This window comes from Spermophilus citellus (genome assembly GCF_964194105.1).
Source record: "Spermophilus citellus genome assembly, chromosome: 16".
NCBI classification, from domain to species: domain Eukaryota; kingdom Metazoa; phylum Chordata; class Mammalia; order Rodentia; family Sciuridae; genus Spermophilus; species Spermophilus citellus.
In genome coordinates, this window is record NC_138196.1 from 82,121,788 (window position 1) to 82,193,422 (window position 71,635).

At 46.7% G+C, this 71,635-nt stretch overlaps 4 protein-coding genes across 4 annotated transcripts; 3 read left to right on the forward strand and 1 right to left on the reverse strand.

Annotated features, from left to right (window-relative positions):
* Positions 1 to 4,296: 4,296 nt before the first annotated feature.
* LOC308635339 (beta-defensin 35-like) lies at positions 4,297 to 18,244 on the reverse strand (the record flags this gene model as incomplete). Its single annotated transcript, XM_081269680.1, has 2 exons — positions 4,297 to 4,460; positions 18,211 to 18,244. The coding sequence occupies 2 exons, from the start codon at positions 18,242 to 18,244 to the stop codon at positions 4,297 to 4,299; spliced, it is 198 nt and encodes a 65-aa protein (XP_081125806.1).
* Positions 18,245 to 18,558: 314 nt separating this feature from the next.
* LOC308635340 (beta-defensin 106A-like) lies at positions 18,559 to 21,649 on the forward strand (the record flags this gene model as incomplete). Its single annotated transcript, XM_081269681.1, has 2 exons — positions 18,559 to 18,607; positions 21,495 to 21,649. 2 exons carry the CDS (start codon positions 18,559 to 18,561, stop codon positions 21,647 to 21,649), a joined length of 204 nt encoding a protein of 67 aa, XP_081125807.1.
* Positions 21,650 to 29,555: 7,906 nt separating this feature from the next.
* LOC308635341 (beta-defensin 104A-like) lies at positions 29,556 to 30,884 on the forward strand (the record flags this gene model as incomplete). Its single annotated transcript, XM_081269682.1, has 2 exons — positions 29,556 to 29,562; positions 30,697 to 30,884. The coding sequence occupies 2 exons, from the start codon at positions 29,556 to 29,558 to the stop codon at positions 30,882 to 30,884; spliced, it is 195 nt and encodes a 64-aa protein (XP_081125808.1).
* An 18,711-nt stretch (positions 30,885 to 49,595) lies between these two features.
* On the forward strand, positions 49,596 to 53,137 carry LOC308635342 (sperm-associated antigen 11A-like; the record flags this gene model as incomplete). Its single annotated transcript, XM_081269683.1, has 3 exons — positions 49,596 to 49,650; positions 51,331 to 51,521; positions 53,114 to 53,137. The coding sequence occupies 3 exons, from the start codon at positions 49,596 to 49,598 to the stop codon at positions 53,135 to 53,137; spliced, it is 270 nt and encodes an 89-aa protein (XP_081125809.1).
* Between the last annotated feature and the right edge of the window lie 18,498 nt (positions 53,138 to 71,635).

Below are 71,635 nucleotides of genomic sequence, written 5' to 3' on the forward strand. Positions count from 1 at the left end.
ACAACTTCTAATTTCCTGTCCACATAATCCCCAAACAATCACAAAAATATGATTGGTGCACCAAGGTGGGTTTGCTGAGAAGGCATCTTTGATGACACACGCTTGGTGGGTAAAGATGGCCACTGTGAAAGACATGCATGATAGGTTGGGTTACGTGTCCCTGAAGGTACATGTGATACAAGCTTGGCACACCAAGGGGCAAACCTGGGAGGCAGTGCAATGCCCTTATGTCTTTGGGGTAATGCCTTTGAAGGGGACATAGGCCCCAGTCCCTTCCCCTTTTCCTCAATTTTGCTTCCTGACCAGGAGGTGAGTGGTTTTGCTCCACTCCGAGCTTACCCTACTATTACTGCTAATTCACCAATTTCACCCTTTGCTTCTCTCAGGTTTCCCTTCAAGTATTTTGTAGCTTGGTATTAGGTGCATATGCATTTATAATTGCTCTATCATCTTGATTATCTATTGACTCACTTATCATTATACATGCACTCTTTGTCTCTAAGAGCATTTTATCTTAAATGTGCCTTTGCTTACTATTAGTGTGGCCCTGTAGCTCTCTTTTGCTTATACTATATATGACACAGACTTTTTGATTCTTTTAACTTTAAGCTCTTTGGTTTTTTAATCCAAAGTGTTTTGTTATTTTTTGTAGACAATTTACAGTTGAATGTTACTTAAAGTTCATTTTGCCAATCTCTAATTGAGTAATTAATCCATTTTCATTTATAAAGTGGCATTTATGTCTGCCACTTTACAATTTATTCTTTAAAGGTGATCAGGTTATCTCCCCATTTTTTTGTTTCTGTTTTGTTTTAAGTAGATATGCAACTTGCTACTCTAATTCCTTTATCATTGTTTGGTATATATTTTAGTTTTGTATAAATTTTTGCCTTGGTGATTATAATTGATATCATAATCTATAGATACTTAGATTATATTAATACCAATTCAATTTTAATTGTATTTAATTGTATTCTAACTCCATTTATTGGTGCTGTAAGAGGAAATTGAAGAGTTCTGAGATATGAGATTTCCTTGCTGATCTTGAGGGGCAAAGCTGCCATTTTTGGAAAGAACCCTAGCAGGTGATTCTACAAAGCCTCTATTTGCTAGAGTTGGTCAGATGGCTCTTGCCTGTGTGAGTTAGGAACAGACCACTTGCCCTTGGTGCGATCACACCCCTAGTCAACACTTGGTAACACTTTGGTTTTAGTCTTGTAAAATCATGAGCATAGAAACAAGTGCAAAGTGTAGATTCTGACCTACAAAAGTGTGAGATAATATGTGCTGTTTCAAACTGTTTTGTTTATGATGTTTCATTTAACAGCAAAATGACTACAGTAGTATTTTAAGTGGACATATTTTGGACAAATTTACATGTCATTTCAAGGCTCCTGTGCAGCCCCCAGCATTGTGTGATTTCTTAAGTGGTTAGTGCGCTTGCTTGACCTTTTATGAGTTTCCCTCAAGTCTTCTCTCCCCAGAGCTATATCCTAAGACCTCTCTCTGCTGGTTCTTTTGCCACAACAGGCCACATTCTGGCTCTTCTCTGGCTGGGATTGTTTCAGACCAGTGACTTGAATGGGGTTCACTTGGCCACAGGGATCATACAGCTTGCTGTGCTGCCCAGATCCTAACTGCAGCCACACCTTCCTCCCCTCAGGCCACTCCAGCCAGGGCTTTCTGCCTGCAGATGTTTGCATGTGGGAGCCCGTCGTGAGCTCCACAGGGTTCTATGTTAGGCTCTCCCAGGCGTCTTCCGTGTGAGATGCTGACCTCAGCCTCCTCCTCAAGAGGCACAGCCCAGGTGCGTCTCAGCTGGGCCAGGGGGGATTAACGACATTTACTTTTTATTCTGTATCATTTGAAACTTGCACCAAAACTGATCAACCTTGCTCTGAAGACATTGTCATTCCACTTCAGGTGAGGGGATTTTGAAGTAGAACCCAGACACAAGAAGGAATAATGTGTCAATCATGTAATAAGGTCATGAGTGTGATTTTAAATATCAATAGGGTCAAAGTCATGCTCACTAGGAGAGTGGTGGAGACTGTGGAGGGTGCAAGTGCTTCAGGCAAAAGCAGATGCACTGGGATCTTTTCTCCCTGGCCATCTCCTGCTGACCCATCCACCCCCGAGAAGACTTTCCCTATCAAAGACTCCTGAGGTCCCAGAGTCCCAACAAAGCAACAAAGCTGATCTGAGCAAACAACCGCCTTCCTCTTGGCACCAAAACAAGCTGAATTTTCAAGTAGCAACTAACGAATGTGAGCAAGACTGTTCTCTGGGAAGAACTGGGTGCCCAGGGAAGGAGGGAGCAGCCTAGGAAAGGGCTAAGAGGAGCTTCATGCTAAAGAAGGATGGAGTCAGAGAGAGAGAGGGAAGGCTGTAGGCCTCCCAGCTCCAGCTGTGCACAGGATAACGGGAAAGTAATGTCAGGAGACAGCCACCAGCCCCCACTCTTTCTGTATTGAAAAGAAAAGCTTCAGAAAGGTGGCAGGCTATTTTCAATTTTCTTTGTTTGTTTGTTTGTTTTAAATCAAGCAAAGCAGTATTTGGAATGAATAGGAAGTACCCCTGTCTCATGGTGCTCTGTAAGCCACTGGCTGTCCCTCCTGTGGAGACCCGAGGGGGGGCCCAAACAGGGGGTATAGGGATGGCTCATAGAGCATTGTGAGCCTGGTGGCTCCCGAGCTGCAGAGTCTTCAGGCAATTCCACCTGCCCCTTCCTGCAGGTGACTCCTGTGCAGATGGCTCAGGACAGCTGCACTTCGGATGTGTTCTAAAGACCAGTTCCTCCAAGTAAGAGACCTGACTGTGAACTGGTGACACCCAGGCGTGAGAGGAGTCCCCCCTCAGTGAGTTCCACAGAAGGGACGCGCACAGCTGAAGACGAGGCCTGGACAGGTGAGCGTGCAGAGGCAACCCAGGGACAGCCACGACTGGAGTCCCCACTGCCTGTGGCTGGAGGAACCGGGAGGAGACAGGAGCCCAGGAACAAGTCCTGGCTGGGGGGTGGGGGGCAGAAGCAGTTTCCCTGGGAGATGGAGGAGCCCGAGGGCAAGAGAGAGTGGGGGAAATGTGTCCTGAGTTCTGCCTCTCCCCACTGATGCCCACGTCCACTGAAACCCCAGAGCTGGAGGCCTGGAGAGGGCAGTTCACAGAAGACAGAGCCCAAGCCACAGAGCAAAGTCCGGATGACAAGGAAGGACCTGAGCAGAAAAAGACAAAAGGTCGAAAAACACTCCAGGAAACTGGTTCAGACTCGCATGTTAAAACTGAGCAATCTCTCGAGTGCCATGGCTGATAATTGTGACCTTTATTTAGTGAAGTGATGAATTGTATCACACAGCCTTTACACAGTCACACATTTCCTTACATGCTGTGCTGAATGTTTCAAATCAATCTCTGACCACTTTCTTTCAAAGGTAAGAACGAAAAAACAAAATTTGTGCCACTGGCATTAACTGAATAGATGGGAGTTGTTATAAAAATACACTTTAATACTAGAATCAATGAAGACCACATATTATAAGACCAAAAAATGCACTGGATAAAAGTAACTTATTTTATTATGTAGACTCATTACTCACTCACAGGTGTGCATCTACTTCCATTTACCTATTAATTCTATGGAACCTAGACCATGTAGCTGGACATGCAGGACTTGACTGTTGTGCCCACATCATTTATTGACTCCCTGCTGTATCTCTGAGTGAATGACAACTCCCTTGGGTATCAATTTCTTTAAATACAAATTAGCATAATAAAAAAATACCCTTCAATATAATCTTGACTCCAGAGAGAAAGTACAGAAAAATAATTCATGAATTCTAGGCACTCCTCAGATACATACAAGTGCCTGGTTCAGTGAGTAGCTATTCCTTATTCATTCATGTCTTGATTTTTCTCTGGGGTGGCGGATTAAATGCAGGGCCACCCAATCACTGAGCCACATCCCCTGCCCTAATTTGTATTTTATTTAGAGAGGGTTCTCACTGAGTTGCTTAGTGCTTTGCCATTGCTGAGGGTAGCTTTGGATGCGTGATCCTCCTGCCTCAGCCTCCTGTGCTGCTGGGATTACAGGCGTGCACCATTATGCCTGGCTCATGTCTAGATTTTTTTTATAAAATATCTTCTGAAAACTAAACGTAGACAAGGAAACCAAAACAAGGAGAGAAAGAAACGAGCATGATCTTGAAACACTCACAATATGACTTGACTAGGCCTCATAGTTCTCTTGACCTTCCTTGAACATCCATCCTGTTCTGTTTCCAAGGCCCAGAGCCTGGTCTGCTATCTCAGGATCTTGGGTCGGCAACAGAAAAAGTTCAATCTGCAGTTTCCATAAATCTTCTCACCCTCCAGGCACATCTTCCTGCATTTGCCACGACCAAGCCTGCAGGTCTCACAAACGGCAAACTCACCTGTGCCAAGAAATAGTGGCTGAGAAGGCTTTTCTGATCATCTGTGGGACAGGGAACAGGTCAAAGCCACCAAAAGGAGAGAGGGTTCAGATGTGTGGTCATAAGGTGTATCTCCAAGACCTCGCCCAGATTCTTCAAAGAGCTCATGTTCTCTGTAGTTTGGAGTGGGGAGGATTATAAGGAAGAGGAACCATGATCCCTCCTGTCCAAATATTTCCAGTCTTGTTCTCATCAAAAGGAAGCAGTAGGCAAAGTGTTAGAGACCTTGAAAACACCCACCTGAAACACTGAGAGTTTGCTAGGTGTAAATGGAGGGGGTATCCTGTGGTTGGGAAGGGTCTTTGAAAACAGAATGTAGAGTTTCAGGTTGGATTCTTGTTGGGGCTTCATAAAAGCAGAGCATCCTCAATAAGTGGCTCATCTGTCCTATAGGCATTCTAGAAACACCTGCCTGCAGTTTTTATTTGTTTAGTGGTTAAATGAAATGAGTGATGTGAGGATGTTGGGTGGTGGTATGCCTGCCTCTGGGCTTGAGATTAAATGACACAATCCTTGTCACAACAGAGTGCCTGGTACATGGACAGCCAGCACTCAGTTGGCATCACCCTCAACACCTCTCACTCTGAAATGCCGTCCAAACTCTTCTCACAGTTTCCCAGGAATACTCTTCAATTCTGCTCACAATGTGCTGTCCTCCTGTGTAAGACAACGATCCAGGGAGAGGTCTGGGCTCCTCATTTTGAATGCTGTACTGAGTGAGGGTCAGCTTTCACTGACCAGTCCTCTCTATCTCTTCCATCCTCCATTCACCAGAAACATGTGTTTGTGACAGTCCTTGTTAGATCTGGACTGTAAGAGACGAGCAGCTTGATCTCAGGCACTGCTAATTGGCTGGTGTGGGATTGAGCCCATGCTCCACGAGCATATGGGAAAAGTCCCTGGGTCCGAATCCTCATGGCCAAAGTAACACAGTCCAGAAACAGAGATATGGTTATGTGAAATGGAAAAATCCAAATGTGGTGCTGGGAACAAGAGGAAGAAATGATAGAATTGGAGGACTGGAATTCTGGCCCTTGTCTTCCACTCCTACATGGCTTCCTTGGTTTGTCAAGGCAGAGAGAGCTCCAGAGCCAGAGTTCCCAAGAGAAAAGGAAAAACTATACTCAAAGGATTTCACCTACCTCCAGGAAGTGACTTGTAATAATCAAGACCCGCTCGGCACCCTAAATTTAAAACAAAATACATATTAGAAACAAATATCAACACAGGAAGTAACATCACATAAAACCAGGTTCCCACCCTGGAGGCTGCACATCAGTGTCTACAGGTGACAAAGATGCAATCTGCATTTTGTTTCTTAGGACAAGGATTCCTGTAGCCAGTCAGACCAAGTTACAAAAACAAAAACCAAATTGGCGCCAGGTGCACCTGGCTCTTAGATGATTTTAGGGTGGGACATAGAAGAATAATCAAGCTTTATGATCTGCCTCATCAAAATTCTATCCATTTTAATTTACCTGATGGAAACTGAGCCAAAACAAAGAACAAAGCAATGACAAAATAAAACATCTTCCTGCATGGAGCCATCTTTGAAGGGAGACTCCTCAGAACAGAGGTTCAAGGTTTCCTGGAGAGGACAAAAGGCTCATTTATATTTTATGTAATGGGGTGTGCCCTGGGTCAATGAAGTGAATCAACAAAGAAAGCACAATTGTATGCTCCATTTGCCAGGATCAAGGCTGGACAGCATAGATAAAAACGCTGGCACCCATCAGCCTTCCACTGGGGGAGTCTGAAGGTCAGACCAGTGTCGTGGAGTGGACACCTGGCTAGGAATTGGAGCGCCAGGGTCTGTCCCGTTCCACTGCTATCACTTTCATATTTATCTCCGCACCTTTGCCTAACTATTTTTAGACACTTTTTTTAAAGTGCATTAATTCATAGTGAATCTTCCCTGACCTATAAAGGGCACATGTGATGATATTTTTATGTCTGCTTCTGTGGCTTGCAGCAATTCATCTTCGGGAGCTGGGCTGGCACTTGTGTGCGTAGAAGATAAAGGGTTGAGCCAAAGGACTTCACCATTTAGATGTTTTTAATAACCTGGAGCAGTCCCAACTTCATGGGCATATGACCAAGTCACATAGTCCCCTGCCCACCCACTAGGACTTAATGCTCTGAAGCTGCTGTGTTGAAATTTATACAAATTTGTCTTTAAATGTCTGATGGGACAGTGCCATTGGACTTTACACGCTCTCTTTGAAGAGAGATCTACAGGATAGGGGTTCAAGATTTCCTGGAGAGGACAAAAGGCTCATTTCTATTTTAACGTAATGGGGAGAGCCCCTGGTCAATGTAGAGAATCAACAAAGAACCTCTGCAAGGGTCTGCGATGGCCTCTGGTATTCCTGTGTCCAAGAAAGCAAATAGCAAATAAATGATATTATGTCATATTGTAAGACCTGCGGAAAAAGTAAAAAGCTTTATATTTTGGTAGTTTAAAAAATTATATTAGCATATGTCAATTGTGTAAAATAATGAGTTTTGTTGTGACATTTCCATATGGACATACAATATACTTTGACCAATATATCCACCCTCTCTTACCCTCCCCTGGCACCTCCCCTGGGTTTCCACTTCCCTAATAGCCCCTTCTTTTATATTGTCTTTATTTTATTTTTTTAGATTCCCCCATGAGAGAAAACATGCAATCTTTCTGAGTCTGGCTTATTATATTTAACATGATAATATCAAGTTCCATCCATTTCTCAAAAATGATATGATTTCATTCTTCTTTTGGCTAAATAATAATTCATTGTTTGTATCTCCTTTTCAATAACCATTTTGGTAGATTTAAGATAATATTTTTCTGCATTTTTTGAACAAGTGATCTTGCATTTTAATTTTTTAATAAGCCACATACATTCAAGCTGCTCTTAAATTGGAGTAAACGTCCAGTTTTAGGAAAATAACATGGTGATTGACCCCTGTTGCAATGGGGCAAAATTGTGATGTATGCAGTCGAGGGGAGGAGTAAAGAACGTCCATGTGCTTCTGCCCCTTTCAATGCTTTATTCATTCAAATTACTCAATACAGTTTCACTCTATAGGTTCTTAATCAAGAAAATGACAATTCCTAATGCTAGGCACTGCAATAGACATAATCAATTCACAGCAAACAACTCTAGATTAATCAATTCACAGCAAACAATTATAGATTAATTCTGAGCACTGCAAAACACACTTAATCATGATGAGCTAATGACTTACATTCTCTCTGCATGCTAAGTTCAAAGATCTTAAGTCTTAGGCTTTGAGTCCAGCAGATGCACACTCATTCAGACCACACCACGGTGATCAGGTCTGGAAACAAGGCAGGCTTTTCCTGGCAGTGGAGTGAATGACTGGTTGAGAACAGTGTCGTAGGGAGAAGTTGTGGCTCTCACCAAGGTCCAGTCGAGGCCGGTAGAGTTTGAGAGCAGTGAGGATCACTCAGAGGCTCAGGAAATGATGACAAGTGATGGGATGTCAGATCCTCATCAGGCTCTCCAGCTCGAGTGCACCCTTGTTTTGGCTGGCTGAATCCCTGTTCATCAGCTCTATTATTTATACTAAATTTTGGGGGGTTTTGACCCTCCTTTCAATCCTTATCAGCTACCACCAGAGTGACATCATTTACTCTGGGGTCAGAAACATCTGGTCTGGTGGTCTCCACCCTGTTCTTCTCGCCTTTCCCTCTCATCAGGTGAGGACAGCCTGCCACGGGCTTCACTCTGTTTATCAGGGTGAGGGAAAGTAACTTGTTTGAGGCCTTACTGGAGGGCTCTGTGGGTGTGCCTGGTGAGACTGCAGGTTTTAGACTGGAGTTTTTAAAATGGAGTGAGGCCATCCTCACAACCCTCTTAGTGTTGCCTGAATGAAAGACTTGTCCTCACACTGGGAATGGCAGGGCGTCTTTGCTACTTCAGTGGGTCCAACGTGTGCCCTGTCTACTGGTCCCTGTAGCTTACAGCTTCCTGGCCCCAAACTCAAATTTTTGTCATCTCCAATTAGTTTAAATATAGCTCAAATGGGCATATAATCATCCCTTTAGAGCTTGCCTGCTTTACATACCCCCAAAACTGCATCCAATACATGATAACCACACATTAGACAAACCCTGCAGCTACAAGACCCCAACCCACTCCTGCCCTTCAAAGACTCCCTGCTTTGCTGTTGAGTAGAAACATCTAGACACATAAGCCCCTTGGATTCCCCTTTCCCTGGGGTATGGCCTTACCCTCTTCCCCTTGGTGGTAATGACCTCACATCACTGTCTCCAGATAGTCTCCTGGGAGGGACACCCCTCTCATGAAACCTTGGTCAACCACTGCTCAACAAAGCAGGCTCTGTCACTCTTGGTGAATTAGACGCATTCTATTAGAAACAAAAACAAGTTATGAGACAAAGTCTACAAACAAGATAGTATATAATTGAAAGTGGCTGAAAGTTTGTCTTTTCTTTATAAAGAAATCAAAAGGAAACAGAAGCAAGGTACAGAGACAGAATGGCCCCTTGTCCAAGCTGCCAGCTTATTTGTATCAACATGTTACATTAGGTCACTGGCATCAGTAGTGCATTATTGTTCATTGTGACATTAGGCAGGTTACAGAGTTAGCAACATTATGCAGCTTATTCCTCAGTTATATACTGTATGTGCAATGTGCGATATTAGGAGCCTGTGTAGCTCTCAAGAAAGCCCATTGTTTAAAGTGACTGTTATGGGGACAGGCTCAGGTGCAGTGGAGCTGGTGAAACATAGTGGTTGTCTGACAAGAGAGTTTCTTCATTTCCAGGAACTGAGAGCCTGAGATTAAGGTCAAGGCTGATAAGACTCTAGCACAAAGCCTCCTCATGCAGGGCATTGCACAGCAGCTAGGCATCCCGTGCCTTTCCACAGAAGCTTTCCTAGCAGCTAGATATCCTGTATTTTGCACAGAAGCTTTCCCAGCCGCCAAGCATGCCACAGCCATGAAGTCATCCGAGACCAGAATCCCAAACACAGAACCCTTACATTTCTCCTGGATTTAAGTTTTTTAAGTGAGGTTCGGAAAGAGATGGGGAAGATGTGCACTTGTTAATATGTCATCCCCAGCTAAATCATTCATAGAGTACAATCCATGCACACAAAAGATAGCAAACCCCCATAGCAAAGAATAACTGGAAATACTGCATATTGGGTTCTTTAAATGAAATTTTATTTTTTTGGATTTACTGAAAAATTACAGAGAGTACAGAGTTTCCATATACCCTTCCCCAAACTATTCTTATTGCTCACATTTTTTTTTTGTTGTTGTTGTTTTTTTTATTTTGTTTTGTTTTGTTTTGGTTTGGTTTTGGTCCTGGCAATTATCACTGAGCCACATTCCCAGCCCTTTTTATTAACTTTTTTTAAGTTGCTTAGGCCATCACTAAGTTGTTGAGGCTGGCCTTGAACTTGCAATCTTCTTACCTCAGCCTCCTTAAGCTAGCGCTAGCATCTTATAGAACCAGTGTTCTGCTGTGAAAACCAAGAAATGAAAACTGGTACATGACTACTAACTAAAATAGCAAATTTAAGTTTATCTGCTGTATTGAAGTGATTAAACTGGGATTTGGGGTTTAGACTTTGGCAGAAGGGATCCAAAGGGCTGATGTGTCCTTTTACCATCAGTGATTGCAGGGTGTACCTGCAGTATATGATTCAACACTATTAGTGCTGACCTCAATCTTCTGGCTATGGTGCTATCTACACAGATTCTGTACAGTGTAAATAATCACTGTAGAATGATTATATTTTTCTTTCCATATTTAATCATGTATTGATATAATATGATATAAACAAACTGATGATCTCACACAGATTGGGTATGAAAACTATACTTTCATCAACACAGCACTCATTTGTTGCTTTCCAGAGTTTAGTATTTTAACAAATGCTTCCGAGGTATCCCAGCTTGTAGTAGCAGCGATAATAGGGTAAGAAGAAGCAGGATCACTTATCATCCTGATTTCATGTTCTCTTAAAAAATAGATTTTATGTTCTCACACTCTCTCTCACAAAGGAGAAGAATTAGAGTGCATGATTCAGGCCTTTCTCTGCATAACTTATAACTCATTTAATCCAAATTAAGGAAAGTAATTAATGGAATTCATGGGATCCTGTAAGGTTGAGAGCCACAGCTGGTCGGGATGACGCATGGCATTTTTGCCAGAAGTAGTGGTTGAGAAGTGATGCCAGCGAGTTCTCACGGAGTTCCCATTGAGTTCCAGTTGAGCTCTCGCGGGGACTCCCGGAGAGTTCCCATTGGTTGGGGAAGTGCAGGAGGAGGGATATTTCTGGTTGCTGGTTCCTGGACGAGCCGCGTGGCATTCGAGAGAATTCCCGGGGAGCGTGTGTGGAGTGTGCTGGTGGAGTTCAGAAATAAAGTTTGTTCCTGCTTCAGTGGCTCGTGATTTATGCCCAGCCAGACTGCAGCATTTGGTGGCCTGCGTGGGGAACACCTGAAGCTCAGCGGTAAGTGAAATTGAGGAAAAGCACTCCAAATGTTAAAGTGCCGCAGTCTGGCTGGGAGGGCGAGAGAATGGGTGACCATTTCAAAAAACAATGTGTTCTTGTTTGGATTTGTTTTGTTTTTGTTTCAAGCTGCCTACCCCTAGAACTTTCTCAGGAAAACTGGGAAAAATGGTTGGCTCAAGGTTTGAAGTTGTTTGCCCCTGAGGAAGAGATAGAAATAGACCACAAATGCACATGTTGAGAAAATAGGAAAATTGATACAACGATTTTTTGTTCCATTTTTGTTTCATTCTGTTTCGGTTTTGTTTTGTGTTATCTTGTTGGGTTGTGTTATCTTTATAGTAGATTAGAAATTAGTAAAAAACAAACTGAAAAAGTGTTAAGTAAATTGTTAGAGATCCAGACTATGGTAGAAAACATGTTAGATCAAGCAAAAGAGAAGGTCGCTCGAGCTGGTCAGACAGAGGAAGAAAATTTAAAGGAAAAGGGGCTATTAGGGAAAAGGCTACAACAGGAGGCTGCTACGAACACCGTTCTATCACCAGAGGGTGTAATTCAACCAACAGCCCCACCTATGGAGACAGCTGAGTGGCCCTCAACCCCCATAGTTGATAGATGGGATCCTGAGACAGGACCTCAAAGATTAGCATGCCCTGTACTTGAGCAGGCAGGAGGGCAGCGAATTCACCATGCTTTAGATTTCAAAACAGTGAAGCAGTTAAAGGAGGCTGTAACAACCTATGCATCCTCAAGCACCCTTCACTGTAAGCATGGTTGAATCCATTACCAACTTGGACATGAAGCCAGCAGATTGGGCTAGCATGTGTAAATCTGTGCTAAATGGAGGACAATATTTGTTATGGAAGGTTGCCAATGAGGAATTTTGCGTGGAGACGGCTAGGCGAAATGCAAAAGAAATCTAGATATGTTGTTAGGAAAAGGACCTTGTGAGGGTCGACGACAACAAAGTGAATATCATCCTGCTATATATGCACAAATTGCTGCAGATGCAGTTAGGGCATGGAAGACTTTACAAGAACATGGAGATTTACAAGGTCAATTATCTAAGGTAATACAGGGAGCTAATGAATATTACGCTGAATTTGTAGATAGGCTTATTCAAACAGCTACCAGAGTTTTGGGGGATACAGAGCAAGCAATGCCATTAATTAAACAACTGGCTTATGACCAAGCAAATCATTGGTGCAGAGAGGTCATTAGACCATGGAAATATGGAGATTTAAACACATATATTAAATTGTGTAGAGATATTAATGAACAAGGGCAAGTCTTGGCAGCTGCAGTACCACAGGCTTTAGATGCCAGGCCAAAAACATGCTACAATTGTGAACAAACAGGACATTTTAAAAGGAATTGCCCCATAGAAGGAGGGTTTAACAAAACTAGGTATCAAAGGAGTAGAATACCAGGTATTTGCCCACAATGCCATAGAGGGAGACATTGGGCTAATGAATGCCGTTCTCAAACCACCATAGAGGTTACTCCATTATCAAAAAATGGACAAGGACCAGGTGTTTACCCACTATATTGTGGAGAAAGGCATCAGGCTCCATTGCCAAAAAATGGACAAGGGTCCCAGTGCTCCAGGGCCCACAACCACAAATATACGGGGCACTGGAGGAACCCAGAAACACCATGGAGGAACCCAGCAACACCATCAGGGTAGTGCCCAGGGCACATTATCCATCAGATCTCTCATCAGACGAGCCAGAGGGAGCGCAGGGTTGGACATCTGCGCCTCCGCCAGAGCAGTACTAACTCCAGAGATGGGAGTTTAAATCATTCCCACAGGAGTAAAAGGACCTCTTCCCCAAGGAACAGTAGGCTTATTGTTAGGACACAGTTCTTCTACTCTAAAAGGACTTATGATAAGTCCTGGGGTAATTGATCCTGATTATGAAGGTGAAATAAAAATTATAGCTAGTTCTCCAAAGGGTATATCAGTAATTTCACCAGGAGATAGAATAGCACAGTTATTAATAATACCCAGCCTACATGATAAATTTTCCAGTAGTAGTATAGAAAGAGGTTCCAGGGAATTAGGCTCCACAGGTATAGATTGGGCTATGCTGTCTTTAAATTTAGATTCTCGCCCCATGCTAAAACTAAATATTCAAGGACATGAATTTAATGGGCTACTTGATACAGGTGCAGACCTTAGCATCATATCTCGTCAAGAATGGCCAAAACATTGGCCATTACAACAAGCCACTCAAACGCTTCGAGGCCTAGGAGTGGCAACTAATCCCCATAGAACTACAATGGTATTAGATTGGAAGGATCCTGAAGGATGTGAAGGAACTATACAGCCATATGTATTGGATCATCTTCCTATAAATTTATGGGGACGAGATGTCCTAGATCAATTAGGTTTGACGTTAACAAATAACATCAATTCTAATGCGCCCACTACTAGGGCTAGACAAGGTTTTAGGAAAGAAAAAAGATTAGGAGAACAAGAACAAGGTATAGCAGCACCAATTCAAATAGATCAAGGAATAAATAGACATGGATTGGGTTCTCAGAAGGGGTCACTGAGGCAATAAAAATTACTTGGAAATCAGAAAGACCAGTATGATTTCCTCAGTGGCCCCTGACTAAAGAAAAGATACAAGCAGCCCATGACCTGGTCAAACAACAATTAGCGGAGGGACATATACAATCATCCGTATCTCCCTATAATACTCCCATTTTTGTCATTAAAAAGAAATCTGGTAAATGGGGATTATTGCAAGATTTAAGAGCCATTAATAATGAGATGGTTATTATGGGACCTGTTCAATCAGGGATTCCTCAATTGTCTGCTTTTCCAAAAACCTGGTACGTTTTAGCTATAGATATTAAAGATTGGTTTTGTTTTTTTTCAATTCCAATTCATCCTGAGGATAGTCCACGTTTTGCATTTACTATCCCTGCACTGAATTATGAAGGTCCTGATCAGAGATATGAATGGAAAGTACTCCCTCAAGGGATGCCTAACAGCCCAACTATGTGTCAAATTTATGTTAACAAAGCAATCCAGCCACTTAGAAATCAAAATCCTGAACTACAAATATTTCACTATATGGATGATGTATTGTTAGCACACAAAGATTAAAAACACATTGCTAGAATGTTATGCCACACTTACAAATTTATTAAAAAATTATAATCTAGAGATAGCAATAGATAAAGTACAATTAAGTTTTCCAATTAATTATTTAGGAGTTCTATTATCCTCAACCATGGTCCATCCACCAAAAATTCAAATACGAGTAGATCAACTCAAATCACTTAACGACTTTCAAAGGTTATTAGGAGATATAAATTGGATAAGGCCTTATCTAGACATACCAACAGGAGAGTTGGGACCTTTATTTGATATCCTAAAAGGTCCATCAGATCCAAATTCACCCCGCATGTTAATGCCTGAAGCAAGAAAGGCATTAAAAATTATTGAAACATATATGGAAAATATGCATTTGGATAGAATTGATATAAGTTTGCATTTATTATTTATTATAATACTAACAAAAAATATTCCTACAGGAGTATTTTAGCAAGAAGGTCCATTATTGTGGTTACAGTTATCTTATTCTCCTAACACTATTCTTACTAGATATCCTGAGGCTGTAGGACAATTAATACTCAAAGGAATAAAAGCAGCAAAGGGAGTGTTTGGAATTCTCCCAATAAAATTATTACTCCATATACTATGGATCAAATTGATGAGTTAGCTAATGAGTTAAATACTTGGGCAATAATCATGTGTAAATCTAATGTTTCATTTGATAACCACTTACCATCTAATCCTTTATTGTCTTTTTGGTCTTCGCATGCTGTAATTTTTTCAAAAATGACAAGAAAAACACCTATCATGAATGCTCCAAATGTATTCACTGATGGGTCAAATAATGGTACAGCAGCAGTAGTTACACCTGATCAAACTTTTACATTTTTAGTACCCAAACAATCAGCTCAAAAGGTAGAGCTTAATGCAATATTACAAGCTTTTGTGATGTTTAAAGATTCTGTATTTAATTTATTTTCCGATAGTCAGTATATAGTTAATGCTATAGTATCCCTTGAAGATGCTGGTAGGATTTCCCCTTCCTCTACTGTTTTCTCTTTGTTTTCCACTATACAAAGTCTAATCTGGGACAGAAAAGATCCATTCTTTATAGGACATATCAGAGCACATACAGGATTGCCTGGAGCCCTTAATTTGGGCAACGATTTAGCAGATAAAACTACACATGACATACATATTTTCTCTACACTAGAAGAAGCTACAAATTTTCATAAAAGGTTCCATGTCAGTGCTAATACTTTACAAAAGCATTTTTAAAAAACTAAGGAACAAGCCAGACAAATAATAAAACAATGTCAAAATTGTGTGACCTTTTTACCACAAGTTAATCTTGGAGTCAATCCTAGAGGACTGATACCTAACCATATTTGGCAGATGGATGTCACACACTTGCCAGAATTTGGAAAATTAAAATATTTGCATGTTATAGTTGATACTTCTTCCAGATTTTTGATGGGCTCCCTTCATGCCAGAGAAAAAACTAAAGATATTATAGCTCATTGCTTACAAAATTTTGCCACTGTGGGCATTCCAAAGCAGTTAAAAACAGATAATGCCCCTGATTATACTTCTACCTCTTTTAAACAATTTTGCTCATCATTTGGCATTACTCACATAACAGGAATCCCATAAAATCCACAGGGACAAGGCATAGTTGAAAGAGCTCATCAAACTATTAAAATGTACTTATTAAAGCAAAAAGAGGGAATTGGAAAGGGGTATATATCCCCCAAAGATAAACTTAAAATAACCCTTTTTACTCTAAACTTTTTAAATTTGGATTCATCAGGGATTAGTGCTGTGGAAAGGCATATGTGTCCAAAAAATGTACATAAGCCTCAGGTACTTTGGAAGGATATTCTAACAGGACAATGGAAAGGTCCTGACCCAGTGATTGTCTGGAGTAGGGGTTCTGTTTGTGTGTTTCCACAGGGAGAACAGCAGCTGATTTGGATTCCAGAGAGACTAACCAAAGCGATTTCTACAGACCAAAAAGAAGATGATTTGATTCAAATCCATAACAGTTGATATCCAGAGCTCCAGCTTGGCTATTCTTACATCTGCAACAGTGGTTCTCCCACACCTGGAGGCTAATGAATAATGAACACCATTAAAGTCTATTTCAAATGTAAAAAACCTTGGGGCTTGCTTGTGGGAATACCTTCAGACCCATATGCAAGTTACAAAAAAAAAAAAAAAAAAAAAGGATGGGATATCCAAAAAAGAGTCAAACCCAGGTGGTAACCAGGATGCTTTTTTCAATATCTATTTTATTATTGCCTTTTCCCACATCATAAAGTTCTATATTATTATTTTTGAGCTCATACATACCTAGATTAATGTTTTTCTGATCAGTTTTATTTTTTCGCTGTGGAGTTTTTAAACATTGCAATGGAGATTTCACCTGTGTAAAGCTACAAGGCCTTTGCTATTGTCTTATGTGTTGTATGTTATGTATGCACACTTGTGTTTTGGGTTGTATGTCTGTGTGTGCCTATGTCCATATATCATATATGAGGACCACTCATGAAAAAATGGATCTGAATTTTTTTTTATTCACGTGATTTTAATGGTTTAATTTAAATTGGGTAAACAGCTGTTGAGGATTGTTTTAATATGTGAACAAATAAGGAGGTTAACAGATCTGTTTGTTTAATTTCGCCTTTCCTTTTCATTATATTTAATAATTCTGTTCAGGATAATGTAAATTGTTCAGAAAATTGTTTTCTTAGTACCTGTTGGAATGTTACGTAATTTTTTTTTAGCATCATTGACAGAATTCCTATCTTCATCCCAGTGCCGGTGAAGACAAAGATAAAACCAAACTACAGCTTCTTCGATAGTTATCACAACAAACTGTATAAACTGATGCATCAATGAATAATAACTCAACAAGTAATGCTCAATCAAGGAGTAGATTTACTTTGGGAAGAAATGGACATATTGATGGATTCCTCTGCTTTGAACTGCTTGCAGAACTTACCTGGACTATCTATCACTTGTATGCATTGTGAAATATCTGTTGGTGCAGCGAATTGTGGTAGTGTTGGCATATTTTTGCTGATGGTGTCACCAGTGATACAATTTTTCCAAAGGAGCCGTGAATTGGCTTGGTGTCATGGCATTTCTGTATCCTCCTCCCTTCTGCTAGTGATGGTCTAAAATTTGGGGGCCAACAGAGGTGAGGCAAAGAACCTCACCCCCCCACTGGCACCAAGACCAAATTTGGGGGCCAAAAGAGGTGAGGCAAAGAACCTCACCCCCCCACACTGGTGCAAAGGCCTATCCACAAGTATGGCTGTATGCTGGACCAGTAGTCAGTGACGGGTATGATCCAATTGCTGTGGTACCAACCTAAGATTGGAGACTGACGCCTAGAGGTCAGCTCATCCAATGACGGGTAAGGACCAGGTGTAGTATTGGACAGCCTAACAGGCACGGTCCCTAAGCCACATGCTTGGTGTTTAATTAAACAGAAGGGGGGAGATGTTGAGGGCCACAGCCGAGTAGGGATGACGCATGGCATTTTTGCCAGAAGCAGTGGTTGAGAGGTGATGCCAGCGAGTTCTCACAGAGTTCCCATTGAGTTCCAGGTGAGTTCTCACGGGGATTCCTAGAGAGTTCCCATTGGTTGGGGAAGTGCCGGAGGAGGGATATTTCCAGTTTCTGGTTCCTGGACGAGCCGCGTGGTGTTCGAGAGAATTCCTGAGGAGCGTGTGTGGAGTGCGCTCATGGAGTTCAGAAATAAAGTTTGTTCCTGCTTCGGTGGCTCGTGATTTGTGCCCAGCCAGACTGCGGCAATTCAACATTTGGAGTGCTTTTCTTCATTGGAGATGATCTCACTGGTAAAGGCATCGTTTTTGCTTAATATTACTAAGGATATTTAGATTTCCATGAATATTTGGACAATTAAAATACTACACACACACACACACAAAAAAAAAAAATCTTAGTCACATACCCAATAGTCTCAAAGTTGTCTGGGATGCATATAACATGGAAAATGGGAAGCACTCAGCAAGATCTACATTCGTCAACAGTAATGAAGAATGTGCTTAGATAAGGCTCTTTGCCCAGTGCACAGAAACTGAGTCTGGACTTTACCAAGCACCAGCTCTTAGCTGAAGCCCCACAGCACCCGTTTCCCGACCCCATACCTGCATGTGAAACCATCAGGAGCACAGTCGGCATGGGAGCTGAATGTCCAGCCACAGAGCTATTGTGTTTCTGCCTCATGTATCTACACCTGGTCATCCACGTGTGCCTGCTCTGTTCTCCCCTCACCTCCATTTTCCCTCTTGGGAACTTCCCCGGGTTGGAGAAATGATGAGCTGCAGACTGACACCCACTGGTCTGTGTACTGCACCTGGCAGAGCACAGAGACGCCTGCTTCTGACAAGCCTCACTGATCAAGATGCCATTCGCTCTGGAGAAATGGATAAATGGGGGTGTTTGCTGCCCTTTTCTCGTGAACATCGTGCTGATCTCTCAACCCTCTCCTAGCCATGAAGACTGGCCTCTTTCTATTTGCTGCTCTCTTCTTTCTGGCTCCAGGTAAATGAGCATCTTTGGAGGGAATGTGAGCAGAGGAGGTGGATCTGACAGAGGGTCTCTGTGTGACCACCCAGGATGATCACCGCTCAAATGAAAGGGCCCCTGTGGACTGGTGGCCCTGGGTGGCAACACTTGCTGCAGAAGGCAATGCCTCCTTCTATAATTGCACCCTCTATAAGTCCTTTGCATTTTCCATTATTGTCCATGAAGTGTTGTCACAGGTTGGAATAAATTAAGGGAAGTCAGGAAAGATGCCTTTGGTTCACAATTCCATGCTAAAAAATCACAAAAATGGCTAAAAAAGATTTTAATACTCTGGCCTTTTAAAATCTGGTTAGGTTATAAAATAAAATAGGAAAGAGAGAGAGCTAGAGAGAGGGATAAATGGAAGAGGATAGGATTAGAAGCATGTATTCACGTTCCGATGTCATGGCATTAGGACAAACTGCAGGGTGTAGGTTGCTGTCAGTCAACCTACATTAGCAAACTACAAGCTGGACACCATGGTGAATGCTTCAATGACAAAACGTACGCAGTTCTCCAAAGCCAGTGACTTTAAGAAAAGTGCGACCCCACCTCTTACTCAATGGAATTCAGAGCTTTTTGGGGGGGTCTGTTTTACATATATTTTATAGACATAAATATGAACAAGGCAAAAATCATACGTGTGTGCGGGAGGGAGCCAGGGTTGGAGCCTGGCTCTGTTTTGCTTCCATGAAAGATAGTTGTGATTTCCTCCCACACCAGGGCTCACTGCTGTGTTCTCCTGCTTCTGTGCAGCTGCAGTGGCTCCAGCTGTATCTCCCCAAAATCAGGGCACAAGGCTCAACTTGTACCATGTAGAGCTTGTACCAGGGAGCTGTGTATCTTTATATCTTTGGCTTCTGGCACAAATATCAGGTAGAGCTTGTACCAGGGAGCTATATATCTTTATATCTTTGGCTTCTGGCACAAATTCAGAAGTCACAGTGAGTTGAATTTGTGCCAGAAGCCAAAGATATATCCCCCATGTGCTCTGCTCAGAATTTTCATGCCAACTATTCCTGTGCCCTCTGGTTTGTATTGCAACAAACCTGTGCAAGTAGATTCTGTGTCAGGATATGGGGATCTGGGCCTGCAGGGGACTCGCTTCACTGGATTTAATGCACACAGTGGAGACAGATCAGAGGTATCCTTTTCAGGTCACACAGACTTATTCCGTGACTAGTCAACACAATGCAAGGTTGCATAAAATAAAATTACCTAATGTATCTAAATTAAAGCAACTTTTAATGCACTTTATGTGTGCACTCACACACAGGTGCACTAAGTCCCACATGGCTATTTGTGATGGTCCATTAGAAGCCCTGTGGGCACAGATGCTCTCTCCCTCTGGAGGCTCCCGGGCCATTACTATGAACAGGATTCAACAGGAGGACTCTTTCAAAACAAAGTCCTCTACGTTTAGCCTGAGATGACGTTGCAGTATGAGAAGAGAATAGAATATATATGCCACTGTGGTGTCATCCAGAGTTCTCTGGGCTTTGAAACGGGGTGGGGGGTATTTCTATTTGAGCAGATGTGCTGATGCTAGATAATGGTTGGTGCATAAGATAGCACTCATCCAACTAGATTTAAGCTTATCCTAATGTGAATTAGACACTTTAATATGTTGACATTAAATGTAATCTGCCTACATCTGACACTAACATTGCAAAGATCTCTATTAGTCAACTCTAAAATGTTAACCCAGATAAGATGAACTGTCTGTCCTTGAAGCAAGATGCTCTTACTGCTGCTATAAGTACTAAGGTAAGAACTGGAATCTATGCAAAATAACAGAGAACGATTTAAAGAGCTGGGCACAGTGGTGCATGCCATAATCTCAGTGGCTCAGGAAGCTAAGGCAGAAGGATCACAAGTTCAAAACCAGCCTCAGCAACTTAGTAAGGTCCTGAGCAACTCAGAGAAATCTTGTCCCTACATACAAATATAAAAAGGGGGATGTGGCTCAATGTTAAACACCCCTCTGTTGGGTCCCCATACTAGAGAGAGAGAGAGAGAGAGAGAGAGAGAGAGAGACTTAAGGAAACAGTACCAACACATTCCCTCTTCCTTCCCTAAAGTGCCTGCTTTCCATGGTTGACATGTGGAGGAGAAATCAGATTATGTCTTTGTTTGTTTGTTTTTTTTTTTTGCTTGTTTGTTTGTTTTTGTACCAGGGATTGAACTCAAAGGCACTTAACCACAGAGCCACATCCCCAACCCTATTTTGTATTTTATGTAGAGACAGGGTTTCACTGAGTTGCTCAGAGCCCTGGTAAGTTGCTGAGGCTGGCTCTGAACTCATGATCCTCCGGCCTCAGCCTCCTGAGCAGCTGGGATTCCAGGCATGCACCACTGTGCCTGGCCCAGATGGAGTCTTTCTAAGCAGCCACGTTACTCTATCTACCACAGTCAGCTTTAGGGGTTTTCTTTTGCTGTTTCTTTTCTTTCTTTCTATCCTTTTCTGCTCTAGTCTCGAGCCCTTTCTTCAACCTCAGGTCTTGCCACACTTTCACCAGGTAACAATCTTAGAGTGTATGAAGGAAACTCCTGACTCCAGAGAAGTTTATAGGAACAAGTTGCTCATTACTCTAATAGATTTGGAAAAAAGAATGTTGGCATCTGTTTCTTGAAGACGCCACATAGCCTAATGCAAATTCTCCAAGACAAATGGATTCTTTCTGGTCATTCATCCCATGCAATAAAAAGACAGAAATAACATACAGAAAATAGGACCCCTGCCACCTCATCTCCTGGCAGGGTAAGGTGTTCTGACAATGGTGTAGAACTCTTGGCTGATGTCTGTGACTACCTGGTCACAGCTGAAAGAGAACTGACCCATGTGGCTCTTTCCCTTGTGTAGCCAAGAATGAGTTTTTTGATGAGAAATGCTACCGGCTTAAAGGGAAATGCATGCGTCATTGTCAGAAAAATGAAGAGCTTGTGGCTCTGTGCCAGAAGTCCCTGAAATGCTGTCTGACGCTCCAACCCTGTGGGAAGATTAGACTGGATGACTGAATCTGGAGACCTGGGCCTCTCGGAGGAGCATGGACGGCCCGGCTGCTGCTTTCACTCTTCACCAAAAATAAATGATTGCTTTGATCAGCTTGTTAAGTGCTTCATTTGGAAGGGAAACCATGCCTAGCTGACCCTGCTGGTCTCTCCCTCCTGGCTTATTTTCATGAAATTCTGTGGTAAGGCCCACAAAGCCATCCAATATCAATCTTACAGGCTGACCAAAAGAGACCAGCAACACCCTCTGGCTTTCTTCCAGGCAGAGGACTTCATCCAGCATTAACTGAGGAAACAAAGAGGGAGAGAGAAAGAGGAAGGAGGAAGGGAAGGAAAGAGGAAAGAAATGGATAAGTAGAGAAACGAACATGCTGCTGGATGAATTAGCTATTATTTATATTATTGATAACATTCACTATGATTTATCAGAGACTGTGGTAAATAGGTATTTATCGAGGACTTTCATGGGTCACCACCTGCTAAATTAAAAACATTCCATGAGGATTGCCTGCTACCTATAACTCTGACACTGGTTTATCAGATGGTTAGAGGATTAGAAACATCCCTGTGATTCTCAGGAGCCCCCGTGACCTGGATCCTTTTCACAAACTCACTATCTACCATTTTTCTGGAACTAGCTGGCAAATGACCTTCTGAGTCTCAGCCTAAATGTCACTGCTCTTGTCTGAATGAGTGCCTCCAAAATTCATTTTGAAATCCAATCCCCACCCTGATGGTGTTCAGAGGTGATTCCGTCTTCCAGACTCTGCCCTGAGGAGTGGGATTCATTCCCTTGTAACAGAGATGGAGAGGACACCTTTTCCCTCTCTCACGTGAAAACAGCTTGCCATGCAAGGATTCATCTCAGAGCAGGGACCAGGTCCCCACCAGATACCCAGTATGCTCATGCTTTGATCTTAGACCTCCTGCCCCCAAACCTGTGAGCAATAAATGCTTATTACCTGTAAATTAACCGACTGTATTTTGTTACAGCAGCATGAGCAGACTGACCATTATATGGTTTAAGTGACGATTTCCCATCATGTTCCTTACACTTAAAAACCAGCTTTAGATTCCTGTGGGTCCTAAATCTTATTTTACTTCTTCTCAATTCCCAAGGGCAATGCGCTTAATCATGTTGGAATCATTGACACTGTTATGAGAAGAATTTTTTATTTGCACTTTGTTTTGAGATAGCTGTAAATTTATATAAAGTTTTAAATAAAAATACCACAGATATCTTTTATTCAATTTATCCTAATCATAGTGTTTTAGTCAGCCTTTTTTGCTGCTGTGACAAAAAGACCCCACCAGAACAATGGTAGAGGAGGAAATGTTTATTTAAAGGTCGATGGTTTTAGACATCTCAATCCATTGGTGGCTGCCTCCATTCCTTGGGGCTCAAGGTGAGGCTCAACATCATGACAGAAGAGTGTGGCAGGGGAAAGCAGCTCACATGAGGATCAGGAAGCAGACGAGCGCTCTCTTCTTGGCAGACACAGAGATACACCCCAAAGCCACACCCCCAATGCCCACCAACTAAACAGCATGTGGAGGTGCTCAAACAAACAGAGGATGATGGGAGGTGCCAAACACCACAAGAACCAGCAGAAAAGCTCCCAGTGGCCATGGCTGGGTTAACCCAGTCCAACAAGTCAATGAGACAACAGGGAATCCTAACCAAAATCAAACTTCCATTCTGATAAAATAGATAGATAGGTAGTAGATAGATAGATAGATAGTAGGTAGATAGATAGATAGATAGATAGATAGATAGATAGATAGATAGATAAAGTAAATAAATAAGCCACTTAGGGAGAAAAGACAACTTTGCCATGCAGAAGAGCTCCAAATAACTCATGAGTATACGCTGGCCTCCAGAAGGTGGCGCTGCTCACCACTCCTTACTGAGGGCTGGCTGTGACCTTTCCCCATAGGAAGGGGAAAGAGTGACTGTGGTGGGGGACACTGGCACACACTCCAACTGGCAACGGAGGACAGCAACAGCCGTGGAGCCTTGTGGACAGCACTTTTGATAAACGACAGGAATGGCACCTCCCCTCTGCGGGCTTTCTCCCCAAACAGAATCCCAGTTAACCAGGAGAGAGTGTCAGAGTGGAGGCCAGGAGCGCCCTGCTGCTCCCTCCCAGGTGGCTCAGGTTCAAGGCTGCTTCCTTTGCTTTACTGCCATGCTCACTCCTGAGAGACATACCAGGAAAACTCAAAGCACTGTGAAAAGTTAAAGATGACACAAATACATGGAAGCACACAGCCACGTTTACAGACAGGAAGATCGGGTGTGAAAAAATGTCAATACGACCCTGTCCAAACTTCTCAAAATCAAACTCCAAACTACAGTTGTTTTGACCTCGAACTAACTTTAGGATTTTCTACATAGGTCCCTGGACTACTTTGAAGAATTTGTTTCATCTTTTTATCAAAAAAAAAAAAAAAATAGCCTGGTGCAGTCGCAATCCCAGAGACTCCAGAGGCTGAGGCAGGAGGATTGCAAGTTCAAAGCCAGCCTCAGCAACTGAGCAAGGCCCTAAGCAATTTACCAAGACCCTGCCTCAAAATAAAAAATGAACAGGGGCTAAGGATGTGTCTCGGTGGTTGAGCACTTATGGATTCAATCCTTGGTACTGAGAAAGACAGTGAGAGAGAGACTAGACAGACAGAGAAAGAAAGAGAGATTAAACTAATTATACTTACCTGATGGGTCAAACTGTATGGGAAACAGTGAAGAAGAGATGATGTGGCCTCTGGGCTATATTTTCATGGATACATATTACTAACAGGTGTTCTGGAGACTGCATGGAATGTCTAGAAATCTGATACGTCTGCTTTTGATATTACTAGTCATATTTATCATCCTCAATGTTTTAAAGCACAAAACAACCACATTTCCTTGTCAACTTCATTATAATTAACTGTGATCTGTTATTTAGTCTTGGCCATTTTAAGACTTTTTCATCCACAAAAGTTGTTTTACTCTGATGCTTTCTTGAAAGATTTCTCAAAGTCTTGCCTTGAAGGAAATTTGTGGAAAAGTACAAGTTTCTGATAACTTGTACTGAATCTTGATGATTTGAGATTCAGATCATAAGTCTCTAGGGGCTTTCCACTGAAATGATCTCAAAAGGCTATTGTTCCACTTTTACCATCAAATATTTCCTTTGCTTTATTACCACATTCACCCTGTAAAGGGTTTCCCCTGTGCCCCTTGGTGCAGCCCAGAAACATTTGTGGTCCATGAATTGCTGTCTGTGTGAATAAAATTTAAAATTTTAAGGACCTAAGTTGATAGTCTGGCATTCCATTTACTCCAGTTCTTGACTTCTTTTTTTTTTTTTTTTTTGAGAGAGAGTGAGAGAGTGTGAGAGAGAGAGAGAGAGAGAGAGAGAGAGAGAGAGAGAGAGAGAATTTTAGATCTGGTCTTTTTTTTTTTGAGAGAGAGAGAGTGAGCAGTTCTTGACTTCTTTCATTAAAGTTTTGATTTTTCTGCATATAGCTCCTGGACATCTTTTGCAGAGTTATCCCTAAGAATTCAATGATGTTTACTGTTGTGATACTGTGTATTTTATATCAATTTTTCTCAAAGTATATAGAAAACTATATTTTTTTAAAAAAATGATTTTTTAATTGTAGCTGGACACAATACCTCTATTTTATTTTATGTTTTTTAATGTGGTGCCAAGGATAGAAGCCAGTACCTCACGCATGCTAGGTAAGCGCTCTACCACTGAGCCATAACCCCAGCCCCAGGAAACTATCTTTTTAATTTTAACCTTGTATCTTAAATTTTGTTATACATGATTATTATTTCCAGGGTTTTTGTTTGTTTGCTATTGTTGATTCTTGGGCATTTTTTACATAGATCATCATGACATAAATGAACAGAGACACTTTCATTTCTTCCAAGTGTGTGTGCCTTTGATTTCCTTTTCGTGTTTTGCTGCACTCACTGTAACTTCCAGTTGAGGATTGATACCTAGATGGTGCTGAGCGATATTGATGTATTAGGGGGAGTGAAATTTTAAAACTGTTCTCCCAACCCCTCTATAAAATGGTAGTAGATAAAGAACATCCTTCTGATATCCAATAAGCATTAAACCAGAAAGTTCTGTCACCCCAGGCACTGTGCCAACAGGTGCACATGCAGAAAGGAATCTCCACCCCCCTGCACGGCCACACCACTGGCCCCATAGCCCCTGACTCCAGGCTGTTGGTGAAGCTTTTTGGTGCTTCCAGAGGTCTCCTGTGGGACAGGGCCTGACAGTCCCCACCTGCTGCACACTTCAACATGAGAATCACTGTCACTCAGGGTTGCTTCCAGGGGGACAAGCAGAACTGGGCGTAGGCTGGGCACGTCTGCAGATGAGGGACTGTCTATGCTCTGGGTCCCCGTGGGCCGTGCTTGTGCCCACAGCCTGGGGCTCTTTTCTGCCAGCCCCAACCCTCCCACCAGTGGCACCTTGCACCGTGGCCTGAGGCTGCCCTGCCCAGTCTGGCTCCTTCCCTTTCTCTTTCACCAGCCTTTCCCCAAAGGGGTTTTCCTGTGTTGCTCGTGTGCTGTCTACTTCAGGAGGACCACATGGGCCCATTGGGGACCCCTGATTGTCCACCATGCTATTGTGTAAGGGATACTGGTTCTCAGAGGTTGCTCTGTAGGACACACTGATGCTGAATTTTGCTTAAGCTGTGAGCCAAGCGCTGTCTAACCTGTGCTCCAACACAAAAGTTGGATATGTTCACTTTCTCCAGAAGTTTCCTTAAGTTTTCTTAAAGTAATCATCTAGTGTTTTGCCTAAGGGGCAGATAGATGGCAGAAGCCCTGTTTGGTCTGTAGGTAGAGGTGGGGCTTAAGCACAAGTGTCCATGTTTTCCAGAAAGATTCAGAGTAAAACTGCAGGGTATTTGGTGCCATTGGTAGAAATAAACCAACTCAACAAATCCTCCATTTTGACCTCTCTTCTTACTCTAGTTCTTTTCCCCGTAAACCCCAAGTTGGTCTGATGTTCTGCAGTCAGACACCAGGCCCTCTGAGGATCCCCATAAAGCTTACTGTCCTCCCACCTGCCCCTCCTCATGCAGAGCTGTGCAGAGACCCCCTTGTGTGTTCACGCCTCTCGCATGCCATGCCAGCCCTCTTTCTGACCTGCTACCATCATGTCTATATGAGAGGGGTGCAGGGAGGGAAGGACATGCACCCCAGCTGCCTTTCTGAAATTTCCTGGAGCAATTTAATGCTAGTTTAAGTACAGAACTGAAAGTGCCTTCACCAGCATCACAGGGTGCAGTGGCTGAAGGGACCTTAGAGGTCATCTCATGCACTGCTTCAGGTGGAGAAGCAAATGGAGCGCTCGGCTTTCCATACCACAGTCACCGCTTCCCCCAGCACAGCTTCGCTCTCCACTGTGTCTTGGAGAGGCCTCTAAGGAACGCTGCCCTTGGACAAGCGTGGGTAACCAGGAGCCCGTCACCCATAATCAGAGCTGCCCCTGTGCCTGGGTGGCTCACTCTGCCTGTCCTGCTTCTCTCCAGCAGCTGTAGACTAGGAGGACCTTGTGCTGCTCTTGGCCATTTCTCCCTTCCCTGACCAAGACCCTCCAGGTGAAGAGCCTCTGGGCTAGAATCACACAGCTGCAGAGGACGGGAGGTGGGGGCCTTGCTGCAAACAGATTCTGAGGGACTCGCAACCTTCCTCAATCACAGTAGCCTCCTCTGCCTTCGCTGAACCCACAGTAGAGGACTGTAAATGGCACCTTCACCTGCCCCTGGCAGCCATGCTCACCAGCTCAAGGAGAGAAACACAACAGAAAGGTGGGGATCAGGACTCACATGTGATGGACAGTCCCTAGCCTCCACCATGGACATCCCCCTGGGACTCCTGGGTGAGGGCATCACTAACCGTATTTACTAGGGCTCCTGCAATTATTCAGTGTTGATTTTGTGAGAGGAGATGCCTCTTCCACCTGCTTCCCGAACAGCTTTGCTCATCATCACAGAAAGAGGACGTCCTCATCCTCCTGAATCAGACAACTTTTCCTACCAGGTCAGAATGTTAGGGTTAAGACGAGTGCCACACTTTCAGTAGGTTTAGAAAACTTGACTTACTATAACTCAACAAGTTCAGCAGCCCTGGGGCCACACCAACAGTGCCCACTCCTGGAACCCACTGACCCTCTCTTCCACGCTGCCCGGCTGAGTTCCCAGTCTCAGGAGGGTCCACAGCCTGCCCTCCCCGCTTTATAATGCTGTCCTTCTTCCTGGTCATTTCCAACAGATGCTTGTATAAAACCTGCTATCACCATATTCTACGTCTGGTCAAAATATGAAAATAATGTATTTATCCAGAGGAAGAAGGAGGGGGAGGAGGAGGAGGAGGGGGAGGAGGAGGAGGAGGGGGAGGAGGAGGAGAAAGAAAAGCAGAGGAGGAGGAAGAAGAAGGAGGAAGAAGAAGAGGAAGGAGGAGGAGGAAGAGGAGGAGGAGGAAGAAGAGGAAGAGGAATCAGTTTCCCCTCAATCTGTGACAAGATCTGGATCTGGTCTTGTCGCAAGGCCAAGACCCCATTCAGGGAGAAAGCCCAGCTCAGGGACACCTCCAGGACCACAGCTGCACCTGCCGAGCTGGTGGCCATGCCTGTCCACTCTCAGGGCACATCCAGGGGAAGCTGGCAGAGAGGAGAGAGGCAGATGCAATTAGGTGACAGTGGACTGCAGGGTGTGTCCACTGCCCTAACCTCCTGCTCTTGCTGTGGGTGACTTTGACCTCCACACACTTTCAGCCTCTTCCATTCCCACATAGTTGGGGGTGAGTGCCCAGGAGGGCAGCTGGTTACAGAAGAAAGAGACCAGGTGTGCTCTGGTTTACCAGATGTGATCTGGCTCCCCTGGTGTGACCTGGTTTACCAGGTGTGAACTGGCTTGCCTGGTGTGCTCTAGTTTACCAGGTGTGACCTGGTTTACCAGGCGTGATCTGGCTTACCTGGTGTGATCTGGCTTACTTGGAGTACATTTGTCACTAGGATTCATTCACTGCCTGGTAGGTAGCTCCTGTTCTTGCTTTTGCATTCGGTCATCTCAGACTAGGTTTTTGTTGCAGCTTGAACACTGATGTTGCTGTGTAATCTCGAGTTGTGGGCTTTCCTTCTCTGGGCCCTAATTCCCAGGGCCTGTGCAGGCTTGCTCAGCACCAAAGGTCTGGCAGTCTGCAGCCTGCTCTCTCTTACTGGTCCACTCTGCTGCTGCCCCCCTCCCCAGCTGGCACAGTTGCCTCCCTCCCCTCACTCCAGGAGTGCAGTGGCTGGCTCTGAGGCAGAACTGGGAGACAGCCTTCATGCAGTCGCTCAGCACAGCACTGTGCCAGCTCCCTTGTGCCCCCGTCTTGCCCTCTCCTCTGCCACAGGCTGCTTTGAGGGCCAGTCACAGCCACGGTGAAGTAGGCTCCTGCCCACCAACTGCAGGGACAGCCAACCTGGGGCCTCGTCAAGATCAGGCAGCACAGGATTCCGCTGAATTGCTTCTTGGTTCCTACTGCATCCTGACCCGAGAACCCTGACACCAAAGCTTTAGAAATAAGAGGGTTTTCTTCACCAGGACAAAGACAAACATAAAACCCTGCCCCAATCAGGCAGTCTCTGGGTGTTCCTGCCCCTTCTGCTCTGTGAAAATGGAGAGATGGGAAGGAGGGCACAGGACTCAGAGCAAACAGAGGTCCTTAGGGTCAGACCTCTGCCCTGACTATGCCCCCCAGGCCCTTGGCTCCTGAGCACAAGGGCTCTTCCTCACCAGACCTGGTTCCTGCAGGGTTCAGGGAGGGGCCTTTCTGGAGAAACCCCAGTCGCCCTCTGCAGAGGCCCTTTTTCTTCATTCTGTAGTCCGTCCTCACCCACTAGTCCTGCTTCGGGCCATGCCTGGTACTGCTCTAGGGTGACACCAGCTAGGTACAGGAGGCAACTGGGTTCAAAATTGCTTTCCAAATGGCACACCTGAGACCAGGTAACAAAACCCACCCTCCTGCACAGCTCTGGGAGGAGGGCCAAGGACCAGGATGCCCTCTGTCTCTATCCTTTACTCACACCTATCCTAGCCCATCCATTCACTCACCAGGGACTTCATAGGCTCAGGATGGGGTGGGCAGTGGCAAGCCCCCACACACATGGTCCCTATGCTAAGAGACCTTGCAGTTCAATTGAGAAGAATGAAAAAAGAAAAAAAAAGTGTGCGACTCCAATTTGGCATGGATGGTGTTAAAGAATACAGGGAAGCCAGGCATGATGGCCCACACCTGTAACCCCAGCAACTGGGGAGGCCAAGGTAGGAGGATCACAAATCCAAAGCCAGCCTGAGCAACTTAGCAAGGCCCTAAGCAACTCTGCAAGATCCTGTCTCCAAATAAAATAGAAACAAAGGTTAGGAATGTGGCTCAGTGGGTAAGCACCTCTGGGGTTAATGCCCAGGAGCAAAAAGGGAAAAAACAGGTGGGGAGAAAACTAGACTGGGGCATGGCCTATATCAGGAGGACATGGGAAGTGCCCCACACTGGGAGAGGTGACTCATGGGAAGGGGGAAAAGCAGCCCCAGTGAAGGCGGGGACAGCCCCAGTGGAGGCACCCAGAGAGCGAAGAGCTGGTGCACAGGTCGGGAGGGAGCCTTGCAGCAGGTCTGCAGAGGCGAGGCCACAGCACAGCAGCATGGCTGGGGAGATGTGGCCCAGGACCAGATCAAGGAGACTCTGTGGAGCTGGTGAGGGGCTCTGTTACCTTTGGTCAAACTGTGATGGTCAGCTGAGCTGCCAAGGGATTGTAAGAAGGGGCGGGACATGGACTGGTCTGTTTCTTAGAAAAGAAATCATGCTGGATGGGAGCAGATATCCATCTACTACGACAGTGGATCAGGGTAGGAGTGTTGGGGAGACCAGCCTGTGTCCGCTCGGAGCCCCTCCCTAGCAGTCTGTGCAATTCCTTGAAACCCTTTCCCCAGACCCCACTATAAGTCTGGCCTTTCCCTGCTCGAGCTCAATAACCACAGTGTCTTCTCCTGATGTCCAGTGAGAAGTGACCTCGAGACAGACAGAATATGTGGCTATGGGACTGCTCGCTGCCGATGGAAATGTAAGACACAGGAACACAAAATTGGAAAGTGCCCCAACACCTCCGCTTGCTGTTTAAAAACATGGAAACAAGAGTCGACTGCTCACCGAACACCAAGTTCTGAACCCAGTTCTGCTACCTACTAGAGTCGCCAGCAACAGAACCCCTGTGTCTTCCCTTCCTCATCCCTGAAGCAAGGAGGTCCCCAGAAAGACCACAGACCCAGCCATCAAAGGAGGTTGCTGAGCTGCAGCCCAGGTCTCAGCAGGGGAGGCAGGATGACAGGCTGGAAGCCCTCTGAGTCCCAGGGGCCCTTCTGGTTGCAGTGAGGGGCTGTGGCAATGCAGGCTAACCATGAGTTTTGACACTTTAAACGCTGGACAAAATATATACACATGTTGTTATGTCATCGGCCATAAGCCTAAATAAAACATCACAAGTTTATTGTCATTTGAAATACAAATTTAACTGGAAAATACTGTTCTTCTATTCCGATCAGAAAAGAAGTTATCTATCTATTGTTAATTAGAATAAAACCCAAATAAATATTAATTGAATCTTGTTTGGAATGTACTATATTTCAAAATGCAGACCTCTGGGGACAAAAACAAAAGAGACGAAATGGGATGGGCAGCCTGAGGGACCCCTGGTGAGCTGAGGGGCTGACCAGGTGGGCACCTGTGGGGTTCCACGTCCAGCAGAGGGCAGCAGAGAGCGTTGGGCTGCTTTCTGCTCCTGATCCTGAAAACTGCTGACGAAAGTGGGTAGTGAAGCATGTGAACACATTTTCCTGTCCAAACTGTATTTCAGGGTAACAGATGGCATAGGAGGAAACGTTTTGCTCTACAAAGTCATTCAGCTAAGAAATAGGGTGCCACCATGCCAAACCATGGACACATGATGATCCTTCAATGAATGTCAACCACCACTAAAATAAGGAAGAAAGAAAGTGTGATGGCTCATGTCTCCTTACTGATGTGCACAGTGTCACGTGTGAGCCACCAGGCAAGGAACGTGGCATGGGCCTAACGTTTTAGGTGCAGAAACCAAGGCCAGATTGGGTCCCTTTTGCCCAAAACAGTACAGAGAAGCTTCATACAGCCTTTGTCCAGTTTCAGCAGGTGGTCAGCCTGTTTTGTCCCTTGGTCGTCTCCCCTCTCCTAGATTACTTCAAAGAAGGACACAGTATTTCATGGTTGTCCATCTAAACATATTTTGGAACTTAGAATCAGAGAAAAGACTCTTTAGAAAATAGAACACTATTCTACTTATTACCAACAAAGGAAAAAAAAAAGTCAATACAATTTCTTTAATAAAATCTAATAACTGATCAGTGTTCAAATGGCCCTGGTTGTTTCACAAGTGTCTTTTAAGAGTTGGTTTCTTAGAAGATTCTGCAAGTTTCGCACACTGCACAGTGGTCTCCAAGGCCTCCCGCATGGTGGAGTTGTCTGTGGCTAGTCCCCCTGAAACACACTGTGCAAGACCAACTGCACATTGGGATGAACCTCTGCACCTCACCTCTGTGGTGCCAGGGGCACAGGAACCTGTTCATACCCAGAGAAGCCACAATCCAAAGTGGGGAGCAGAGTACGCTCCAGGACGGTGTAGCTTGTATTGGGTTGCCCCTCATGCTGTGTGGGGTCCCTTCATTATTCTCATACTTCCTGTTTTACACAGTGCTTTTCACATCCATGATCTCTTCTAATCCTCACACTAAGCTTTTGAAAGAGACACAGCAAACAGCATCTTCTTCACCCTGCACTTGTGGAGACTAAGGCTTTCCTCAAGTTCCCCAGACTATTGGGAAAGATCCGACCCAGACCCTGCACCTCCAGTACAAATCAGAGGCAGCACAGCATGGGGTGTTCACAGGTCAGAAGCCCAGGGCCCCTGCCACTTGCTGTCACCTTGAGGAGGTTGCTTAACTGGCCTGCACCACGATTTCCACATCTCCAGTCCGGCCTTCCTACTACACAGCAGACTCAAGCACAGACCCAGTGTCTGGCCCCATGTTACGATTATGCTTTGCCTCCTTTCTTGACTTCAATGTGATGCTTTCTAGAGAGAGGCCACCTCATCCTTCTCAGCATAACAGCACAGCAAAGCCAGGGACTTCTTCAGACTTGAATCAGTGCCACCAGTAACAGTGGTGGGGTGACCCCAGGCAAAAAGAAAAACTAACTCCGCATCACCAGGTAGGCAGTATGAGCCTGTACCCTGAAGAGCCCAGGCTTTTCTCCCTGACCCTGGTCCTCCCCCTCACTCTCTAAAGGGGCTAAACTCCGAAACGCAACCTGTTGGACCAACACTGTGTATGGCCGTGGACAAACTCACCCTCAGCATCAAGGGACACCAAGTCACACCACTGGACCCTCTGCTGTGACTGTGCAAGAACAAAGGCATGTCACCCTATTTCTTTGTTTCCAGAACAAAATTACGCTGGATAAGAATCACAGAAGAGGGAGGCAAATATTCCCACGTGCTCATTTCCCTGGGCCCACGAGCTGTCTAGGACAGAGCAGGGAGGCCCCTGGTCTGGTCAGCACAGTAGGCTCAAAGCAGGTGTGGACAGGGTGGAGCTGCCTCAGGACTGAGTCCAAGAGAAAAAACTCATGCCCTGAGGACTGACAAGGGGCCAAAACACTTTTCAGTACAGAGAATTTGGGCAAAAAGAATACAAGCAGCAGGCAGAGAGAAAAGGTACCACTCCTACAAAAACTTATGTTTGTTCCTGTGACCACCAAGAATTGCTACTGTTCTGTTTTTAGTTGTCACCAAGTGGTGTATATTTAGGTGGCACCAGTGATAACGGATGCACATGTAGAGTGTGTATCCTACAATCAGGGTGTTAGCAGTGCCATCTCCTGCAACGTCTATCCTCTCTTTGTGTTGGGAGCCTGACACTCCTCTTTTCTATTTCTCGATAAAATATGTATGAATTCTTGTAAACCATAGTCTCCCTACAGCATGCGGCACCTAGGACTGGTTTCTCCTCCCCAGCTGTGTGTTCACAGCCCTTATGCAACCTCTCTGTTCCCTGGCTCCCTCCCCTCTAATCTCCATCAGCTTCTTCCACTCTCTACTTCTGTGAGATCCTACTCTTTTCCAAATGAACTTGGTTCCTCTCCCTTAAGCCCTGAGCATCTCTTTCTTTCCTTGGAATCCATTCCATCATGGTGGCAAGAGAAACTCAGGCTCAATTGCAAAACCGTTTCTTACTAGAATCGAATTGGACCCAAAAGCATCACCAGGGGATGCCCAAAGAAAGGCGGGAATAAAAGGGGAAGGAACATGAGGAAAATTCAGTTAAACTAAAACAAAAGGAGGGAGGAGAAGAGAAGGGAAGGGGAGAGGACAAGAAAACAGAGAGCCCCTGGGAGGAGGAAGACCAGGCAGCAGAATTTCTACTATTTTGGAACAGCTCTAGAACCCAAGTCTAAGTGAGAGCTCCCACAGCCAGGTCACACTTGACATGGTTCATGTCCTCACACAGGATTCTCCACACTAAGGTAAGCAGGTGCCACAGACGCACAGAAGCAACATGGCGGCCTTGTTGTATCATTGTTTTAAAGAACTTCAGGGGCTGCAGAGCTAGTGGGAGACGGTGTAGGAATAACAGCATGTTTATTCCGCCTTTCCATGCCTTTCTTCTCCTCCCACCTCTGTCCTTCTGTTCTAATTCACCAAACCCACCCAAGGTGAGGGGAGAACATAGGACTCAGTGTTTGTTCTGCGAACAGTGGGAATATGATGTGTCCTCTGTGCCCTTTGTGACTGAGGACTCAGGAACACAGCTCTCCATGCTCCCAGCCCACTCACCCAGCCAGCTCTATAAAGGTACCCACCCGCCTGCCCACTCTGGGGCCCTCAGCTCGCAGTCCCCATGGCAGACATGGCTCAGCGATTCTGCGCTCCCTTTGTCAGCCTTCTCCTTGTGGCCCTGATGTTCCCAGGTAAAAGAGAAAGATTTCCTGGGAGCCAGGTTCTCCCGCAAAAGTCTTTGCTGAGGTCTGGAAGTCCAGGCTGGCCAGTGAGACCCTAAGTCCCAGGAGAATGTTTTCCTGATGGGACTTTTGGGCAGAAGTCTCTGAGATGAGTTCTCAGACACTTTGAATGTGCTGATGGCACTGATTTCCCAAGCAAGAAGTTCCTTCCTTTCACTTTGCTTTCTTATTTCTGGAACATTCCTCCGCCCCTTATGGAGGAAGACATTAAGTCTTAGGGAATCCCGACAACTGCACTGGAGACGTCTCTGCACAAACAGCTTTTCACCACCATTCTTCTCTTCTTCCCTCAACACACACTCATGCACATGTACACAAGTGTGCATACGCTCAGGTAGCACCGGGCACTCTTCCACCTTACCCCATCCGATTGCCCACCGTCCCTGCCCTTTAGAGGGGCCCTGTCCTCGTGGGTTGCTGGATGGAGAGCACTGAACCCCTCTGCATCTGCATTCTCATAGGCTCGCCCAGAGCCCTCTCTGTGAACTCCTCGGGCAGTGAGGTCCCCAGCGGCCCCCAGGAAGGAGCTCCTGGGCAAGGAGCAAACGGGCCTCCTGCGGTGCATCACCAAGTAAGGCGTTACTTCCAACCGCGAACTCCCCCTTTTCTTGGTGAGTCAGGTGCCAACGTGCATGACAAGTTCACCACTTAGGAAATACTGAATGAATGAGATGGGAAGGTGACTGTGTGGAGGGGTTTGGGTGGACAGTAGTTGTTGTGTGTGTGGTTCAGGCTGTTCTACCTATCAGGAAGGACATGCAGGGTGTGTGTGTGGGGGGGGGTGTGGATTCGCACATTGGAGGCACTGGGGATTGAATCCCAGGGCACTCTGCCCCTGAGCTGCATCCACAACCCTCCTTTTTTTATTTTTTTGAGACAGAGTCTGGCTAAGTGCCTGTCTTCAAACTTGCAACCCTCCTGCCTTGGTCTCTGAAGTTGCAGAGGTCATAGGCAGGCACTACCCAGCACTGTGGGCTGTGGAGGTCTTACAGCCTCTTCTGGGCCGATCACTGAGGGCCTCATGAAATGTGGAAATACTGTGGGACCAGGAGGTGAATTCTCTAAGGCTCTTCTGTAATGTCTGAGTTCATGCAATACAGAAGCCAGAGGAGACACTATTGATTGATCACTCTCCTCCTGCCAGGAGACTTCACAGGTCATTCGCTGCACAGGAATTTACTGGACACCTCTAAGTGCCAGGTGTGAAGTGAGTTCAGGGACTGATTCCTGGGGATGGGAACACAGCACACACTGTATGCCAGTCTCCTTGAGTGAGGAGGAAACAGGAAGTGGCATGGAACCACAGCCCAGGCCACCCTTTTGGACTCTCAGGACAGCCCTGGTCAGTCTCCAGGGCCCTCCCTGCCCAGGACCATCCTTGCATATCCACAAGGCCTGGAGGAAACACTAGTTTCTGGGCTACTCTTATTTCCAGATTCATTGCTGATCCTGAAACAGGAAAATCCAGATGAGCATCTCAGTGCAGAGGAGGACAAGAGGGTGATGTCAGATTTCTGGTAAATTCAGCATTAAGGTCTCACCAGCTTTAATTTCTGCTTTATCCTCACCTCAGTTGCTCTGGAAGTGGCCTCCGATTTCAAAGGGCTTACTGGACTGACTCTCCTCCCAAGAGAAGGGAAAGGAGACTAGCACAAATACACACAAGTGCAATTCCAGGCATTTAGCTAGCAGGGCTTCACGTAACAGGACCGTTCCTCCTAAGGTCTGGAGCAACAGGTCTGGAGTGTCTACAGTTCAGAACGTGAAAGTGTGAAGACAGAAAGATGTTTTATACCCACTGCCATCTCCCACTCTGTCCTTAAGAGCTAACATGGCCACTGTTCAATTCCTGAGACAACATTAAGAGGCTAACTTTGATGTTTCTTATGCAGAACCTGAACCAGCTCTGAAAGTTGTCAACTGCAAGAAAGCTGAAGGTCTCTGTCAAGAATATTGTAATTATCTGGAAACACAAGTCGGCTACTGCTCTAAAAAGAAAGATGCCTGCTGTTTACCCAGGAACTGAAGTCACCAAAGCAGAAACAGGGATGCTCTGTCCACCTGTCTGCCCTCTGGGCCATGAGGTCAATACAGATGCAGGTTTTTCATGGAGAAGTGTCTCAGAAGACACGATCTGAGGCATTGCCATGAGCAACAAACCAGCTAAACATTTTCTTGTAGCAAAATAGATGCCAAAAGACAACCTTACAGAAGGTGACAGCCTGAGATGAGCAACATGTTCAAAATCACAATTTGTGTGCTGGTGGGTGTGGAGGTAATAAAGTTTCATGGAAAAGCTTCAAGCAATGTGTTCTTTTATTTAATAAGTATTTGCTGAGTACTTACTTTGCTTTAGGCACTGAGAAATGTTGTAAATTAGGAACCTGAAGAAGATGTGGGGAAACAAATTCCTAAATACTTAAAAACAATAAAATGCTGCATATGTTATCATGTGGATGGAGGCCAAGAAATACGTGCAGCAGACAAATATAAGAGAATCGAGAAAGGGTTCCTGGGATTTGAGAAGAACTTGCACATGATTGGGAATTTATTAATTTGCTAGAGGAAGGCAGAGATCTCCAAGCAGAGGGTACAGTTTATAGAAAGCTCTGAGATGAGGGAGTGTGGAGTAAATGGGGAGAAGCCCAACAGAGTTGCAAAGAAAGAGGTTGATTCATAGCAGCAGCTGAGGCTTGTGTAGGAGATGCTGTGACATTTTCAGGGCAAGCTGATAGGACACTGGAGGGCCCTGCATAAGAGAAGGCTGTCAGGTGCTGGAGGAGAGCAACATGGCTCAATTTTCAGTTTTGAATATTCATTCTAACAACAGATTTTGGAATGGGCTAGAAATGCATAAGATTAGAGGCAGAAATACCAGGTAAGAGATGGTCTTATCTGGAGTTCAGGGAGACCCAATGTGCTGAAGTAGAAATAGTAGATTATAGGAAAACACCATCAGGGGGCATTCTAGAGAGGAGGTATTTATAGGTCTGGTGCCAAAGAAGGAATGGCAAATGGGACGTCAAAGACTGTGAGCACGGCTACCCCAGGAAGCAAGGAGGAGCGTAGAGCCAGGTTGGCTTCAGATGCGTTGAAATGGAAGGACTTCACACAAGTTCAGTGAGAGCTGAACAGAAGTATATGAATCCCAGGAGAGAAGAGAGTGAGACAGACAGGTAGAGGCCATTCACTTGTGGATGGTAACAATCCATCATGAGAGATGAATCTCTAGGGGAGAAGAGGGACTATGGTGAGGGATGCTAACTTTTAAGAGGGGTAGAGAGAATGGGGAAACATGGAGGGTGATGGAGTAGGAGAGACCGGAAATGGTGCCATTCCAGAAGATGAGGATGGAGAAAGTTCAGGGCAGTGGAAGGCAGTCCTGGAAGAGGCAACACCTGAGCCAACAGGAGGTCGTTCTGGAGAACAGATGGACAAAGGATGCCCCACCTGTCGCCCCATCTTCCCTCAGCCATAGCACCAAGGTACAGGGCACCAGGCTTCTCGACTGAGTTCCATTATCCACGTGGCCTGGGATATTTAGTTCTAGGGTGTGAGTGTCCCTCAGGTGACAAGAAATAAAAGTTACTGAAGGAAGCGTTTTGTTTCTTTATGCAGTGAGAGTTAAATAGTGAAGAGGCATGGGAGCAGAATAAGGGTCTCTGGGAGGAGAAGTGTTCAAAGGAAGAATAAAGTTCAGATGACTGAGAGAAATGGAGAAAAAAGAAAGCAAGCAGGTCACCATTATCCTTGAATCCAGTCACATCTCTGCTCTCCTTCACACACTCATTCATTGATTCAAAAAATGCTAGCAAGCATCTTCCCTACCCCAGGTATTATTCTATGTACAAGTAATTCAATAATACCTAAAGTCTTTGCCTTCATGGAGCCCACATTCTATTGGGAAGTCAGACCATAAACAAAGTATGAAAATAAAATACATGGTATGTTAGAAAGTGATATGGGAAAAGAAAATCAGGGGAGCGAATGCAAATTGTCAGACAGAGTGTTGATATTTCAGAGGCCCAAAATCTCACTGAGAAGGTAGCTATTGGGTAAGGACCTGGAGGGGTTACAGAGAGACCTGTCACTGTCTGGTGAGCCATGGGCATTCCAAGGGGACAGCAGCACATGGTGATGTCCCAAGGCATGTGTGTGTTTGGTATATTTAAGAAACAATAAGAAGTATCCTCCATGCCTGGAGCAAAGGGAAGAAGGGCAGAGTGGAGTACAAGGCCTAACCAAGGAGGTTTAGGCCCAACGGAGATGGGACTAAGCAGTGCAGAATAGAGAATTCCCTCTCCCTGAACTTTGGAAAGAAGGTCTCACTGTGTCCTTGTTGGACTCGAGTCTCTTTGATGGACAGGAGAGGAAAGGGGGCGCCAGATAGTGAGAGCCCCCTGACCTGCTCTTCTTCTCAACCAAGCAATTTTCAATCCACTGCCTTCTAACTGTCTCCCCAAACCTCCCAAGCCATGGCTGATACGGAAGGGAACAGGATGGAATGCCACAGAGTGGGCTGGACACCAACCCACAGTATGCAGCTCTACCATTTTTAACACCTACACAAATTCCACTGAATGGATTCGTGCAACTACCTCATCTCCCCTGTTGGCACAGGGCTGCTCTCATCTTTTAAGGTTAAAAGCAATTCAATAGACATTTTCTTCAATAATCTGTAAGAAAATGTTCCAGATACTGAGGATTGATATTGTTATAGAATATGAGTGATTAAAATCTTAACACATATGCAAATAGACCTTTATGTTTTTTAAAATTTTTAGATGTTGATGGACCTTTATTTATTATCTTATTCATTTATTTATACGTGATGCTGAGAATTGAACCCAGCACCTCACATACGCTAGGCAAGCACACTACCACTGAGACCCAGCCCCAGCCCCGCCAATGGACCTTTAAAGAGAGGATTCCTACTTTTATGCTCTCATCAGTAGTATATTAAAATACATAATTCTCCACTCCCTTTCCAACCCCAGGAATTATTAAAAGTTAAAGAACTCTCCACTCAGGCAAAAAAAATAACTCACTTCTTCAGTAACATGTCATTTTTTCCTTTTTTCTTATTCTATACATTTAAGGTATAGAAGGTGATGTTTGGACATGCATATACCTAGAGAAATGATTACCATAGTCAAGCACATTAATATACCATCACCTCATATCATGACTTTTTAATGTACCATAAGCAGAGCAAGCTGCACTAATCGGCATACGTAACTGTACAGTGTGATTAATGAGAACTCTTGGGCTCTGCAGTCAGTCATCCTGCCCCTCTGTCCCCTTTGACCTACCTCTTCTCATTCCTGCCTCCATTGCACCCTTTTACTCACTGTTTCTGTGTATCTCATTTTCTTTTAAATTTAACATGTTAGTGAAACATGAATGGCTAGTTTCACTTATCGCAATGACCCCCAATTTCTTCTAGGTCAGACCAATGGAAGGATTTCCTTCCCACCGCTGCATACTATTCCATCAGTTTTCATCTGTAGACAGACAGTCGTTTCCCCATCTTGCCATGACAAGAGACAACGAGTTACAGAAATGGCAAGAGCTTCTTCTTCTTTTTTCTTCTGTCATTACTGCTTTTTCCACCAGTGTTTTTCACATTAGTGAAATGAGGGGAAAGAAACAACACATTCCAACGTGCAAAACTTACCAGAATAGCTTCAGCTGAAAGTCTTTCTCCTTCAAAAGGCTCAGATTCGGCTCGGCCTGGCTTCAGGCTCCGGCACCCGGGCAGGTGCTTTCTCCAGGGGGTTTACTAGTTTTCGGTGATGACTTTTGCCGGAAGCTTTTGCTTTCTTTTGTAGAGGCATTTTTGCCTGCAGCTGCTCCAAGATCTGCTTTTAGTCTCAGAGGCCATGGCAGGGACCCCAGTTTGTCCCTGCCATGCTGGTTCACTTCCTTGTCTGCGCTTGCTAGTATTTTTAGAACTATGTTGAGTAAAAGTGACAACAGTGGGCGTCCTTATCTTTTACTGGTCATTAGAGGAACAGTTTCCACTTTTCACCATCCATCATGATTCTTGGTGGGCAGGTTTTCTCCGTCGTCTTTCTTCTCTCCTCCTCCTCTTCCTCCTCCTTCTTTTCTTTCAATAATTTAAATACTTCCCCCCACTCCTTTCTATCCTGCAAGATTTCTGCGATAAATATGCTGATGATGCTGTGGAAGTTTCTATGTGTGTCACAGCCACCTTCTCACAGCCTTCAAAACCCTTTCTTTCTTCTTTAACTTTCAGTCACCGTTTCTGGTGGGCCTCTGGGTTCTCTGGTTCAGGCTGCACATTCTGCCATTTGTTGTTTGGCCCATCGTCACCCTCGGGGTCCTAGAAGATATGCCAGCTCCACTCGCTCCTGGAGACAGGTAAGTCAGCCAGAGGCGGGCCCGCTCTGGAGTGAGACAGCAGGAGTGGTGGAAGGTGCCATACACTTGTTCAGACTCCCAGGGGACTTCCAGTTGTCTTCTTTGTTGGTCCCAGATGCAGGCTGACCAAACCTTGGCCCACTGGCAGCAGATGGAAAAGTCGGGGTGCTAAGCCTGCATTCAGACCTCTTCCAGGAAGCTTGAATATTTGGGAGTTGGAAATTTTTACCTGATCATCTTCACTGAGGCCATGGATGGGGAGGAGAGGATCGGCCCTAGAAACGTTCATGTATTGCTTTAAGATGGCTTTTTTGTTCTCTGTGGTCCAGAGCTAGTCAGGAGCCAGTCTCTCAAGTGGAAGCTGCAGAAGTTGGGGTGATTGGTGTGTGCTCAAATCCCTTCCAGAGAGAATTTGGAGACCTAGTTTTATTGCTGGAGCAAGACAGATAGGAGAACACAATGGGAATGCCCACTTTCCACCTAGACTCCTAGAGGCCAGCTGCTTACCGGCCACAGCAGCTTCAAGAGGCAGACTAACTAGAGGCCCACCATCCGGCAGCAGTGGGAGACTGGGAGATGAATTCTTTCCAGAGATAACCTGGGAGGTGGGACATGCCCTTTCTCTCTGCGAGGCTCAGGGCAATAGCTGCTGGAAGTCCCTGTCAGCCTGCCTGACACCTGGCTTGGCCTTAGAGACTTAGGAAGGCCTGGGAATGCTCAGCCTCATCTAGTCCCAGAGCGGGGTGACTTAGAAACCAGGTCCTCTGGTGGAGCCACAGCGGTCAGGGTGCCCTGTGTGTATCCAAGTCTCCTGCTTCTCTGGGAGATTCAGGGCTTGGTCATGCCTTCTCAACTGTAAGCACTTTGTCTGGGGCAGGCCTGGGGTGGGGTTTGCAGCAGGACTGCGCCCCATCTTTTCCCACTGGCTCTGATGTGGCTATTTTCTCAGTTGCTGGACGTGTAGGAAGACAAGGAAGGACTGATCCGTGTGTGGAGGTTTCAGGATAAGTCCTGGAGAGACAGAAAGTCAGGAGGCTCTTATTCCCGGGTCCTGCTGACATCCTTGACTTCGTGCCGTGGAGCACTCTCTCCTTCTCCTCCTGTGCTAGCTTTGGTGATCTTATCGGGCTCCTGGCTGATCCTTGCATGGGCTCCTTTGTATGTCCAGCTTCACAGGTTGCTTCTTCCTTGGGCACCTTCTATTTTTCCTGGAATGCTACTGTTCAAACACCAGTCACCCGCAAATGTCCTCTGTTCTCTTTCATTGGTACTTTCCCAATCTTTTCCTTTTGCTCTCTACTTCTCATATATTTCTTTTTAGACCACCTGTTACACTTTCATTAATGTTCAATGGTAGGGTTTTTTGATATTTTTTATTAATTTTTCAAGTTTATGTAATAGTTTTTTTATTTATCTTTAGATTTCTTATTTTTACAAATAGCCTTTTTTTTTTCTTTCTGAAAGGGTGCCTTTCTCATGGAATGTAGTTCTCATTTTGTTGGCCAAACTGTGCCCATGTTCTCATTAAAAAGAAATTTTAAAGTTCTTGGTATTTTCTCCATCACCCATTCCAGTTCAGCTTAGTCTCCTCCACTTTCCAAAGCGCCCATTGCACTCCCACCTTAGCAGTTTATATTGACTGCTAACCCGGGCTGTTTCAGTCAGAATTTTCACTGCTGTGACTAAAGGACTCAACCAGAACAACTGTAGAGGAAAAAAGGTTTATTTAAGGGCTCAAGGTTTCAAAGGTCTCAGTCCATAGACAGCAGGCTCCATTCCTCAGGGCTCTAGGTGAGGCAGGACATCAGGGCAGAGAACTGTGGCAGAGGGAGGCAGCTCACCTGGTGATCAGGACGCAGAGACAAACTCCACTCTCCAGATACAAAATATGTACCCCATAGCCACACCCCCAGTGCCTGCCTCCTCCAGCCACATCCCACCTGCCTCCAGTCACCACCCAGTTAATCCCATTATGGATTAATCCATTGATTGTGTTAAGACTATAACCCAATCATTTCTCCTCCAGACCTTCTTTCATTGTCTCACATGTGAGCTTTTGGGGGACATCTCACAACCAAACCACAGCACGTGCTTTCTCCACAGACCAGCTCTAGGGTCTGATTGGTAGGGTCAGCACACAAGTGAGGGTGGAAATAATGAGTGGGTTCTGGGAGCAGACCTGTCTGTGTCTCCTCTGTATGGGAACTCCTTTCCGTGTCGGCTTTGCTCTTCCCACGGCAGCTGTGTGGGACAGGGCTCTGTGCAACAGGGTGGCTTTATGGACACCAGCTGTCCCCAGGGAAAGACCTCTGGCCGGCAAGTTAACAGGGGCCATCACAGGGCCAGCATACCTGGGCGGGCTGCCTGCTCCTGCCGTCCACGCCCACTTGCACACAGCGCGTCCTCCCTCCCCTGTGAACATCGAAGCCTTCTGGGGGCGTTGGACCCCCTACCCTCTGTTCCTCAGAGCTTCCTCATCCTGGAGAAGCTGCTTCCTCCTCGGTGCCCAGTGTCAGCTGGGAGGAGCTGGGGAGGAGGCTCCGACAGGCCTGTCCCCACTTGGCTTCTTGTGACTTAAATAATGGCCACACCTGAGCTCCTCCTCCAGCTCTGGCCCCTCACTTCTCATTATGAGGGTCGGGGGGCCGGGAAATGATCTGTTCTCAGACAACATCCTTCAGTAATAAGGACTAAGGTTCAGTGGCCCCGTGAAGAGGCTGAGCTCCTTAACAGAGGCATTCTCTTCCTTGATAGAGCAAGATGAGTCACCTCAGCATTACCCATGAGCACAAGAGGGACGAGGAAACCATGCACAGCCCCCTGGTGGGGCTCAGGATGGCCTCAGCTGGATGCATGAGGAAGAGCCTGACCAGTCCATCAAAGCCTCCCAGAGTCCCGGCCTCTCTCTGCCATTGGCTTGGTGTAAACCTCTCTGTTCTGCCCCCAGCCTCACCCTTCTCTGAGCTCTCTCCCTTAGAGAATCCTAGTTGCTGATTCATGGACCAGTTTCTAGTTCATGGCGGAGAGTTGAAGAGCTCCAGCAATGTTTGTACTGGTGGTGTAACTCCTGGTGAGCTTGTGTGCATGGATGCATGCTGCACCTTGGGGAGCAAGCAGCGGGGCCACAGCTGGGGAGACCCAAGGATGGAGGTGTCCCTAAGGCCTGGGCACTCAGCAGCCTGGACACAGGAACATGGCGTAGAGAGCTCAGGACTCCCTCCTGATATATCATGTTGATTATGGATAAAAAGAAGAACTGTGAGCAACAGGAGAGGAATTTGATGTCGAGCTATGGCAAAACAGCACACCGTTGCCCCAACCTTCTCCCTGGCTCATCCAAGGGTCTGCGGAGGGATTGTTAGCTGGGCAGGGACCATCACCGAGGTCTGCGGGGAGTTCCTGAAGGATCCAGTTTGAGTGGTGGAACGAAACCCCCAGGGAGCTCCCAGAGCTAATGCCAATGAAAAAGAGGCTGACTGGTTACACCAACTACTCATGGTGTGTGTGTGTGTGTGTGTGTGTGTGTGTGTGTGTGTGTGTGTGTGAGAGAGAGAGAGAGAGAGAGAGAGAGAGAGAGAGAGAGAGAGAAGATACAGGAATAAAAGCACATGAGAAGAATGAACCCATGTGGATTCTGGGATAAGAGGCAGCCAGTGGGAAGATCATTTCTAGAGGACCTGCTCTTAAGAAGGAAAGCTGCCCCCTGGTGGTGGAGACCCAGGATATCATTTCCCTTCCTCTGAAACCAAGAGCTGTGTTGATGGCATTCAGATCGCTGGGCACCAAGCACTTAATGTAAACCTCTGATGACTAATGGAAATGCCCTTATTATAGCAAGAGTCTCTGATGACTTTTAGGAGAATATGAGATAATCAGATGGGATAATAAAGGCTGAAAATTCTGCTTCTATCTTCAGGAAGGAATGTGGTGAGAAAAGAAATGCCTCATTGAAAAGAAAGCCACTCGGGCTCATGAAGCATAGTAGGAAATAGACTGAGGAGGGGTGGATGGATTTCACCAGCCAGGACATGCTTTTCCCGATAGATGTGGCTTCAGGAACCAATGGAATGTCAACAAATTTTTTGTCCTTGAAATGGTGTGCAATCTTGGTAAAGGGGACATAAGAAAATGGGTCAAACATCACAAATTGAAGGGAAGAAATTAGCAGCCAGCATTTTTGCTTCAAATGAAAAGGCAATGTAGTATTTTTTTTAAAAATTTTATTATGGTTTTATTTTATTTTATTTTATTTTATTTTGATACTGGGGATTGAACTCAGGGGCACTCAACCCCTGAGTCAGATCCTCAGCCTTATTTTATGTTTTATTTAGAGACAGTGTCTCACTGAGTTGCTTATTGCCTCGCTGTTGCTGAGGCTGGCTTTGAACTCTCGATCCTTCTATCTCAGCCTCCCAAGCCGCTGAGATTACAGGCATGTTCCACCGTACCCAGCTTTTATTATGCTTTTAAAATGCCATTTGGATGAAATGTGTTCTGAATCCTTCCAACATGATTGTCCTCTTTGAAATGCAAGCATGCCATTTGTCACCCAGTATTCAATGCAGCAAGTAAGTGAAACACAAAACTATAGACAGTTTCTGGTCTTTTCTAGGACACCTGAACTTTGTAGTTCTCCCCCTCTTCCTCCTCTTCTTAAGGCATGTCCTACGATAATTATCATCTTACCGATTCTATATGAAAATTATTAAGCCCGGTTAACTGGGGCCTATTCTAAATAAAATTTTAAATTCACAAATGATTGCAGTAATTGAAAGTTCTGGTTGTGCTCAGGGATGCCAAAGCCTTTGGTTAGCGTGCTTTCCTCTGACTTTGCATCTGACCTGCTTTAATAGCTCTCTCTTGGAATACCTCCTCTGGGTGCCATTGGAAGCTGGACACTCACCTAAACATCCATTTTCCAAGGTCTTGACGTTCCCTTGCTCTCATGAATTTTTCTTTACTCTTCCAATTCCTTGTCTTGCTGTTCCATTTCACCTTGTTTTGTTATTATGGACACTTGCTACTAATTAGATGGTGCTTATTTTAGTGTGGGAGATAAAATTGTCTTCTGATTTCTGCAGTGGACCTTTTCCTAGGACAGTCTTCTTGTTGAGTCTTTCCAATAATATCCCCTTATCTTTATTTTGTGTTTATTCACGACCTCTGTGTTGATTTAAGTTCTATCTTTGTAGGCAAATAAGTTGGTTGGTTCATTCAGCAGATGTTTACTAAATAGCCACTACATGCCAAGCACTATTCTAGGTGCTAAAGATACAGAAAAGAACCAAATAGACAAAATCTCTGCCACATGGAACTTAGTCTCTAGAAGAATAAATGAACAAGGAAGAAAAAAATAAATAACTGCAATCACCATTTTTTGAGAGTAGTACAATCTTGTTAGAATTAGTCCAATTCTAACTATATCTAGTCATTCACTTAATGAAATTGGTTAGATTAACCTTGGAAATAAAACTATATTAAATATTTGGGCAGGAGCAGTACAACCTCAGAATTCTTCCAGCAGAACATACTAAAACCTGAGTGAAGACATTGTCTCACCTTGTGGCACAAAATAGTACCATGTTTCAGCCCTCAGGGCCTCCACTGCCTCTGCACCAAGAGACCAACGGCATGATCTTTTGAAAGCCTAGAGTGGGGCTGCAGTTGACCAAGCTGTCTCAAAGAGATGGCCATCACTTACAAAATACACCTTAACTGCAAATGTGGTGCTTGGGACTACCATTCCTTGAGGTAATTCTTCTTGATCCTTATTAACCAGATACAGGAAATAAAGTAAACTTAATAGGCAAGTCAATGCTCGGGTACTTAATGAATGGTAAACTTCTTGACAATAAAGTGGCAGAGGCCAGGCTGCATTTTAACTGTCAATAACAGGGCAATGGGAGGACTGGGAACTTGGGCTCTGCAAGCTGCTTTTGCCTCTGAACCAAAATAAACATGCACATGCATGTTTATATAGTCTAACCTAACCGTAATCCTTAATGAAGCATAGACTGTTGATAGCCTCTATCTAACGATACATCGTCTCATGCAGAGGAGTTCCTAGATGCTTGTCTATCAGCAAGTTGATAGTTATCTTTGTGTTGGGACAAGCTGAGCTTTAGTTCTTTTCAACTCTGCAATTATGTGAACCTAGGAACGTACAACCAGATATTAATGAAATTAGTCAATAAGCTTGATTTTCCAGTTTGTCTTCTTTGATATGCCATGCCTAATCTCCAAAACTATTTATAAAATTCTTTCTTGGGAATTGCTTTCTGAGTCTGTGACTTGGACACAGATCCAAGTCTGGAGGGGAAAGTGAGTGGTAAAACTTGTGACTATTAATTTATTTCTCCCCAAATTAGCTTATTTTCCAGCCTAGCTCATGAGGTTTCCAAATTATACAGAAAATATCTAAACCATAATTTCACAACTATTTTATTAGTGGCTACATTGGTAGAAAAATAATAACATCCACCTGTACCTTAAACCTTTTCTAAATAAGCTGTACTCTGGGCAGAAAGAATAAACATAAAGTATAAAACAGGCATTTCATTGTCTCCTCTAACAAGGTGACTTGTTGAAAAGTAACTTGTATGTTTGGGTATTTACATCTCATGCTTTTAACAAATAAGAACTCTTTGTCTCTTATTGCTACACACTGTTCATGCACAGGGACATGTGCCTGTCTTAGAACCCCTGAACCAGGGGTTGGTCTAGAAGTTTGTATCTCAAGGGCCATATGGAATTGCTTGTGCATTTTTTTAAAGGGAGTTCTGAGATGTGTCCAAAAGAAATGTTCCATGGAGAAAGGATTTCAAATTTTAACGAATTTGTCATTTACTGTTTGATCCTCACACATATACATACATATTTTATTTATTTATTTTCATATTCTGAGGCAGTTAATTATTATTTTTTATTATTATTATTTATTAGCTACGCATGACATTACAATGATCTTGGCAATTCATACATTTGAATCAATTGGGGTATAATTTCTCAGTTTTCTGATTGTAGAGATTGCAGAATCACATTGGTCATGGAGTCACCTATACGTGTTGTATATATTGTACAATCATTAGTTCCTGGTTACCATTTACAGTAAACTTGTATTTTGTCCCGTGTGCGTGTGTGTGTGCTCACATGCATGTTTATTTTGATTCAGAGGCAAAAGCAGCTTGCAGAGCCCAAGCTCCCCTGAGGTCTCCTTTCCTGAGGTGAATTTACATGAAGGGCTGTGAATCGGGCATCTGTTGCTAGAGTCTGCCATCTTGGCTCTCTACTCCAGACTGGAAACTTCCAGATGCACACTGGGCCTGCCCATCTTTTAAATGATCTCATTGACCAGAGCACTGGGTCTGGGGTCATGCTTGACATCAGTTTTTCAAAATCCACCATGTAGGTAAAACCCAAAGTCAAATATGCTTGTTGTAGACTTGGTCAAATGGGGTAGAAGAGAGACGCGTCACTGAGGTTTGGAGACCCAGATGGAAGAAGACTTGCCTTTCTCTTTCCACTCTTCTTAAGAGAAACCAATTTTAAGAGCAACCAACCACTATCAAGCAGGGACTGGGTGTCTCAGCATCACTCTTCTAGAAACTTCTGTGAAGATCTGGCTGCCCTCCTTGTGAGATCTGCCTTACACCCGCCACCTCCATTCTGCACCCACAGGGCCTGCAGAGCACCCCTGCAGAGCCCTGTGGCCTGGAGGCTCCTGTCCTCCACTAGATGACCTCTCCTCTAAGGGAACTGGGTCAAGTGAAAGCCGCAACAGCATGGTTTGGTGGAAGCGGTTCGCTGTGCGCGTCAGGGGGTGATGTGCTTTGCCATAGCTGGCTTCTGTCTCCACTCAGCAGGTCCGTGATGGGCGTCTGTGCCGTGTGCGTCAACCCTTGCTGCTGTTGCGTTTTCCCCTCGTCACAGCTGGGTGGGCTGTTATTTGTTCCATGTGGTACTAAGAGGCTTCACAAGGTGAGTTCTGTTGACTGTGATGAACATTCTCCTGCATGTCACTTGGGACCTATAGCCTTGTTTCTGTGGACTCCTGGGGGTGCATGTGTGGTTATGGACTCTCCATGCTGGACTGTGGTGGACCCTGCCCAACTGAAAGCTTTTGGAAAGCAGGAAGGTGACTTACAGAGCACCTCTCTATCGCCCACAGACAGCACTTGTTGCTAAGCAACTCTTTCCTCTTTCACCTCCATCCACTGAGTTATTGGACAAGCCCTGCTTCTGGGAATGCCAAAAGGCCTGTCTATTTTTAGGCAGAAAAGAAAGACTACCCAGTACCTTCTGCCCACAGCCTTACTCAGTAGAGCAGATCAATATGCTCGACGCTGATGAGGGTTCTCGGAAACCTATAAAGGCCCCGCTTTCCTTGCTCTCCCTCCATTCCACCCATCATTCGTCAGACTTGCTTTCTTGCACAGAGGGCAGGGAGGTCCGCAGGAACCATAAAACATGAGGGTTCTCTTTCTTTTTGCTGTCTTCTTCTGTTTGGTCCACACGAACTCAGGTAACTGACCCCTGGTGGCCCTGGGGAAAGCAGTGCAGGAATGCCATTTACGTGTGCGGCAGCATGTGGAGCGTGGGCAAGGTGCCCCATGGTGTCAGTGGGTGCAGGGGAGCCACTCGGGGCTCAGATCCAGGCCACCATGGCCTCCTTTGTGCAGAGGTTATTTAAGGTAGATAAAGGTTAGAAGAGTCATACACAAGAAGGGCAGGTGTGTTAAGTGCTCACTTCAGTCTAAGAAAAAATTCCAAAGGAAATCATGGTCACACAAGTGTCAGAGCAGGAAGGGAACCCAGTGCTGTATGGCAGCCCTACAGTCCACAAGGGGAAGCCAGGGTCAGGCAAAGTGGGATTCGCTGTGTGCAATGAACAATTACAGTTGCAGGAGGTCTTCTCACTTACCATACCTGCCCCATACATAGCCTAGTTTCTTTTTCTCTTTTTGATACTGAGGATTGAACCCAGAGGTGCTTTATTTATGAGATACATGCCCAGCCCCTAATTTTATAATTTTGAGATGATCTCTAAGTTGCTGAGGCTGGTCTCAAACTTGAGCTTCTCCTGTCTCAGTCTCCAAAGTTGCTGGATCTATGAGTGTAAGCCACCACACTTGGATTCCCTAGATCCTTTAAAAGGAGACTGACACCTTAATGTTGGACTTTCTTTTTTTCTTTCTTTCTTTCTTTTTTTTTTTTTGGTGGTGGTACTGAAGATTGAACCCAGGGGAGCTTCACCCCTGGACTGCATCCCCAGCTCTTTTTATTTTTTATTTTGAAACAGAGTCTTGCTAGGTTGCTGAGGCTGCCCTCAAACTTGCAATTCTCCTGCTTCTGTCTCCTGAGTCACAGGGATTATAGGCAGGCACAACCATGCCTGGCTTAACCTATTTCATAGATGAGAAAACTATGATGTGGCCATTTTAATGAGTTTTTGGAAGAAGTGAGTCTAGACTCCAGCTCCTCCAAGCCCGAGGCTGGTGGGGTCTCTGTCCACACCTTCACCTGGCTCTCCCCTCCACGCAGCAAGGCTGACGTGGTCCTGGATCACAGTCCCATTGAGAGCTGAGGCACTGTGACACTTTTAGACCACCCAGACCATTTTCATGACCCTGTGAGACCAGCACTATCATGGCTCCTGTTGTTAAGAACCTTTCTTATGGGAACACTAAGTGGCTGTTCTTGACCTGCAAGCCCTCTAGCCAAGGTTTCATTTCCTTCTTTTCACTGTGAGTCTAAAACTGGACATTGGGCCACAAGCTGAGAATTAGAATTTTTTCCAGTCTCCTAGATACCAAGACCTGCGCCCCCCCCCCCCCATTATTCCACTTTGTTTTCTAAAACCCGCTTCTCCTCCTGCAAAGCACATCTTCCTCAGGTTTTTGGAGGGCACTGATACGATAGGTAGCCTCTCCCCAGGGCCTGCTGTGGGTCAGGTGGCCACACACACACACACACACACACACACAGGCACACACATGCCGCGTGACCCTCCTACAAGCTTGTGAGATAGGGATAGCTGTTCTGCTTTGGGGCTCAGAGAGCAAAGCTCGGTGAACCTGGGACTTGTCCAAAGATGCTGAGCTTTGCAAGCATTTGGAAAACCCCTGGAGTTGGGCTGTGGGCTGGGCCATTCTTGACTGTACTCCACGGATTAAATATCGACCTATTTTTGTTGGCTCCGCAGGGGACATCCCTCCTGGAATTAGAAACACTATCTGCCTCCTGCAACATGGGAAGTGCAGACTATTTTTTTGCTATGCTGGTGAGAAAAAGGGTGATATTTGCTCTGATCCCTGGAATAGGTGCTGTGTACCAAATCCCAGCGAAGAAGGGAAATGGAAGGTGGCAAATCTGGAACCTAAAACACAAGCTCCTGTAAGGCCAAAAGCTCTGAACATCACAAAGAATTAAAAGAATTTGTGGCTAACAGTCGGTGCTCAATAAACACTGGTCGACTGAATCTAGCACCGCGGTGAAGGTCTGCTGACAGCATTTTCTTGAGAGCTTCCTTACTTTGCCATTTTCTTTTTTTTGTTCAAGGAGTTCTGGGATTTTGTGATATTTCACCTCTTTTCACTCTTCCCTCCTTTTCTTATTCCAGAGAGAGAGAGAGAGAGCAGAGTAGAAAGCAAACTCCAAATTTTATTTTCACATGGCACAGAAATGCAGCCCATCTAATGGCCTCGCTTCCACCTAATGAACCCTGCACTAGCCTTCTTGCACTTATTCACACAGACTGCAAGGGGCCTCCTCAGCCATAATAGCAATAGGTCACACTTACATAGAATTGTATTGTTTTCAGACATTTACTCTTAGGTTATCTCAACTGAATGAAACAACAATCTTAGGGAGTATGTAAAAAGTATAAGCATTTCCACTTTAGGGATGGAAGAAAAAAGAAGATAATAATTTCAATCAAATTAAGTCAGCAATTAAGACAGGACTCTTGAATCACCTCATCAACCAAGGGTTCATTCTTTGCTACTTCTAAAAACATGTTCCTGAGCAGTTAAAGTAAGTAGGGTCCTGTCCATGAAGACTCCTTAACACTTAACAACTGTCCTTTACCCTCCTGTGGACCTTGCTCACAGTGTTATCCATACCAAGCTTCAAGCCCATCATCTCAAGGACAGTGAATATTAATTACAGATAAGGAACTTAAGAAATAATTAAGGCAACTGAGCCAGTATGTGATAGCCCTGTGCTAAGCTATCTCTGGAACAAGGGCTTGATATCTTGTTTTCATTTCAGTTCATGACCTGAATGCAGTTTGCTAATGAATCAGCTGAGTGCACTTAATATAACTTAGAATATGTTATTTTAGTTTCCTATCTCCATCGTTTAGGTTCCTGTCACCTCCAGTTGCAATGAATATTTGACAAAATGCCTTGGGGCTCTCCCCAGCTTCTTCTAAACACTCCTGCATTTTATTTTCTAAAAACAATCAGACAGACCCCTTAGATTCAGAGTGGACCCTCTCTCAGACACAGATGGCTCAGCAAGGTCCTCTCTCATCCCTGGAGGGTGGAATACCTCCCCATACTTGGTCTGGATGCCTGCCCAGGAGGGGTGCTGGCCCCTGGGTCAGCCTTTGCTGCTGAGTGAAACACAGTCAATCTCTCTGCCTCCAGGAGGGCAGACACACTCTCAGCCAGGAGTGTGACCACTCCGAACCCAACAGATCTGAGAAATGCCATGAAAAGATGGCCGGTGCCCAAAACCTGGGCTGGAGCCTAGTTCCAATTCTCCACTGAGCAGGAGACCTGAGCCGCAGTCCCTGACCTGGGCCTCGTGTTCCTCAAGAATTAAGTGAAACCGCTGGGCTAGAGCTCTGAAAGCCCACCACAGCTCACTGCCTGTGGGCACACAGTCACTCTACCTCTGTGGCCCTGGTAGGTCGCCATCAAGTGAAGTGACAAGAAGGACCCACCCCATCACCTTCCCCCCCTCCCCCGTTGCACTGTTAGGTGAAAGCTGACAAGGAGCCATAGCAGAGGCCAGGATCAGACAGTGCAGATTGGCACAGGCCCTGTGCTATAGGCACACTGTACGGTTTAATATTCTTAAGATGGAAACTGGGCCTATTTGTGGGGAAATGTTATCTTGATCGAATGTGAACTTTCTCTCTATCATCTGTGTGCCTCAGTCATATGTGGTAGAAAAGAGGCACCTGTGGCGCTTGCCACAGAACAGGCTCCAGGAGTTCTGGCTGAGGTTCTCCAGAGGAAAACAAGGAGCCAAGGTAAGGAAGAATAGGGCGTCTTTGACAGAAGGCTTCGGAGCTGATCTCATGCTTTATTTTATCCTATGAAAAATGCCTCTGGATCAGGCTCATTCACAACCTGAATGAGCCCAAGGACCAGATACAGGGTCTTTTCTGTCCCTCTGGGGGTTTTGGGAAAGTTAGCTTAACTTCATAACATCCGTTTCCCGGTATGCAAAATTAAAAGATTGCACTGAGTCCTAAAATGTCCTGGAGCGGTTCCAAGAAGATATGAATCCCCAAGTTCATTTTCCAACCCAGAAACATCCATGTCCAGGGAACACCCGTCAATACCAATGCTTGCCGCCAGAGGGCGCGCGGCCACCGCCAACGCCGGCACAGGCTGTGGCCGCGCTGTGCGGAGCTGGCCCAATTGGCAGGAAAGCCCCGCGGGGAAGGCGGCAGAAAGCCAGAACCATCTCAGCCTCTCCCCTATTCCTTGGATACGAACAGTAGTGACTCGTTCTTCTCTGCCCTGCACAGAGTAGCAAAGCCCTGTAGTTTGTGGAAATGAGTTCAGTTCAGATGGAGACCCGCAGGATTTAAAGCATCTGTGCGCTACTCTTCCTGGCGCGGAGGGCCCAGGCAGAAGCAGAATGCAGACTCTCCCCCTCCCCTGTTTTCTGGAGTTGTGACCCCCGTGCGCTGAGCATCCTCAGACACCAGGAGTCAGCTTGAGGGCAGCAGAAGCATTGCTGGATTTGTGGGTGCTCACCAGGCCTGGTTCGCCCTTGGTTGTGGACGTGAACTGCCTCTGCAGTCTGTGCCAGAGATCCAGATAAGATCAGGAGTTGTGTAGGGAGAGAAGCCGCGAGCCTGCGGCTGTTCACTCAGCCGCCCTCAGCCCCAGGTCCACCTTCAGCTTGGGGACTTTCCAGTCCTGCCCTGGCTCTAAGACACTTTGAGCAGTGGCCAGGCATCTAAGAAGAGCTGGAGGGAAAGTGGGGCTTTGCAAGCCTCTTCTTTAACACACTACTGCCACCTTTCTGATCTAAGGACTGGGCAACCCAGGGACATTCCCCTGAGACTGGCCACAGCTGGTCAAAGCCCAAAGCCCAAATCCCTGTCTTTTGTCTCACAACCTCCAGACTTTGCTGATCCCCCTCCTCCTCTGTCCCCTTCCTCTTCCCCACTTGGGGTTCCCTGTAAAATCCAGCCAGCAGATGGACAAAGCCCTGAGCAACTCCCCCTGCCCCCATTCGACCCCACAGTGCAGCCAGCAGATTCTCAATGGAGCACATGATCCATGCATATCCACGGACAATGGAGGCAGCAGAATTAAAGAACAAGGATTGAGAAGCTGAAAAGTGCCCACCTGTATCCCCAGCCTCTGATGGAGCACCTGCCTCTTACAGTGTCATCCCCTGCCGTCCTCTGTCCCTCAATCACAGAACCTGAGACCAAAAAAAAAAAAAAAAAAAAAAAAAACACCTAGCAGGTCCCCTATAGGCAGCACAGTGCTGTGCAAAGAGCCTGACCAGGGATCAGAACACCCAAGTCCCTCCTGAAGCCACAGTCCTGCTTTGCCACTGGAGCCTCACAGGCCTCCTCTGTAACTTGAGCAGAACTGTTGAGTTTGTTGATTTCAAATGACAAAGCATGAGGGAGACTGTTGGTGAATGATGCGGGAGCACCGGGTGGAAGGTACGGATGACTCTGTTACCCAGTGTGGGACCTTCTTAAATCAGATGAGACGCAGCGAAAGTGACTTGGAATTATTTTTAAAGGTGGAAAAAGCATATCTCCCATTTGAATACCATGTGTAGAGTGATTTAGTGGTTAAAATACACACAGGCATACACATGTACACCTTGACATGGGGACATTTACTATACCAGGGTATGGATTTTTAAACCACCCACATGTGAAACAGACCCCCATTCAAACTCAGTGTCTTTAACCTTTGAGACTAAAGCTGAATTCTTCAGACCAGGGCAGCCGCACCTGTCTTCTTGGAATCTTTGATAGACCAAAAATGCAGAAATGTAATGGGCTTGTCCCATCACCCCCCCCCCCCCCCCGAGAATGATATATGTCACCTGATCCCAACCCATGTTAATGCTGGTGGGCAGAGAAGCAGCTAATCCGAGGCAGACTCCTCCAAGCCACAAGCAGACAGAGTCAGGCAGCCTAGCCTCCCCTGAGCCCAGCCAGAGTCAGCCCAGCCAGAGATGGCACCTGTCCTGTGGAGGCACTGCAGTGACAAATGGACGAGATGTTTTTTACAGAGGGAAATACTCCTCTCAAGAGACCATAATTCATACACTTTTAACAGCTCAAAGTATTAAAATTCCTCTTTTGGAACTGCCCTCAGAAACCCCTCCATATGGCACAAAAAGGTCTCTTCTTGGAAAGAACAGCTTAACACCAACACTTATTCTCAGTCAAGGGAAGTGAGACCCTCAGCCACCTCCTTTGCTCCAGGGAGAAGGAGTTCTCTGGAGGGCCATAAACGAATCTCTAAACTCCTGTGGGTCCTCAGGGAGGTTGGATGCCATCCAAGCACATGGTTGCACGTTGCCTCTTCATGGGATGGCAAGCATGTGTTAGAACACCTGCAGGTGACTCCCAGGTGACATCACTGGGGGCTGTCACAGGTCTCACCTGCAGGGAAACATGCCTGTCTCAGCGAAGTCCAGAATTCACACTGAGTGGTCTGCCCCACAGATGGGGCAGCAAGAGCAGAGTGACCTCTCTGGTTACCCACAGGAAGGCCTCTGGGGGTACACGGAGAATCACTATAGCCTGGGCTGGGGCCATGCAAGACTCAGACTAGGTACGCCCAGTATCCAGGGCAAATGAATTCTGGTTCTAGCCTCCAAGGGACCAGGCACATTCTCCAGGAATACCCAGCACCACCCTGTTGGTCAGCTTTAGGCTACTATCATAAAATACCTGAGATAAGTAACTTATAAAGAGAAAAAGTTCGTTTTATCTCATGGTTTTGGAGATTTCAGGCCATGACCCAGTGGCCCTGTCACCTTGAGCCTGTGGTGAGACAGCACAGGCAGGAGCATGTGGCAGAAAGAAGGAGCAGGGCAGAGTCCCAGAGTCCCCTTCAGGCGTTTACCCCCAGTGACCTGAAGGCCGCCCAGTAGGCCTCACCTCCCAAGGGCTCCACCACCTCCCAGCAGTGCCACCCTGAGGACCAGCCTGAGAGACACGGACCCCTGGGGGACATTCAGGACCCCAACCACAGCAGCTGCTGGGGCCTCCTGAACAGTCTCTCAGCTCCAGCTTCTGGGATAAGATTCCTCTCAGTTCATATTGAACGCGCCACCAGGCAGATGAGACCCTGAGTGCAGAGATGTGAAGTCACCCCCGGGAGCCACACAGCTTGGGCAGAGCAGCTGTTCAGATCTGCCAGGGGGTCAGCAGAGATGCGACTTTAAGGCTTAAGAAACTTGCTTGAGACCATATGACAAGTCACTGATGGGCTCAGATGGGTTCCCAGTCTGCCTGGCTGTCCCTAAAACAGAGGCCTAGTGGTGTTCATGCACAATGTCACTTCCGGCTCTGTCTTTTTAATAAATGGAAATGGTAAGAGTCACCAGGGTCAGAGCATTGTTGGTCGAAGACCCTGAGTCAGGAATGGCTTTTCATGTCACACGCTGCAGCTGCAGTGGGGTGCAGGTCATCACCCAGACTTGAGAGAGAAGGAAATGGGAACTTCACCCAGGTAAGAGCTGCTCAGGACTGCACGGCTCATATCATGCACTAGGAGCTGACGTGACCCTTCCTTCTCTCCTTGGTGGGCATGTGGGAAAGGACTCGGGTTCCTGCCAAGCCTGGGGTATTCCTCGATTTGCAAGGTGGGAAATGAGCTCTGGGCTTTATGCTGCTAAAACCCCTGGGGAGTCACCTCGAGGCATTTAAAAGTCACCCGAGGACTTAGAAGGGAAGATGTCCACAGGGGCCTGGCAGGACAGTTCTGGAAAGCGGGGGATGTGCTTCTGCAGAAGCTGGGCATCGGGAGCAGCTGCACTGGAGACTCCGCATTCCCAGGCGCAGGCTTCTCTGCCATTCCCACCTCCTCGAGCTTGAACCTCCTTCCTATTTCCCCATTGAGAACTGAAGGGCCTGCAGGCCTTGCACCGCTACCCTCTGGGGCCTGGACCTTGGTGGGATCTGCACGTGCAGCCCAGCAGCAGAGGAGCAGGTTTCTCTCAAGCAGGGGAATCTTTCTTCACCTTCGGGCGAGACAGGATGTTGGGTGCAGGAGAGGAGAGGGAAGGCGGGTGCAGCAGCCAGGCCAGCAGCCCGGGGCCCTCCGGGTGGGGCCTCCCAGAGCGGGCAGCTGGCTCCCAAGCGGGTCCAGCCTGGCAACGGGGCATGGCAGAGAGGAAGACTGAGGACCCCAGGGAGCGAGCCCGGGGGTGGGGGGGCGGTTGTCTGCAGACAGCAAAGCCAAGCAGGCTTTGCCCTGGGGCAGGAGGAGCCCTAGGCGGGTGGGAACTAAGGTGGCCTTGATACCGAACCCCCTCCTCAGCAGCTAACCTGACCATCACACAAACAGCCTGAAACTAGCCACAGGATGCTCATGGTGCTTGGGGCTGGCCCCAAGGTCCCCAAGGTAGCCTCCGAGGTCCCTCCTAGCACTCCCACCTGCTGCTGTTGCCGGATAAGTCCAGCCCAGAGCGTCCTGAACGTCCAGGCTGCTTCAGTTCCCAGACCTGGCTGCTCCCGCTCCTGGTGCCTGGACCCTCCCACCTTCCCGCCTTCACCCCTAGGTCTCAGCTTTGGCCGCAGCTCCTCTGAAAGGCCGCTTTCAAGGCCCTGGGTGGCCTTTCTCAGCAGCTGCACCTCTAGCCGGCATCTGTCACTGCCCAGCGACTATCTCCCCTGGTCATTTACCCTCCCCAGACACCCAAGCCACCCAGAGCTGCGACCTGCACGCCATGCTTTCCTGACACTGAGCTCCACATCTACTTTACGTTTGTGGAAAGAAGGAAGAACCGGAGGGAGGAGGAGGAGGAAGTCATGAAGGATGGACCCGGAGAGCCAACCCAGTGGTGGCCTCTGGAGGGGTGACTTGTACCAGCTCCACCAGAAGTGGGGGGTGGGGGGAGGACCCTGCCCTTTCTGCCTGCGTCCAGTTGGCTCAGCACCTGGAGCAGAGGGAGGGAGGGAGGCTGTGGAGGGACACACTGGCTGCTGGCCAGGTAGGGGACAGCAGGGGGCGTGGGAAGGCAGAACAGGGAGCAAGGAAAGCCTGGACGCTCCCGGCTGGTGCAGGGCGTGGCTGGGGAAGCAGGAAAAGGGCTGAGCCTGAAGACGGCATTTCTGCACCTCTGTGTCTTCCTTCCTCTAAGGAGGGAGTGTGGCTCCCATTCCTTTCACAGGACTCATGCGTGCTGCCTCCAGGTGAGGGGGACACCACGGCCGGTGTCAGCATGACATGACGGGAGCACAGGAGGAAGGGCCACCCAGGGACTGGAGTGCAAGTTCACACGGTGAGACACGGAGGGGAACTGGTCCTTTCCCAGTGGACAGACACCATTGAATGAGCCAGCCCAGGGCTTCCTGGAATCCACGGTTGCCTGGCCAGGTGACAGCAGAGAGTCATGGTGACTCAGAGGACAGGAGGCTTGAAGCTGGGTGTGGTGCACTGCACGGGTGAGCATGACCGAAGGAACTAGAAAAGCCTCGCATTTCACTCATGCCGTCACCGTGTGGTTACAGGGAGGGTCACAGAGGGGCCCAGGTTCCTCCTGCGGGTCTAGGAGAGCTCCTTCTCTAGGCTGGCTGAGCATGCTTGCCCTTGGGGAATCCACCCTGTGGTCCTGCGGCCCTCCATCCCATCTTTAGGATCACTGTGGCCAAGGCTCTCCATCAGGACCTGACTGAGTGACTTGCCCGTGTGGCTCCTGAGCTATTTTTATTAAGATGCCTGAGTGCGCTCATGGCGTTTCCAGAGCGGAGAATCATCACCTGAAGTCATCACAGTTCCAGCTGCACAGGGTCTTGGGTGCCTGCCCTGTCCCTGGAGCTCCCTGTGGGCCAGTAGGTGCTACCCTTGCCAGTGGCTCACGGAGGACAGTGAAGGCTCTGCCCTTGCCACACGTCCCCAACGCACCCACACTCCTGCCCCAGACCCGTCTACCTGCACCGACACACAGGGTGTCTTCCTGAAGTCTCTGCACATTTCTTTAGAGAAAGGCAAACCAATTTTCGATATTGGTTCCTCCTGATTCTAAAAGGAAACTCTCTCTGCTGAAGTCCTGGAAAAAGCCACTTTCCCCCAATGTGCTCGCTCTTGTCCCAGCCGCAAGTTCTTGCAAGCCCCAGAGTGTCCCTCCTCCTCCAGCCACCCTCATACTCTCCCCCATCACTGGGGAATCTCCACTTCTTCCACAGCGTGGCTCGCCTCTCTCCTGACCCAGCACCGTTGAACAGGCTGGAGGACTACCGTGAGCTGTTAGAGACCTCCAGCTGCGAGAACACCTGGCCTCATGGGGCACTTTCTAGAGTGGTGGGGGCCCAGCCCCTCGGGCTTCCCTCAAGCCTGCTCCCCTGCTCATTCATTTAGCTCATAAACCTGTTGGATGGAGCACCGGTACAACTCCCAGACAGGTGTTTGGTTTGAGGAGCTTCCCATCGTAACTCACAGTGAGGAAGGAAATATTTCCCTGATTACTAACATGCTTCTCACTCCCCAGGAGCTAGGAACCCATTGTTCAGGAAGCAGCCCTGGGTTTCTCTTCCAGGTGGGCTGGGATGATTATGGCACACCACACCGTCATCGTCTCTGTCTCTCAGGAGGCGTTGAAGTGGGAGTCAAGATCCAAAGAAGTGAAGGTGTCTTCCTGAGGAAGATGAGGAGGGTGAACCCGAGGAAGCTCAGACCTTCCAAGAAGAGCAAATAAAACACAGTGTAGGGAACAAACTGCCCCTGGCTTATTTTGTGAAATAGCCTCCGTGGAAAGAATGGGCCTCTTAACAGGGGCTGTCTCCCTAGGACAGAGAATGGCCACACGTCTGCCTGCCCGTGCTCGGGAAAGACACGATGGAGCTTGAGAGAAGAGGAACAGAGGAGGGACCTCCATTCCCACTCTCAGAACCTCCCACCTCCAAACAACGGACTCCAATATCTTTCAGTGAAAGACTGAAACACATTTTTGGCTTGTTGATGCTCAGGGGTATGAGGAACTCATTACTCGGCTTAAAGATGGCAGCTAGTGCTGAGGTTGAGCACCTAGGCCATGGCGTGATGTTCTTCATACACAGAGATGGAACCTCAGTACCTTGAATTCGTCAGCAACTCGTATTAGTCCACGTTTGCTGCTATGACAGAGCCCCACGGCCTGGTAGAAATGAGTAGAGGTTTGTTGGGCTCATGTCTCTGAAGGTGGGAACCAGATGGAGACATGAGCACCTGCTGTGCCGTCATGTGGTGGAAGGCTAGAGAGCAAGGGGGCAGAACACATCCCTCTAGACGGAACCCATGAAGGCACTGGTGCGCTCAGAGGCAGAGACTCCACGGCCTCCTGCTGGGCCCCATCTCCCAGCATTGCCGTGTTGGGGTTCAAGTTTTTATCACAGGAGCCCTGGAAGACACATTTAAGTCAGAACACAAAGGAACCGTGAAACAGGAAGAAACCGGGTGTGTGATCCACCCCTACAATTCCAGCAACTGGGGCTGAGACAGGAGGATCCAGGTTTGAGGCAACTTAGCAAGGTCCTGCCTCAGAATAAAAAGGACTAGGGTCCATCTCAGTGGTAGAGCACACCTGGGCTCAATCCCCACTACCAGAAAGGAGCCCGGGGAGGGAGGAGAAGGAAAAAGAAGAAACAGGAAAACAATGTCAAAGTGTTGACAAAAAGTCTTCACCTATCATAGTTACACAGAATGTGAATGGCAAGTCCTCCAACCAGAAGACCCAGAGTGACGTAATGATTTGAAAAGAACAACAGGATCCATTTACATCAAGACTCAGGCTGAAGATGAAGAGATGGAAGACATCCCCAGGCAAATAGAAACCAAAGGAGAGCAGGGCCATCCCACCTGTATCACACCAAACAGACACTAAGCCAAAGCTGTGCAGGGGGCACAGAAGGTCATTAGGCAATGATGAAAGGAACTTCATCAAGAGGATAAAATGATTGTACATTAATAAAGCAAGTGTTAGCAGAACCCAAAGAAGATAGAGACAGGTTTTCAATAACATTATACTTTCAACACTGGTTGGTCACATGTGGGACTAATGTTATGGAGAGCAGTATGGTGGGTCCACCATGAACTATAAACAGAACCGTCCTGTGACCCCGCCATCATATTTCTGGGGTATTTTTCTAAGGAATTGAAGTCAGTATTACAAATAATTAATTGCATTCTTATGCTTGTTGCATTACTGACAATGACCAAAATATGGGAACTTCAATGTGCCTTAACAGATGAATTGATAAATAAAATGTGATATATACACACAAGGGAATATCAGCCGTGGAAACCGAGAGAACCAGCCCATCTGCAACGTCACAGCTGGACCCAGAGAACATGATCCTATGTGACAAGACAGCCGGAGACAAGGACTGCATGATCTCACTTACATGGAGAGTCTAAAGCCGTCCAACTCACAGAGCAGAGTGTGGACAGGCCGTCTGCTCTTGACAGGAGTTCCAGTGCCGTGTTGAGCAGCAGCCGTGAGCGTGGGCTGCGTGCCCGGTTCCTGCTCTCAGAGGAAAACTTCTGGCTGTTCTGTCCTCTCCCAGAACAACCTGCAGGCACCTGCAGGAGCTCCCAGCCGGAAACTCCCCCAGCTGAGGAGGGGTCTCCAGGGCTGGAAACGCTGCTGCCTGTGAGGAAGACACCAAGGCATTCTCCCTCCGAAATGCAGACACCATCGAGCAGAACAGAGAGAGAAAACAGGGTAAGAGATGGACACAAAACCCCAGAGGCAGAGAGAGAACCATGACAGCGGGAGCACGGCAGGGAGCAGCGGGCCAGATGGCCAGAAGCAGGAGGCCGAGCCCGGGAAGGGAGGGTACAGTGGGAGTCAAAACAGAGGACCACGTTCAGGATACACCAAATAACATATTTGGCCACGCTGTATGCTCTTCTGTCCTACTTCTTAGTTGAGCAAATGTGTGGGGTTTTGTGGTGGTGGGTAGGCGAGGGTCTGGAGCCTCTCTCCACGTGTGCCCAGGGCAGAGGCCACATCAAAAGAGCCGGACAGTGAGACTCTAAAGAGGAACTCCAGGGAGCCGAGTGGGCCAGCCTCTGACACTGTGCACCTGTCTTGAAAAAGACCCAGTCTGGAGAAACTAACGGAGACCAACCGGTCAGAAGTGACCCACCCTGGCTATCCCAGGGCCCTGTCCTGCCCAGTGGGCACAGGATGTTCATGGCGAAGAAGACTGGCAACCCTTTGCCCATAACTATCAAAATCCAGGCCATTATCAGAGTTATCCTTCTCAAACATGTTCAGTGTTTGAGAACATAGGATACTTGATTGATTTTCCCCCAGATCGTATAGGCTGTCATTAGGCACACAATTGAGCATGTGTCATGAGCTATGCACACATGTGTACGGCTTTCAGAGTGTGAAAACAGCCTTGGCACTAGGCCACGGCTTTTTGTTTTTGCTTTTGTTCTTTTAAACATTTTTTTGTTGTTGTAGATGGACACAATATCTTTGTTTTATTTATTTATTTTTTTATGTGGTGCTGAGGATCGAACCCACATAAAAAAAAGGACTCAAAACTACTGAGCTACAACCCCAGCCCTAGGCCAGGGGTTTTAAAAATGCACATTTCTTGTGAAATGTTTACAACAAAACACAAATACACCCTAAAAACAAAATTTCAGTCATTATAATTTAAATATGTGTGTGTGTGTATGTATATATATATATATATATATATATATCATATGTGTATTCCCATACATATATGACTAGAACACATTCTGCATGAGCTGATAATTCTCAGCCCTCAAAAGAATGTGAAACATGGTGCAAAGTACATGGATAAATATATATATGTACCACATGACAGTAGGTGGAGACGGGGTGAGGAGCAAGGAAGAAGCAAAGGGAAAGAGAAATCAAGGATTCACTATGATTGTGTACGAGAATAACTTAATTATGGAAGAGGCCACTGAGAACTCAAAGGAGGTGGAGAGCTCCCGTTTATATATCAGGGACAGAGGAGGTTCCATGTGAGCTGAGTGAACTGTGTAACTCCGTGCATGCTGTGCCCGGGGTGGTGAGTGCATGCCAGGTGTGTCTACATATCCATGTGGGGGGAAGGGTGTGCACAAGTGAGTGTGTGTGTCCCTGTGAAGGTGGAGGGAGGGACTCTGGATCTTCTAGATGTCGCAAGCACACTGACTGTATGTCCTGCCCAGGCTCCGAGCTAGACTTCCCTGGATCAGTGTAGCAGAATCTGTGGGTTGAGATCTTATGATAGCAGCATTTTACACAAGGCACATTGAGCCAAAATTGCCCCTGCCCTGGCTCCAGGATACAATCAGATGGTAAAGAGCAGCGTTGCTCTGTCTGAGATCTCAAGGTAACGTCAAGCATCATTTAAGTGCCCCCTGAAGTCCACCAGAGCCAGAGAGAGAGCAATCAGGGTGTTGAGGCTTTCATCTATAGAAAGGCCAGAGATCTTTTGCTGATCACTAGTGTTACCATGTGGAAATGTAAGTCCTTGTGGTTGAGTCATTATATTTTTCTGAAGAAAGCCAAATCTAGAAATCTAGATTTTTATGCAAAATATTTAGTCTTTTAAATGTTGACAATTATTACCAAAATATGTTGATGGGCACCCACCAGTGTCCTGTGAATGACTCTGGATTAGATGCAGACTCAGCCTGACTCAAGGATCTGAAAAGACTAAAATTTGTAATAACCTCAGGATTCCATGATTCCCATCCCTTTTGTAGGCAAATGGGGAAATGGAAGGCCAGACCAGTTCAACAGCCAGCCTAAGTTCACAGAGCAAAACACTGGGACCACAAGACAGTTCTCCAAATCTCTTCTATCACTTGTGCTGTTCCTTACTATGTAAGTTATCCACTGTTGCTCAACAAATCACCTCCAAAACTTAGGGCCTGAAAACAACCAACACTGGTTCCTCTCTGGGGGTCGTGGATAACAGGGATGGCCCAGCTGGGCCTTCTGGACCAAGGTCAGCCGTGAAGCTAAAGTCAAGCTGTCAGCTAGGGCTGCAGTGCCACCCGGAAGCTGCACAGGAAGGGTGTCACTTCTCTAAAGTCAGCTGCTGGCAGAGGTGAGGTCCTGCAGGATATTAGCGTGAGGGCTGCGTTACTTGCGATCTGTTGCCAGATCCCTCCTCCAGTTCCTTACCGTGAGGGCCTCTCTATAGAGCAGCTCCAGTCATGGTTGCTGGCTTCTCTCAGGAAAGTGAAAGAGAGAGAATACCCCAAACTGGACCCTCGGTCTTTATAGAATCTAGCCTCAGAAGTAGCATCTTGGCACTACCACCAGATTGTAATTGTTAGGAATGACTCCATGAGTCCAGCCACCATCCAAAGGAGCAGAGATCACCAGAGTCCATCACAGAGATTGCTTACTCTACGCACTGCCTCAAATGCACGCCAGCAATCAATAAGCATGGCCCATGGGCAAAATCCAGCCACCACGTGTTTTTGTAAATGAAGTTTATTGGAACAAAGTCACGGCCATTTGTTTACATATTGCTATGATTGTTTTTGCACTGACCCTGCAGAGCTGAGTACTCACAACAGAAGCCACATGGCCACAAAACCTGAACACGTGCACAGGCCTGCCCTCTATACAAGAGGTTTGCTAACCCTGGTAGATGCAATCCTAAAGCTCTTTGAAGAAAATGAAGAGCAGGTTGAGATAAAGATGCCAAATTCATCATTTGATTGAATTCTCTTGGAGCACCAGCATGGCCAGTGTCATGGTGTACACCTCCCTGAGGCGGTTAGCCGGGAATTCCCAAAACAGAAGGAGCACTGTGGTCTGCGTCAAGAGGGAAGGAGTGGCTTCACTTCCCCAAACCCTGGATCATTTGTTCTCCACCAAATGAGGTTCATTTACCTTCACATTGGGAAACCACGTTTCCAAAACTTGAGATGAAAAGGTGAAAGTAAAACACAGCTGTAATGGCCTCAAGTGGTAGAGTGGATGGTTAGCACAATAATCTGTGATCCGGGGGATTCTAGGCTTCAGATTCGAATTTCAGAAAGTTATTTCCAACTTCTCTTGGCCTTGGATTCTATTTTCGTAACACACAGATCGCAGCACTAACTCCAGAATAAATAACTGCAGGGCCAGGCCTGGGAGAACAGCTCCGCAGATGCCAGCCATCGTAAAGCGTTTAGCGATTCCCTGGCTGCCTAATGTGGTAGGGAACCGGTTCATTCCAAGTGCCAGTTCTGATTAAGTGACAGTGGCATGAGTCCTATTTGAAAAGAAAATTCCCCTGGGCCCCCAGGATACATCATGACCCTCACCCACATTCCCCACCCATGAATGAGCTGACCCCATGGCTGTTGTACCTTAAGGTGTACTTTAAGGTGTGGAGTCCTCTGTACCTTAAAACTCCTGTCCAGGGAAGCAGCCAGAAGGCCGTGGTGGCTAATGGCCACAGGTGCTGGGTGGTGGGTCTTCACTGGGGCCAGGAGTGAAATGCAGTCAATGAATAAACAGACACATGTGGCCACTCCTTTCTGTTTGGAATGACGCGATTGCTGCCTGGACAGCAGGAGAATGTCCTTGGAGTGGCCTTATATGGATTATATCTCCCTCCTGACTTCACCCTCAGGAGCTGGGGAGTCAGCCCCCGCTGGCCGGGTGAGATTCTGAAGACTGTGGGAAAGGCCTGGGGCACCACATCAGGCTAAGGCTTCAGATTCCTGAACGAGTTGGAGCCTGTTAGAAGGTGGGGTGACTGCATCCAGGCTCTCTCTCCAGATCACGCCTCCATGATAAAGGGTACCACTGTCCACGCTGTCCCCAGAACAGAACCCTCCCCCTTGACGCCCTGACCACCACGTCAACGTGCCATCCCATCCTGTAGAGGCCTGGCTCTCGTGCCCCTCTCTTCATCCCATTAGAAATGTGGCAGCCTTCCGTTCAGCCCTTGGGCTCCTTAGTCGTGGTCTCAGAACCCTCTAACCTTCCTCCCTCTTGTGTTTGCTGTGAGCTTCTTTCTAAAACATAAATCTGCTCAGGTGGCTCTGTGGTTGACCCTGGGTTGAAACTGCATTGCCTGCTGAGGTTCCCTCTCCATTCCTTACTCTTCTAGAATGCTTTCTTCTTGACAATACCTGTCCCAAGTATCCACGTTTGAAAACATTTACTTTCTTGTTAACATAAGGAAACACATGAAAGTATCCCTGCACCATCTAGAGAGGTGTTCACAGGTCCAGAGGACATTCACGAAGGAGTTTGGCAAAGGCTCCAGCTGTGAGGCAAAGCATGCTCTGCATGAGTGCAGGGAGGGCAGGTTGGCGGGTGACCGTCCTCACTGGGAGTGAGTGCAGGGAGGGAGGTTGGCGGGTGACCCTCCTCACAGGGAGTGAGTGCAGGGAGGGAGGTTGGCGGGTGACCGTCCTCACTAGAGTTTGACACTTGGCCTGGGCTCTGTAACCTGCACAAAGCATCATGCAGAAACAAGGGACAGGATGGAGTGACACTGCACGTGAGCAGTTAGGAAAAGAGGAGAATCTGAAAGAATACAATTCCCCGCCTCCATCACCAAGCAACATGGGAAGCAAGGGTGACATTTATGAGACCGGAACAATTTTACTCTAAGCTGAGGTGAGGGTGAGGCACTAGATGTTATTAAGTTAGTGATCTTGGAGAGGATGAAAGATCAGCCAGGAAAATCTGGAGTGGTCCTGATTAGAGATGAAGATGGAAGTCATCAGAGGTCTATATAACCAGCCTCCCAGGCTCTGTGTGGGGTGAGAAGAGGACCAGGAATTCGGTCTCTAAATTCTTCAAGAGAAATTATGCCAAAGCATGGAGTACATTACCTCCTTCTCTAAGCTGCCATTTCCTTAACTGTGAAATGCAGATAATAATATCAACTTTCACATGACTCACATGAAATAAATGCACATAAAGTGTCCAGCGTCGTGCCTGGCACACAGAATTTACTTAACAAATATTAGCTGTGATGACAGTGAGGAGAAGGAAGGGGACAAGGTCCACCTTCTTATCATCATAGTAATGTCAAATATCCCCCGCCCCCCCCTCTCTTTTGTACTAGACATTGAACCCAAGGCACTTAATCACTGAGCCACATCCCCAGCCCTTGTTTTATTTCTTATTTTGAGACAGGGTCTCACTAAGTTGCAGAAGCTGACTTTGAACTTGTGCTTTTCCTGCCTCAGCCTCTGAAGCCACTGGGATTACAGATGTGTGCCACTGCACCTGGTCAATAATGTCAAATTCTTGATACTGTCCTATTTGGGGGACTTTGGAGGTAGGAGAAGGATGAAAAAGTCCATGAAGAATCAAAGACAGGCATCAGAAGTCCAGGAGAACGTGGAAAGCATAAGTCTTTATTTTGCTACCATGTCAGTGTCTACCGGATCTTCCTTAAACTTACGACTTGGAAATAGTGAGGAGCACAGAGCCCGGAAACAACAAGCTGTCTACCTGTGACAGTGCCAGGTCCACACTCTTGACAGCCAGTGTCCACAGTATTTCCTAGATGAGCTGAAGAGGGACAGGTTTTGAGAATGAGTGTCCCTACAAGTCACATGCTGCAAAAAGGCGGAGTCAGATGATCCCCTGGATTGGAGGTGCAACATCACTGTTGAATTTGAAGGAGAGCTTTGAATGGGTTCATTGAGACAGATGCCAGGAAGCAACACATTAAGGGGCAGGTTTGATAAAAAGGTGGACAGAAGAGACCACTGCACCGAGTAGAGACCACTATCAAGGAACTTGATGGTGAATCAAAGGAAAGAATGAGGCAGTGGTTTTAGGAGAAGAAATGGATCAAGGACAGGTTAGTTTTAAACAAACAGCTGAACCATCATGGGCCACGTGAAGGAGTCCCTGGGGGAGAGACAAGAGGGACATGGGCGGTGGGGCCCACTGCAAAAGTGGGTTCCACAGGTGCGAGCTGACTCCTGGGAAGGAGACCTGTTCCATCTCGAGCAACGCAGGAGCAACAATAGGTGGACGTGCAAGCCTATGAGGAAGATTCCGGAACACGGAGGCATGATTGGGAGAGCCGGCCCCTGCTCCCCTCTGTTCCTTTAAAGTTAAATTGCCTGGTGGGAGAGAGAGCAGGGAGGCCATCACGCCACTGAGCCATGAGACTGGGGATGGGCCACGTCCTCTCCCAGAGGTGGGTGCCCCTGTGGCCTGGCAGGGCCACCTCCCTTCCCTGCTGGGACCCTGCATGCAGCAGCCAGCTCTAGTGCACACTCCCTCTTCTGCTGTCAGTGAGCACAGCACCCCTGGGGCCTGCTGAGCTGGCCTCTGTCCTCAGCCACTCAGAAAGCCCTCTTGTCCTGTGCCCCCCGCAGTCAACCTGAGTTGTGTCCACAGGGACAGTCACGTTCTAAGAGCCCAGGCTGACTGTAGCACGAGGACTCTGTGTCACAGCCAGGTGGACAGGCGCCCGCAGTGGTCTCTCCTCCTCCGCCAGCTCCAGGTGCAGCAGGCACTCCCGGGGGTCCCCCTGGAGACACGTGTCCTGACTCTGCTGTCCAGGAGCCCTCAGAGGTGCCATTCCATCGGGAACTTTCTCTCCATTTTCCTTGTTCTTGTACTTTTCTCCCAGGTAGTATCAGGTGAGCATGGTGTTCCCTTGGAGGAGGGTCAAGGAGAGCACTTTGGGGGGATTTGGAGCAGCGATCTGATGAGGCACAGGGGGAGCTCTCTGCGGAGAGGTGGTGCAGAAAACAGACGTGGAATCACTTTGCTCATGTGTCCTCCCTGCCCAAAGATCAGCAGCCTCTCTGTGTCTGCCAGATCCCTCCATGGGGTCCTGGGGGAGCCTGTCACCACTGGGGAGGCAGCGAGTCAGACAGGATCAGAGCAGTCCAGTGCAGAACACAGGAGGTGACTCAAAGTAGGAAGTGGTGGGTCCGGGGACCTTGAGCATCATCTCTCTCTGTTAGGTCTTTTCTCTTAAGGAAAGAAGATGAAAAATTGTGGTGTAGGGTAGGGATGCCTGTACTGTTTGACCAGTCCCAATCCTCAGGGACTCTCAGTGGGAGACCCTGAGAAGATAGCCCTGTGGTTCTCCTCAACGGTCCTTGAGTCCGCGGATCTTGACGACACCTGGGCTGAGCCTCTTCCCTTGTGACTATGCCAGGTTGCGCTGGGAACCCCGGGAGAACAGAATGGCTGGGACCGTCAACATCCCTGGGCACCGAGGCCTATTCCACACCCCCAGAGTCATTGACATGATTCACAGACAGGCAAGTGTAAATACCTTTAAGACCAAAGATTTTTGAAGAAGTGACTATCGGGCTCACCAGCTTAATTGCAAGCACAACTCTCTCAGGCTTTCTTCTTGGTCTTCATGTCAGGAATTTTTGGTGGAGTCAAAATTTTAGATGATTAAAACCTGAGTCTAGTTTTTTCTTAATTCATGCCCCCTTGTCTGCTGATGCAAATGCTAACTTGTCTGCCACCCTGCCCACTAGACTTGGGCCAAGCTCGGCTTTTCCCTGCTCCTCAGACTGGTTCTGTGCTCCCCAGCTCTGCTGATCCTTCTCTGCCTGCCCCACCAGATCCACCACATCCTGGGTCCTGTGACTCACGTGAGCCAGCCCTGTACTCTGCTCTTGTCCCTTCTTTGTACACCCTCACCTTTCTATCTGCCCCCACCCTTCTCTCTCCCCCTCTCTCTCAGTGGTTGGAGCACAATACACAACATCCAATAGAGTGTTCCAAATCCAGTGGTATTTGCAGGAAACCAAAGGAACCTCTACGTGCATTTCTGCCTGCGAGATGAAGAAATGCCAAGAAAGTTTGCTGGGCAGAGAACACATAAGATACATAAAATATTAGTCCACACTCAGAGGGTTGGTGGGTGCAGACGATTCGGTTACCCAGTGGGAAGTAAAGCCTGTGGTTTCCTGGCCCGCTTCCTCCGTTGTGAACTGGCTCTGGACTTGGGTTTAAAGGCAAGACGGTCCCCTCTAAAGCTGCAGTCCTCGCTAAGGTGCCATCAGGAGACCTGGAACCACAGCAGAGCACAGAGCAGGGTAAACAGGCCCGAGGGTCTCCAGCAGCTGCCGGAGGAGCCAAAGGGAAAAGAAAGCCCATTTTTATTTCCTAAGAAGCTTTTATGAAGCAGTGGTGTCGCCCTAGAAGCGCCCTCTCCCCGCCCAGTCTTCAAAGAAACTTGTTCAACCACCGGTTGGCCTGTGGAGGTCTGGTCCCTGCAGTGATGTGACGGTCTGATGACTCTGGCCCTGCACTCTGGGCCACAAGCTGGTTAGATCTTCTGCCACACCCAGCCGCACCCTGTGTAAAACATAGTAAGACTACAAAATCAGCACCCATCCCACCCCACAGTCACCTGCTCCTTCCATTTCAAAGTATCTCCAATGTTTGTCTCCAAGCCTGAACAGTAAGAGCAAAGTTAGGTTTTTAAATGATAAAGTGGTCCTCTTCAATCTGCTGATTAAAATCTACTCTTCAGCATGAGCCTCCTTTTCCCTCCATCTGTGCAGCCCTGTGCCTAAACCCTCACCACGACCCTCTGCCCCACCCTTTGTTATCTGTCTGCCCGTCTGCAGAAGCTACCTGGAGACCTGGAGAGGAGAAACCAGGACTTGCCCCTGAGTCTCAGCATGTGGGTCTCTCACCCACACTGGACACGCGTGCTGGCCTTCACCTGTAAGAGATGCTCGGGGTTGCTTACTGAATCTGCGGGGTGCACCAGTGTCCTAACACACTCCTGGACCTCACACCCAGAGCCGCGGTGGGTCCACTGGGATTGCAGCCAGGCAGCAGGACGGCTTCAGCTCCCAACTAAATAGTCGATTGGCAGACACAACCCACTGCTTAGACTCCTCAACATTTAGGTCTAATAGTTAAAAAAAAAAAAAGAAGAAATTTTCCCCTCAAACTCTGAATTTATACCCAGTGAAAATCATCTGATCCCTGGACTTTTTTGAAAGCTCGTGAGCCAAGAATAGCCTGGCTCATAGCCAAGAGTAGTACAGGGAGGCAGCTATTAAACATTATCACAGCATTGTCCTTCCGAGGAAGTGAGATAAAACACCTTCCTTATAAACTTGGGTAGTTTT